Source organism: Anolis sagrei, chromosome Y, assembly GCF_037176765.1.
Source record: "Anolis sagrei isolate rAnoSag1 chromosome Y, rAnoSag1.mat, whole genome shotgun sequence".
NCBI lineage: Eukaryota > Metazoa > Chordata > Lepidosauria > Squamata > Dactyloidae > Anolis > Anolis sagrei.
In genome coordinates this window covers 32,476,633-32,548,721 of record NC_090035.1, presented here as the reverse complement: position 1 = coordinate 32,548,721, position 72,089 = coordinate 32,476,633, and the positions used below count along the sequence as shown (strand labels likewise).

Sequence of the window (72,089 nt, the reverse complement as noted above, 5' to 3'; positions counted from 1 at the left end):
TTTATAACTAGAACAGCTGCTATTATTTATTGATTTAATTCTTAAACAAAGGAAAACAAAGAAACTCGCCAAAAATGCTGCTATTATTTATTTATTTATTTATTTATTATACCCTTCCCCCCCTCCCAGAACTCCCTTACCCATAAACAAACTACCTACCTGCTACCTCTTAAAAAAACCCACAAAAAAACCACAAAAACACAAAAAAAATTATGAAAAACCCAATAAATATGAAGGGACTTATATTTTAATATTTATAACTATAACAGCTGCTATTATTTATTGATTTAATTCTTAAACAAAGGAAAACAAAGAAACTCACCAAAAATGCTGCTATTATTTATTTATTTATTTATTTATTATACCCTTCCCCCCTCCCAGAACTCCCTTACCCATAAACAAACTACCTACCTGCTACCTCTTTAAAAAAACCACAAAAAAACAATTTTTTTTAATGAAAAACCCAATAAATATGAAGGGACTTATATTTTAATATTTATAACTAGAACAGCTGCTATTATTTATTGATTTAATTCTTAAACAAAGGAAAACAAAGAAACTCACCAAAAAATGCTGCTATTATTTATTTATTTATTTATTATACCCTTCCCCCCTCCCAGAACTCCCTTACCCATAAACAAACTACCTACCTGCTACCTCTTAAAAAAAAACCACAAAAAAACCCACAAAAAAACAAAAAAAATTATGAAAAACCCAATAAATATGAAGGGACTTATATTTTAATATTTATTACTAGAATGCGGGAACATTGCCCTTATTGATCACCATGCTTTGTGTTGCCTTAAATTACTACTGTGGGAAGATTGCCCGTATTGATCACCATTGGTACTTTTGCTTTTTTATTCTAAAAAGAAATTTAAAAAATATTGCCCCACTACAGGGCAAGCATTTTGCTAAATTTCAGCTAAATATTTCTTTTATTCCAAAAAAAAAATTTATACAGTATTTCAAAAAAATTTCATACACCGCACATTTGCACAAATTTCTTTTATTCTTTTAAAAAAAAAGGAATACACTGCATATTTGCACAGTTGTTGTCGGCAAGCATTTAGATTATTCCTTATTATTATTAAACCTTTCCCCAGTTGTTCCCTCCCTGCTCCTGGAATTCCAATCTGTCTGCTATCCATCCACCCATAACAAACTTCCCTCTTTACCTCCTTTGTCTCCGGGCAAGTACTGCTTGATTACTGGGTGAGTCCCCTTTCAGTCCCCTTGATTACTGCCGGTCCCCTTTCAGCCTGTTGAGCATCGCCTCTGGAGTGCCCGAAAAAGAGGCACTCCTCGACTCCTGTGTATGCTTTCCCCCCCAAACCCCTTTCATACACCCTTTCCCCTGTCGTTTCCTGCCGGTCCCCTTTCAGCCTGTTGGGCATCGCCTCTGGAGTGCCCGGAAAAAGGCACTTACTCCTGTGTACGCTTCACAACAGGGCGAGCATTTTTTTAATTTTCCATTTTTAAATATTCTAAAAATATTCCAAAAAAAGAAAAGTGCGCTCCTTTTGCCAACACAAAGTGCTATAAGACAGTGCTCGATTCGGAAAATGTACAAATTCTCTGGTTTGAAATGTCTTCTTAGCTGCTGTGTGTAGGCCCCCCAACTCCCTTTCATACACCCTTTCCCCAGTCGTTTCCTGCCGGTCCCCTTTCAGCCTGTTGGGCATCGCCTCTGGAGTGCCCGGAAAAGAGGCACTCCTCTACTCCTGTGTACGCTTCCCCCCCCCCCCCCAAATGCAGGGACATTGTCCCTTTGGGGTCCAGCACTTATTGAAAGTCAATTTTACTTTGCTTTCTGTTTCCTCGAAAGACTTAGGCTTGGCCAGTTTCGTTCGGTAATTTTGTATTTCGTCAATGATTTGTATTTAAATTATTTTACAATCGAATATAGAGCCATTTTGTAATAGTTTGAGGATCAATGAAGAATCAAATGAATAACTCCAAGTTTTGTAATTGTTTTGTTACTTTTTTGTATGTCTGATGCAAGTGTTACAATCTCCGTTTCTCTTCCCTCCTGGAACACTATGTGATCGTTAGTTCTGAAATCTGTAATCGTCTTTCCCATCTTCCGATGCATTACAAAGTTCTGTGTTATGTGCGCTGTCATCCGGAATTATTCTGATTGCCTCACATCACCTTATGTGTAAAATTCCTGGGTGGCCTCCTAATTTCTTTTTGTTTATAAAAAAAGGAGTAGTCCTAAGAAACTAGTTTTCCTAACGCTTTAGTAGTATGGTACCCAGAGGGTTGTGTCTGCCTGGCTGCTTTCTGTAGGCAAGTTCTTTTTTCGCAAGCACGATTTCTTGCAGGGCAGTTCTGTGAGTCGTCTCTTGCCATTTCAGAAAATGTACAAATTCTCTGGTTTGAAATGTCTTCTTGGCTGCTGTGTGTAGGCCAGTACTTCATCCCGTGTTACAATGCAATGCAATGCAATGCAAATTACCATCCCAAATACAAGCACTGCAATTACTCTGGAACCCTCCCCCCCCCCAACTCCCTGGCAGCAACAGCGTCGCCGTCTCTTCTTTTCCTCCTCCTTCCTCCTCCTCCGTCGTCGTCGTCGTCTCCTCCTCTTCCCTCAGCAGCATCCTCCCTGTCATACACCCTTTCCCCTGTCGTTCCCTGCTGGTCCCCTTTCAGCCTGTAGGGCATCGCCTCTGAAGTGCCCGGAAAAGAGGCACTACTCCTGCGTACGCTTCACAACAGGGCGAGCATTTTGTTAATTTTCCATTTTTAGATAGAGGCACTATTTATTTATTTATTTTATTTATTTGCTATATTTGTATACCACCGTTTCTCAGCCTAGCCGGCGACTCAACGCGGTTTACAACATAACAATCAACAGTATACAGTTAAAAGCATAAAAAACATAAAAACACAATTCATACATCAATACCAATCCAGTTCAACTCTTAACTAAAAAACGTGATCCAGTTCATCATCCATATTGCCAGTCCTTTAGTCAGTTACCATTCGTTGCATTGGGTTAACCAAATGCCTGCTTAAACATCCAGGTCTTCAATCTTCTTCGAAATACCATCAATGAAGGGGCTGATCTTACCTCCAAGGGCAGGGCGTTCCATAGCCGCGGGGCCACCACAGAAAAGGCCCTGTCTCTCGTACCCGCCAGCCACACCTGTGAAGCAGGCGGGATAGAGAGCAGGGCCTCCCCAGAAGATCTTAGGGTCCTGGCGGGCTGATAGGCCGAGATACGTTCGGATAGGTAAGTTGGGCCAGAACCGTTTAGGGCTTTAAAGGCCAACGCCAGCACTTTGAATTGGGCCCGGTAGCAGATCGGCAGCCAGTGGAGCTGGTGCAGCAGAGGAGTTGTATGCTCCCTGCGCTCCGCTCCCGTTAGTATCATGGCTGCCGAACGTTGGACTAGTTGGAGCTTCCGGGCCATCTTCAAAGGCAACCCCACGTAGAGAGCGTTGCAGTAGTCCAAACGGGATGTAACCAGAGCGTGGACTACCGTGGCCAAGTCAGACTTCCCAAGGTACGGGCGCAGTTGGCGCACGAGTTTTAACTGTGCGAATGCTCCCCTGGTCACCGCCGAAACCTGGGGCTCCAGGCTCAGCGATGAGTCCAGGATCACACCCAAACTGCGAACCTGCGTCTTCAGGGGGAGTGCGACCCCATCCAACACAGGCTGTAACCCTATACCCTGTTCGGCCTTGCGACTGACCAGGAGTACCTCTGTCTTGTCTGGATTCAATTTCAATTTGTTCGCCCCCATCCAGACCGTCACAGCGGCCAAGCACCGGTTCAGGACCTCGACAGCCTCCTTAGTAGCAGGTGGAAAGGAGTGACAGAGTTGGACATCATCCGCGTACAGATGGCATCGCACTCCGAAACTCCGGATGATCTCACCCAGCGGCTTCATGTAGATGTTAAACAACATGGGAGACAATATTGAGCCCTGAGGAACCCCACAAGACAAAGGTTGTGGGGTTGAACAGGAGTCTCCCAGTAACACCTTCTGAGACCGACCCTCGAGGAATGAGCGGAGCCACTGTAAAACAGTTCCTCCAAGACCCATTCCCGCGAGGCGTCTCAGAAGGATACCGTGGTCGACGGTATCGAAGGCCGCTGAGAGGTCCAGAAGCACCAACAGGGACACACTCCCCCTGTCGAGCTCCCGGCGCAGATCATCTACTAAGGCGACCAAGGCTGTCTCAGTACCATGCCCCGGCCTGAAGCCAGACTGTGCCGGATCCAGATAATCCGTGTCTACCAAGAATGCCTGGAGTTGTGAGGCCACCACACGTTCCAGGACTTTGCCCAAAAAGGGGAGATTGGAAACAGGCCGGAAGTTGACGAATTGAGTGGGGTCCAGTGATGGTTTTTTCAACAGCGGTTTTATTACAGCTTGCTTTAAGCTGGCTGGAATAATGCCTTCCCGGAGGGAGCCATTAACCACCACCTTCACCCACTCGGCCAATCCCCCTCTGGCCTCCTTCAGAAGCCAGGATGGGCAGGGGTCTAGGATGCATACGGTAGCTCTCATTCCTCCAAGCACCTTGTCCACATCCTCGGTTTGAACCAATTCAAATGAATCCATCAAAACCGGACAAGCAGATGCTCGTGTTACATCCTCAGAGACTGCCGTTAATATGGTGTCCAGACCAGAGCGGATCAAAGCGACTTTGTCTGCAAAGAACTGAGCAAAAGCTTCACAGCGAGCTGCCGAGTCATCAGGGCACCCATCCTGAATGGTGGGTTTTAACAGGCCTCTGACAACTCGGAACAGTTCAGCCGGACGGTTCTTTGCAGACGCAATAGTGGCCGCAAAGAAGGTCTTCTTTGCGGCTTTTATTGCCGCGGCATATGCCCTTAAAAAGGACATAAACCGTGTTCGATTTGGCTCGCTCGGATTCGAACGCCACACGCTCTCTAGTTCCCTCTTCTTTCGCTTCAACGCTGCCAGCTCCTCAGTGAACCAAGGAGCTGGTTTAGCTCGGCTACTTGAGAGGGGACGTTCTGGAGCGATCGTGTTTATTGCCCTAGTCATCTCCCCATTCCAGAGAGCGACCAGGGCATCAACAGGATCACCAACCGAGGCGGCGGGAAATTCCCCAAGAGCCGTCAGGAATCCATCCGGATCCATAAGCCTCCTGGGGCGGACCAACTTAATGGGTCCTCCACCTCTGCAGAGGTTAGGGGGTACAGTTAATCTAAAGCTGACCAGGTGGTGGTCGGTCCATGGCAACGGAGAGATGGATAACTCCTCAACACCGCCACCTTCCTCCCATCCCTGGCAGAAAACCAAGTCCAATGTATGTCCAGCACTGTGGGTGGGGCCAGATACCTGTTGGGACAGCCCCATGGTTGCCATGGTAGACATGAAGTCCTGAGCCGCTCCCGATAGGGTGGTCTCGGCGTGGACATTGAAGTCCCCCAGCACAAGCAGCTGCTGGGACTCCAATGCCAGGTCCGAGATCACCCCCGCTAGCTCAGTCAGGGAGTCTGTAGTGCAGCGAGGTGGACGGTACACTAACAGAATTCCTAATCTGTCCCGGTCACCCACCCTCAGGTGGACGCATTCAAAATTTGTTGACTGCAGGATGGGGGCCCTGGTCAGGAGGATGGAGTCTCTATAGATCACTGCGACCCCGCCTCCCCACCCCCCGGATCTTGGTTGGTGCTGCACGGAGAAACCTGGTGGGCAAAGCTGGGTTAAATTCACACCTCCAGCTTCGTCCAGCCAGGTCTCCGTGATGCACGCCAGATCTGCCCGTTCATCCAGGATTAAATCCTGGATGAAAGCTGTTTTGCCATTGACAGATCTGGCGTTCAACAGCACCACCTTCAATCCGGGGGGACCGCCAACCTGGTTACACCAATTCACCATATCAGGAGACCGAGTTGGAGTTACTAATGTTGTTGTACGATCCCTAGGCCGAATTCGAGGTCTCCTTTTCCCGTATCTCCCCATCCCCACCACGACTTCTATGGGGGCTCCCCGACCAATGGAACACCCTCCCTCCTCCATGACGCAGTCTACCTTTCTATTTTCACCCCATGCTTCACTGCTGGTTATATGATTTATCACCGGTTTAACTCGCACTGAGATCTCCAATTCACTCCCCTCCTTACCTCTCCCGTAGGCAGCTAACAGCAGTGTTACAAGATACCAGGAGATCGGAACTAGCATGGGTGGTAGATGTTAGCAATATCAATAAAGCTACCAAAGTTCGTAAAGTGCAGCTTGTGGTTGTATAAATCTTACAGTTCTTAAAGTGCAAAGGAGGATAGTAACACTCACACTAAAGCTACCAAAGTTCTTAAAATGCAGCCAGTGGTTGTGGCAACCTCCCAGGTTTTAAAGTGCAAAAGATTATTGAGATTGTTCTAAAGTGCTAAAATAAGGTGCGTCATGGAGGAACCCCAATTTCAGAAGCTAGGGACTAGCACCCTGGATTAGAGTGCTAAGCTGAGCAGGATGGTAACCAATACAGTACAGGATAACAATTTAAAGTGCTAAAGGATTAAGGTGCTGATAATATAAAGTGCTAGAATTGTACAAAATAACAGCACCACCTAATCTGTTGGTAGAAATGTTAAAACACACAAAATCAAGGCAGTGAAAGACAGAGAATGGATCAAAAGGTGGATTGGTATTGGTCCTTCCGGAGATAGAGTTAGTGTCCACAAAGGTGATCAACGGCCAAAATCAGCCCGATGGTAAAGGATGGACATGCAGGTGGACAGCACAGTAAATTGAACAGCACAGCGGTCGGCACAGTAGATTGAATTACTGTTTATGTGGGGGGCGGTTTTTTTAGGAGTCCAGAAGGGGGAATAGAGCCAAAATAAGGTAAATTGAGGCCCCTCTCTTACCCCGGGAAGAAGGTTAGCTGCTTATCACGCCGCCATCATACCGGAAGTATAGATCTAATTCCCTAGCCGCAGAGGTTTCCTATTGGATGGAGGAAGGACGACTGACCCTTGGCAAGCCGAGGATGTATGGTGTCCGCTGATGGCTGACGGCTGGATACAGCTATTAACAGATATTGACAAAGATTAAGGCGCAGCTTCACAGTTAGGGGTCGCTTCACAAATGGGTATCAATAGACAGCTTCACAGACCAGAAACGCAGCTTCACAGAAAGAGATCAAGCAGGCTGCTCCGAGCCTAATGGAGTAGCTCTACACAGTGTGTTCACAAAAAGCAGCTACACAATAGTTCTCCAGGGAGCAACAACATAGGCCAACATCACGAGTAGAGCCTAGAAAGGCAGGCTGATAGCAAGGTGCAGCTGGAAGACAGAAGTTCTTAAAGCCTCCTTTCCTGGCTTGCTTTCTCACCAGGGGGAGATGCAGCCAGGACGCCGACCCTCTCCTGTTCTTGCAGGCAGGCTGATAGCAAGGTGTAGTTGGGAGACAGAAGTTCTTAAAGCCTCCTTTCCCTGTATACGCTCTCCCCCAACTCCCTTTCATACACCCTTCCCCCAGTTGTCTTTCATACACCCTTTCCCCAGACTTAGGGTTGGCCAGTTTCGTTCGGTAATTTTGTATTTCGTCAATAATTTGAATTTCAATTATTTTACTCCTCTACTCCTGTGTACGCTTCACAACAGGGCGAGCATTTTGTTAATTTTCCATTTTTAAATAGAGGCACTCTTCTACTCCTGTATACGCTCCCCCCCAACTCCCTTTCATACACCCTTTCCCCAGTCGTTTCCTGCCGGTCCCCTTTCAGCCTGTTGGGCATCGCCTCTGGCGTACCCGGAAAAGAGGCACTCCTCTACTCCTGTGTACCCTTCCCCCCCAACTCTTTCCCCAGTCATTACCGGCTGCCCTGTGGTTGTCATGCGTGCATTTACCTTTCACAGTATCTCTGCCGCCCCTTTCGCCCGCTCAAATGGAAATTTGACTTTGCATGGCAGTGAGACATAAATTCCTCTTTACCTCCCTTAACTCCCTGTCATACTCCCTTTCCCCATACACCTTTCCTCCGTTATCTGATCGTCTTCAAACCTCCGACTTTCGTTCTTGATTAATGCAAGCGGCCAGCTTTGACCACACTAATTTTTTCAAAGTAAACGCTTCGGTCCTCCTCCACATTTTCGTGGAAGCACTTCTTTTTATTGATGATTTTAATGGCGACTTTTCGGCAAGTTTTTTCAAAGTAAACGCTTCGGACCACAGGGACACTCAGTTAAGAGTGTCGCGGAAGACCGCTCAAATGGAAATTTGACTTTGCATGGCAGTGAGACATAAATTCCTCTTTACCTCCCTTAACTCCCTGTCATACTCCCTTTCCCCATCCACCTTTCCTTCGGTATCTGATCGTCTTCAAACCTCCGACTTTCGTTTTTGATTAATGCAAGGGGCCAGCTTTGACCACACTAATTTTTTCAAAGTAAACGCTTCGGTCCTCCACATTTTCGTGGAAGCACTTCTTTTTATTGATGATTTTAATGGCGACTTTTCGGCAAGTTTTTTCAAAGTAAACGCTTTGGACCACAGGGACACTCAGTTAAGAGCACGGGGGGAGCGCCGAGAGGCAGGGACTGGGACTGGCATTAACTCACCTCGCGGCAGACCGCCAGCAAGCATTTTGTTGATTTTTATTTTTAACAATTTATTTTAGCGTTATATAATACTTTTATTTAATTAAAAAAATTACCCAAAAAATAAAAAAATATTACAAATAAAAATTACAAATAATTGTAAATAAGTAGTTAGTACTTTAGTAGTGTAGTGTTGATCCTTTGTTGTGGTTGCCAAGGGGATTTATCCCTGGCAATCAGTGCTTTTTGGAAACTACTTTTTTACTTACTTTATTTACTTATTGCAGTGTATCATTTTGTAATACAGTGCCCCACTGTTTTCCTGCCCTTCTTGAAAATCAATTCAGGAAAATCAATGTGGGAACATTGAAAATAAAGTTTACTTTGCTTTGTGTTGCCACACAGTGATGTTCTCAGAAGTTTCCTTTGTCTTTGGATGACATATGCATGGCTGGCGCCTGGTTTCTTCCTCTTTTCTTTGACCTCCCAAACAGTGTTTGTTTTCTCCTCCGATCGAATGCTGCAGCATACCTACATCATGGCCACTGTATTCTTGGCTTCAATCTCTCTGTGCCCCTGTTTTTTTTTCCTTTTTCCCCTTTCAGCCTGTTGGGCATTCCCTCTGAGGTGCCCGGAAAAGAGGCACTCCTCTACTCCTGTGTGTACGCTTCCCTCCCCCCCAACTCCATAAAAAAATTAATGCATAGCCAGGAAAATTATTTTGCAATATATGTATAAATTCATAGTCAGGAAACTTATTTTACATACATATTTTTCATACACCCTTTCCCCAGTCATTACTGGCCAGTCCCCTTTCAGCCTGTTGGGCATCGCCTCTGGGGTGCCCGGAAAAGAGGCACTCCTCTACTCCTGTGTACGCTTCCCCCCGCAACTCCCTTTCATACACCATTTCCCCACTTGTTTTTATTGATGATTTCTATGGCGACTTTTAGGCCAGTTTTTTTTTTAGGCCAGCTTTGACCACAGTAATTTTTTTAAAGTAAACACTTCGGTCCTCTACATTTTCATGGAAGCACTTCTTTTTATTGATGATTTTAATCGCGACTTTTCGTCAAGTTTTTAAAATTAAAATTAAAATTAAACTCTAGAATTACCACAGTTATATCTAAGGAATGGGGGGAGCGACCAAAGGAACCATAACAGATTCCAAACAACCTCATACAAGGATGGAATTACATTTTGGGAGGGTGCCCTGATGCGTACTAAACACGGGAACATTGCCCTGATGCGATCGGACCCAGGTTATCTAGAGTAACCAAAGCGGCCGGGCGAGCCCGGGTTGTTTTCGGACTGATAAATGACCGCATCCCCAACTCCATAAAAAAATGAATGCATAGCCAGGAAAATTGTTTTGCAATATAAATTCATAGTCAGGAAACTTATTTTACATACATATTATTTCATACACCCTTTCCCCAGTCGTTACTGCCTTCCCCCCTCCCCCCCCAACTCCCTTTCATACACGCATCCCTGAGGTCAGCGCTCATCGGCATGTATTAGCTCTAGAGGGTGAGCATTTGGTAAATTTTCCATTTTTAAATAGAGGCAAACAACTGGGTGAATTACATTGCTCGCATCCCTCATATAAGGCTGGAATTACATTTTGGGAGGGTGCTAACTGCCTTCCTGGCTGCTGAGAGTAGGCCAGTACTTCATCCCAGACTACCCTCAGGAGTCTCTCTTCTTCGGAAAATAGGCACTCCTCTACTCCTGTGTAGTGTGTACGCTTTGGGGTCCAGCACTTATTGAAAATCAATTTTACTTTGCTTTCTGTTTCCTCGAAATACTTAGGCTTGGCCAGTTTCGTTCGGTAATTTTGTATTTCATCAATGATTTGTATTTCAATTATTTTACAATAAAATATAGAGCCATTTTGTTATAGTTTGAGGATCAATGAAGAATCAAATGCATGTCTCCAAGTTTAGTAATTGTTTTGTTACTTTTTTGTATGTCTGGTGCAAGTGTTACAATCTCCATAGGACATTCATAACAAGGGAGCCGTCGTTCCCTACCGCCCCTGGGGTTCTTATTTGTGCACTTAGCTTTAACAGCGTCTCTGCCCATCTTTCCCCAGTCATTCCCTGCAAGTCCGCTTTCAGCCTGTTGGGCATCGCCTCTGGGGTAGTGTGTACGCTTCACAACAGGGTGAGCATTTTGTTAATTTTCCATTTTTAAATAGAGGCACTCTTCTACTCCTGTATACGCTCCCCCCCCCCAACTCCCTTTCATACACGCATCCCTGAGGTCAGTGCTCGTCGGCATGTATTAGCTGTAGAGGGTGAGCATTTGGTTAATTTTCCATTTTTAAATAAAGGCACTCTTCTACTCCTGTATACGCTCCCCCCCCCCAACTCCCTTTCATACACCCTTTTCCCAGACGTCCCCTGCCGGACGCCTTTCAGCCTGCCTGTTGGGCATCGCCTCTGAGGTGCCCGGAAAAGAGGCACTCCTCTACTCCAGTGTACGCTAAAATAACTATTGCCTGCTGTATGCGGGAACATTGCCCTTGTAGATCATCACCATTCTAAAAAAAAAAAAATTCCAAAAAAAAATTAAACACTGCACATTTGCACAAACTTCTTTTATTCTTTAAAAAAAATACTGAAAAAAAAGGAATACACTGCACATTTGCACTTTTGTTGTCGGCAAGTAACATCAATGTTACTTTGCTTTACTTTACCCTCAAATGAGTTACACAGACACACACACCTGCTGCATGCGGGGACATTGGCCGCACTTTCAATACATCCCGGCATTTATTGCGGAGACATTGGCCCTTTGGGGTCCAGCACTTATTGAAAATCAATTTTACTTTGCTTTCTGTTTCCTCGAAATACTTAGGCTTGGCCAGTTTCGTTCGGTAATTTTGTATTTCGTCAATGATTTGTATTTCAATTTAGGAATCAGTTTAGGAAAAAAAAGAAAGGAAATTATTTCGTTGTACTGATTTAAAAGTAATTTGAAATTGTTTATAAATATTAAAAAAACAATAATAATAAAATATCAATGTAACCCAATGCTTCCCCTCCCAAAAAAAGCCAGCACAAGCCACAGCCAGGGACTGGGAGGCAGACAGCTACAAGCTCCCTGTCCCCAGCCCCATGCACGCCAAAGCCAGACTTCCCACCACTTGCGCAAGAAAAAGCCCTCCGTCCACCCTCACTTCCCCAGCTACGATGCTGCCACGCGGAGCGCGCAGCCGCTTTTAAAGGGCAATGGCCGCCCTTACTAACCCCGTATTGGCTACCAGCGCTCCCAGCATCCTACCATCTGTAACCTCACTTCTGAAACTGGCGGATGCTGCTTTGAAATTTAAGACATATTTCTTGTTTTAAAAAAATGAATTCTTTATAAAAAAAAACCGAAAAAAATACGAAATACAATTTTAACCAACGAAATCGCCCAGCCCTAGTAAACTTCCCTTAAGCCATTGTCTGTCCTCCCCCAAATCTTGCAAGACAATAAACCGGTTCATTGTGGTTGATATGTGTGTCAACTTGGCCTTAAGTCTTCAACAGGGGGTCGCAGCAGAAGGGCCGCACTGGTTGGAACTACACAAATAATGAGCACTGTAAGCATTTTGTGTTGGCTTTGGGCCGCACTAGTTGGAACTACACAAATGAAATGCTTGCCCTGATGTGCAGCGAAACTGCCACAGGGCACACAAAAACTGGGTGAAACAGCTTTTGTTTCACCAAAGACAAAAGTGCAGCAGTGTTTTCTTTTTTTTTGAAATATTTTATAATTTTTTTTAAGAATAAAAGAAATATTTAGCAGTGAAACTTTTAAAAAAGAAAATTTTCAAAATGCTTGCCCTGTAGTGCGGCAAAAACAGCCGCAGGACAGCCACAACAACTGGGTGAAACAGCTTTTGTTTCACCAAACACAAATGTGAAGATGTTTACAGATGGCGAAAGTCAACTTTCTGACCACCTCCTAAGCCTGTGGAGTGAACAGGGGCCCAGCCATAGATTGCAATGTACTTTGTCCACCCAGCGACTTACCACAAAAAAGGCTGTAGTGATCTACGGGTCCGTGCTATCCAAATCAATCTGAGGATAGCCCAAAACTGGCAAGTTGGCCTTCAAGAAGACCAGCTTTTCCACAGCAAGGGGGTCGAGCAAGTTACGTTGGAGGGTGACGATTGCAATGTACTTTGTCCACGCAGCGACTCCAAATGCCTCTTCAAACACAGGACGACAGGGACCACATGGCTGAGTAGTGCTTTCTGTGCTGAAAGATGTTCAGTGGCTAATTTGAATGGTTCTAGGATCTCGACCAGCTGAGTGATGGTCATCCACTCCTGGTTGTTGGGGACCAGCTCGGGCTGACAAAGATGTTCCATGCGCTCCAACATGATGCAGGTGGAGTTCCAGCGGGTGGGGACATCCTGCAGTAACCGGTGTTGTGGGAGGCACTCCACTTTTGCGGACTTAGAGCTACGGTGGAAGAAGGCCGCGATTCTTCGGCAGCGGTCAATGAGTTGAGTGATGACGGTGGCGCTGTTCTCATCGGGCTTCTTGAAGCCATCTTTTACAAAGTTATGCAGCAAATGCGCCATGCATGTTACGTTTGAGAAGCCGGCACTTTCGACCGCCCGGATCATGTTCCTTCCTGCGTCTGTGACCATGAATCCTGAGTTAGTACCACCGGAATGAGTATGCCGTATCCAGTCTCTCATCATCTCTCGCAAGTACTCATCACTCGAACAAAGCTGTTCGAGAGAAAGTTTTGCAATTCGGGATACTGTATTGTACCATGGTGCCAGGAGGTGAACTGAACAAATCAGCGAAAACCTTCCCATTCCACCATACTGCATGATTGCAACAGCCTGGAAGGCAAAAAGGCAGCCAACCCTGGGGGGCCAGGGTCAAGAGCCCACCCCGGGAGGACTTACAGTCTGTCTCACTGGCATGGGAGGGAGAAGGCCGGGAAGGGTATCGGCCTTCTCTCAGCAGACAAAAAGGCAGTCAATCCCGGGGGGGCAGGGTCAAGAGCCCACCCCGGGAGGACTTACAGTCTGTCTCACTGGGGGACGGCCAATATACTGTGAAAGATATATACTTGTTTTGAAGGAGTTATTGGGAGTTTTTGGCCAAAAATGCTTAACAAAAAAACTGTTATTTTAAGAAAAATTGCCCAAGAACTGGAGTTAAAGAGATGCATGGTCAAGGAACCCTTATTTTGCAAATAAAATGCATAGAAATTAAAGAACTGGGTTCAAAGGCAATGAATTTCCTGCTGGTAAAAGATTAAGAATTCTTTCTGTTCCCTCTCCATGGAAAAAAATATCTTTGTGGTTCCAGGAGAGAGAAAAAACTGGAGTAAGTAAATGCATTAACTAGGCAACAGCTAGGCAGACTTGTTTTGAAGGAGTTATTTGGAATTTTGATCAAAAATGCTGAACAAAAATAAAGGTATTTTAAGAAAAATTGCCCCATACGCATTTCCTTTGCAACTAGATAAAAATGGGTGATTGCAAAGGCAAAACTCCTAATTATCCAGTTTATGGCAACAGCTTTGCATTGCCTTTTTCCAAATTATTTTACTTCCTTTCCTTTAAGAAATAACAACCACGGCCCTAAAACTCTCTTTCCAATTCTTCTTTGCCTATTAGCAAGAACTAGAACTATAAATTCTTTTGAGTTGAAAGAACTTCGATTTAGAACTTCGATTTAGAAAAAACACTTCCGGGTTTGAAAGAAATGTCGATATTGTTCTGTTATAAAAAAAAAAACAATTTACAAAATTGTCGAACAAAACCGCCCAGCCATAATTTCCCATAATTTAATATTCATAGTTGTTTCAAAGTGCAATTTATGATACTTTCTTCTTTTGATTTAATTTACTTTCTGCATTTTTAAAAATTAATTTGTAATTTTTGACATTATAACTATATATTATAAATAAATAATTTATATTTCGTATTCTTATGTTAAAATATGATAATTACATTTTTTATGTATTATATTTTATTACAGTCTTAAGTAATTTAATTTCAATTTCTTACCTTGCTTCTTGTTTAGCAACTGTATTTTAATTTTTTGTTTAACTTTTTATTCTATTTGATTTATATTCTATTTGATTATTTTATTATTGTTATTATTGTTTATGTTTAGTTATATTATTTTATTAAGATATGTTTTTTTAATTATTACATTTCTTTTAATTACCAACACCCGTGGATGACAAGAGAAAATATATGGGGGAAGGGGGGGAGGGTAAGGGAGGAAAAAAAATCATAAATGCAAAAAAAAATTGACTCCCTTCTATTCTGCTCATGCAATATCTTTTCATTTTCTAATGTATATGAAAAAAAACAGAAAATGAGTTCCATGTCCCATCTAAATGTATCTAAATGAAGCTGTATATGTGGTAAATGTTTTTGTTTGCATGGTTTTTTGTTTTGCATTGAGCTAACGCGGGCGCCATCTTAACGAATCGATTCGTTATTATCGGGTTAACGAATAACGAAATTTTGTTAATGTTTTTGCGCATGCGCTAACGCGGCGCCATCTTAACGAATCGATTCGTTATTCCCGGGTTCGTCGATTAACGAAATTTTCGTAAACGGTTTGCGCATGCGCCAAAACGCGGGCGCCATCTTAACGAATCGATTCGTTATTCCCGCCAAATAACGAAATTTCGTTTATATTAACGAAATTTCGTAAATACCGAACTTTTTTAAGGGAAAATTTTGTAATTATTTTAAATATCGAAACAAAAAAACACCCCAATTACAAATCGATTTTAGAAACAAATTTTTGCGGTGTTACCCAGGCCTAATGTTGACTATTAGCGATGACTGCATTTGTTTCTAAGTGTTTGCAGACCACTTTCTTAACTATCTTTTCCAGAATCTTGCCTGGTATCGACGTGAAGCTGACCGGACGGTAGTTGTTTGGGTCATCCTTTTTTCCCTTCTTGAAGATTGGGACCACATTGGCCCTCCTCCAATCTGCTGGAACTTCTCCCGTTCTCCAAGAACTCTCAAAGATGATTGCCAATGGTTTCGAAATGACTTCCGCTAGTTCCTTCAGTACTCTTGGGTGCAGTTGATCTGGCTCTGGGGACTTGAACTCATTTAGAGCGGCCAGGTATTCCTGGACGACTTGTTTCCCAATTTGGGGTTGGATGTCCTCCAATCCCTCCTCCACTCCATCTTGCTGAGGTTGAAGATGACTTTCTTTTTGTGAGAAGACTGAGGCAAAGAAGGCATTAAGTAGTTCTGCCTTTTCCCTATCCCCTGCCAGCATTGCCCCATCTTCTCCTCAAAGAGGTCCTATCGCCTCCTTGTTTTTCCTTTTTCTACTGACATACGAAAAGAAACCCTTTTTATTGTTTTTAATGTCCCTGGCAAGCCTGAGCTCGTTTTGTGCTTTAACCTTGCGGACCTTTTCCCTACAGGTGTTGGCTATTTGTTTGAATTCTTCTCTGGTGATTTCTCCCTTTTTCCACTTCTTGTGCATGTCTCTTCTGTGTCTTAGCACAGTTAGAAGTTCTTTGGACATCCATTCTGGCTTCTTTGCACTTGTCCTATTTTTTCTCTTTGTTGGCACGGTTTGCAATTGCACCTTGAGTATTTCACTCTTGAGAAATTCCCAACCATCTGTAACTCCCTTGTCTTTTAGTATCTTTTAGATACTAAAAGTATCTTTTAGTATCTTTTAGACATGAGCAGCATGTCCACGGAATGCTGCTCAGCGTTTCCTTCATTTTTCGGAAATCAGCTCTCCTAAAGTCCAAAATGCAGGTTTGACTTGTCTTAGTTTCAGCCTTCCTTTGTACCTCAAATTGCAGGAGCACATGGTCACTTGCCCCTAAGGATCCGACCACTTCAACCGCATCGATCAGGTCCTCCGCATTTGTTAGGATGAGATCAAGAGTAGCCAATCGCCTTGTTGCCTCTTCTACCTTCTGGACCATGAAACTGTCTGCAAGGCAAGCGTTATGAGCATTATGGGTATCTGCCAGGTGTTGGATTTCTTCAGCCTTCTTTGTCCACCAGATGTTCTTGAGTTCTCTTGTCCTTCTTTGGACCTCAGCTTTTGCACTGGCATAGATCTTTTTCTTAGCAGCACAGTTGATGTCTCTCTGCCATGTTTGGAAGGCTTTCCTTTTCTTGTCAAATAGTTGTTGGATCTCGATGTCATTTTCATCAAACCAATCTTGATGTTTCTTGGCTTGGTATCCAATAGTTTCTTCGCAGGCTTGGATGATGGAGGTCTTCAGTTTGTTCCAATGTTCCTCAACATTTTCGGGGTGTACTGTGGGTAGATGGTCCTTGAGCGCTGTTTGGAGATGGGCTCATCTGGAGGGCTCCTGAAGGGCTTAGGTGTTCATTTTGCGCCTTGTCTTTTTTCCTTGGAGTCTGCGCTTGGGGGCGATCTTGATAGCCATCATGGATCGGATTAGCCTGTGGTCAGTCCAGCAGTCGTCAGCACCTGTCATGGCTCTTGTGAGGAGCACATCACGGTGATCTCTGTCGCATGTGATTACGTAGTCTAAGAGGTGCCAGTGCTTTGACGGAGGGTGCTTCCATGATGTCTTGAACTTGTTTTTCTGGCGGAAGAGTGTGTTAGTGATGACAAGGTTGTGCTCCGCACATTTGGTGAGAAACAGGATGCCATTCGAGTTGCTGTTTCCAACCCCATCTTTTCCTATGGTGCCTGGCCACAGGTCGAAGTCTCACCCGACTCTTGCATTAAAGTCCCCCAGGAAGATGTATATCTATATACACATTATATCTATCTATCCTATATGTTGGATATGGGGGGATATCTATATTCAGTCAAAGTCTGTCTGTCTATCTACCTATCTATCTACCTATTTATATCTATATGTTAGATATGGGGGATATCTACAGTCAATCAGTCTGTCTCTCTATCATCTATCTACCTATATATATCTATATGTTGGAAATGGGATATATATGTGTGTGTGTGTATGGGTGAGTGTGCGTGTGTATCAGTCTATCTATCTATCTATCTATCTATCATCTATCTATTTATTTATATCTATATGCTGGATATGGGGGTATATCTATAAACAGTCTGTCTATCTATCTATCTATCTTCTATCTATTTATATCTATATGTTGGATATGGGATATATATATATATATATATTCAGTCTGTGTTTCTGTCTGTCTGTCTGTCTATCTATCTATCTATCTATCTATGACCTATCATCTATCTATTTATATCTATATATTGGATATGGGGGATATCTATATACAGTCTGTCTGACTGTCTATCTATCTATCTATCTATCTATCATCTGTCTATCATCTATCTATCTATTTATAACTATATGTTGGATATGGGATATATATATATATATATATTCAGTCAGTCAGTCTGTCTTTCTGCCTTTCTATATATTTATCTATCACCTATCATCTATCTATTTATGTCTACTAGCTTGGGGACCCGGGGCTGCCCGGGTTATTAGAGAAAGTGGGTAACGGCGGTTCTGTATGCCAAGTTTGGTCTTTATTGGTTATTGGATAATGGCTGCATTGTTTTCAGGAAGTGAGTGAAGGAACTTGAAGTCCCATCATCCATGGTCCACCCTCCTCCAAACAGCAGCAGGATATAGAGTGGGTCATGGGGGCTCTGTGGTATTGATCAGTCATTGGTTCAGGGTCGCAGTGGTTTCAGTAAGTGAGTGAAGGTACTGCAAGTCCCATCATCCATGGTCAACCCTCCTCCAAGCTGCAGCAGGATGTACAGTGGGTCATGGGGGCTCTGTGTGGCAAGTTTGGTCTTGATTGGTCATTAGATGAGGGTTGCAGCAATCTTGGGAAGGGAGTGGAGGTTCTTGAAGTCCCATCATCCATGGTCTGTCCTCCTCCAATCTGCACCAGGATGTAGAGTGGGTCATTGGGGCTTCGTGTGCCAAGTTTGGTCTTGATCAGTCATTGGCGAGGGTCTCAGTGGTCTCAGAAAATGAGTGAAGTTACCGCAAGTCCCATCATCCATCTCCAATTTTTTCCAAACCACACCAGGACGTTAAGTGGGTCATGAGAGGTCTAAATGCCAAGCTTGGTCTTGATCATTCATTGGATAAGGTTAACAGCGGTCTCAGAATGTGAGTGAAGGCATTGAAAGTCCCATCATCCATGGTCAACCCTCCTCCAAAACTGCAGCAATATGTAGAGTGGGTCATGAAGGCTCTGTGTGTCAAATTTGGTCTTGATTGGTCATTAGATGTGGATTGCAGCAGACTTGGGGAATGGAGGTACTTGAAGTCCCTCATCCATGGTCTGTCCTCCTCGAAAGTGCACCAGGATTTAGAGTGGGTTATGGGGGCTCTGTGTGCCAATTTGGCCTTGATTAGTTATTGGCTGAGGGTCACAGTGGTTTCAGTAAGTGAGTAAAGATACTGCAAGTCCCATCATCCATGGTCCATCCCCCTTAGAACTGCATCAGGATGTAGATTGGGCCATGAGTACTCTGTGTGCCAAGTTTGGGCCTGGTCTGTGATTTGTAGGGGCTACAATGTTCTGTGGGAAGTGAATCCAGTGAAGGTAATGCAAATCCCATCATTAGTGGCCCATCGTGGCCTTAACCATACTGGAAATCCCATCATCCATCGTCCCTCCTTCTCCAAACAGCATCAAGATGTAGAGTGGGTCAAGGGGGCTCTGTGTGCCAAGTTTGGTCTTGATCGGACATTAGATGAGGGTTGCAGCAGTCTTGGGAAGGGAGTGGAGGTACTTGAAGTCCCATCATCCATGGTCTGTCCTCCTTGAAAGTGCACCAGGATGTAGAGTGGGCCATGGGGGCTCTGTGTGCCAAGTTTGGTCTTGATCAGTAATTGGCAAGGGTCTCAGTGGTCTCAGGAAGTGAGTGAAGTGACTGCAAGTCCCATTATCCATTGTCAAATTCTTCCAAACCGCACCAGGATTTAGAGTGGGTTGTGCGGGCTCTGTGTGTGAATTGTGGTCATCCAAACTGCAGTAGGATGTCAAGTGGATCTTGCAGGCTCTGTGTGCCAAGTAATCCTACAATGTAGATGCAACCCTAGGAAACAGATGTTTGGTTGGGTTAAACCAGGATAAAGATAGCTGCACGAGTGTTTCTAAAGCTAAGAATGGTTGGAGTGTGTCGAATTTCTGTATCGGAAAATAGGTGCCCATTGCATGCATTTAAAAAAAAAAAAAAAAAGCAACCCAAAGTCACATCCTCCTTTTCGGAGGCACTTTTGCTGATGGAGGCCGTCTTACGTCATTGTGGGGACTCCCTGCTTTGTGCATAAAAGGGTGACATCACTGACCCCAAGGAACGTCATGGAAAAAAAGCCTCCTCTGCAGGAAGTGATGTGGGGAAGTCTCCCAACCGCAAGAAGTGTTGCCAGGACTGCATTTGCCAACAACTTGAAAATATCCCAACTCTGTTCTGGGGACAAAAAGAGACGTGACCCAGTTCAAGGTGATTCTGACCAAATCAGCGTGTCCTATCTCCTATTTGGAGTCCCTACCAGAGTAGAACCATCACAGCACAGAATGGACCCGTTCATGGGCTTCTTATAGGGTTCCGGATTGTCTCCAAATGATATGGATGCTTTCAGATGCTTTCCTTGGGTTGCTATTGCCATCCACTGAGGCTAGATATGCACTGGCATATAACCAAGTTTCTGAATCCAGGTTATCTGATTTGAACTGGATTATATGAGTCTACACTGCCATATAATGTGGTTTATGAATCCTGATTATCGTTTTTATACTGGATTATATGCTTCTACACTGCTGTATAATACAGATTATCTATTTGAACTGGATTATATGAGTCTACTCTGCCATATAATGAGGTTTATGAATCCAGATTATTGGCTTTGAACTGTAGTATATGCTTCCACGCTGCAACCTGGACACAGCATTTTATTTGAGAACACAGAAATGCTGGACCACTCTCACAACCACCATGTCAGACTACACAGAGAAGCCATTGAAATATACAAGCATGTGGACAATTTCAACAGAAAGGAGGAAACCATGAAAATGAACAAAATCTGGCTACCAGTATTAAAAAAAACTCTAACATTACAACAACACAACAGAGAGGAAACAAACAAGGACATCTAATCACCTCTCAACAAAATTTGCTCCAGGCACTGCCAGGCAATCAAATGCTAATCAAGGTGATCAGTTGAAACATTCACACCTAGCTCCAGCAGACAAGAGTCCTTTGTCTCACCCTGGTCATTCCACAGATACATAAACCCTTTTTCCTAGTTCCAACAGACCTCACTACCTCTGAAGGTGCTTGCCATAGATGCAGGTGAAATGTCAGGAGAGAATGCCTCTAGACCATGGGTTGTTGTAGGTTTTTCGGGCTATATTGCCATGGTCTAGAGGCATTATCTCCTGACATTTCGCCTAGATGTTTCGCCTCTAGACCATGGCCATATAGCTCAAAAAAAAAAAAAACCTACAACAACCCTGCATATTATCTGTTTTGAACTGGATTATATGAGTCTACACAGCCATGTAATCCAGTTTCTGAATTCAGATTACCTGCTTTGAACTGTATTATATGAGTCAACACTACTGTGTAATCTGGTTTCTGAATACAGATTATCTGCTTTAAATTGTATTATATTAGTCTGCACTGCCATATAATCCAGTTTCTGAATACAGATTATCTGCTTTGAATTGTATTATATCAGTTTACACTGCCATATAATCCAGTTTCTGAATCCAGATTATCTGCACTGAACTGAATTATATGAGTCTGCACTGCCATATGATCTAGTTTCTGAATCCAGATTATCTGATTTGGATTGGATTATATGAGTCTACAATGTCATATAATCCAGTTTCTGAATTCAGATTACCTGCTTTGAACCGGATTATATGAGCCTACACTATTGTGTAATGTAGTTTCTGAATCCAGGTTATCGGATTAGAATTGTATTATATGACTCTACACTGCCATATAATCCAGTTTCTGAATCCAGATCATCTGTATTGAATAGGATTATATGAGTCCACACTGCCACATAATTCAGTTCAAAGCAGATAAACTGGGTTCAGAAACTAGATTATGTGTCAGTGTAGAAGGGGCCTGAGGCCGAGTGGGGATTCGAACCCAGATTTCTAGAGTCCTACTGTGCGTCTACATTGCAGCATGATTGTGGTTTCACTCCATTTCCACTCTCTGAATAAAGAGATGAATAAATGAATGCAGATTATACAGAGAGATTAAAAAAGACAAAGAGAAAAGGAAATGGAGGCCATTTATATTCTCTGAGAGTGTGTCAACACTGTTGAATGAATGCAGTTTGACACCACTTGAACTGTCAGGGATGGAAATATGGGAGTTTGGAGAGGCAGCAGCATTCTTTTGCAGAGAAGAGTGAAAATCTTGCAAACCCTCAGCATTTCATAGCACAGCCCTGACAGTTCAAGTGGTGTCAAACTGCATTAATTCTGCAGTGTGGATGCACTCTTAGCATTGCAAGAGGGACCGTTGTAATTGAATGCAATACAGCACTTTCTACTTACCTGTGGATTCTCATGCATTGTCTTTGGGGATGAGTTCAGAAGCTCAGATGTGTGAAGGGGTGGCTTCGCTGGGTTCTCTTGCCCAGGTAATGGTGGTTCAGATATTGCCAGCGGTTTTTCCATCTGCAAAAGGGGAGGTAAAAGAAATGAAAGGGTGGCCAAGGGGACAAGGAAAAAGGATGGGTTTATCTCCCCTGGAGGCCATGCAGACCCAGTGGGTGACTTTGGGTAAAGTCCCACTCTCTCAGCCTCAGAGGAAGGCCAAGGGCAACCTCTTCTTAATGAATCTTGCCAGGAAAACAAATCTACAAGTCAGACTCTACTTGAAAAGACAAGGCCCAGAGTCAAGTCATATAAACAAATGGGTGAACTGACCACACTCTCTTAGCCTTGAAGGAAGGCAAAGGTGGACCGCTTTGGAATACATCCTAGCAAGAAGATCAGAAGATCAGTTAAAGGCACACGACAAGAACAAACCTGAGTTGCTGCTGTCATCAAGGAGCTTAAAGATAGAGGAGCAATGTTTCCATAAGTAAGTTGACAACTCTAATTGGTTATGTGCAACATATTAATTAAAGGCCCACAATAAGAACTAGCCTGAGTTGCTGCTCTCACCAAGGAGTTTAAAGGCGGAGGAGCAATATTCCATAAGTAAGTTTGCAATTCTAATCAGCTCGGTGTAACAGATTAATTAAAGGCACACAACAAGAACAAACCTGAGTTGCTGCTATCGCCAAGGAGCTTAAGAGCATAGGAGGAATATTCCATAAGTAAATTGGCAACTCTAATCAGCTCTGTGCCTTTAATTAAATTAATTAATTAAAGGCACACAACAAGAACAAACCTGAGTTGCTGCTATCGCCAAGGAGCTTAAGAGCAGAGGAGGAATATTCCATAAGTAAATTGGCAACTCTAATCAGCTCTGTGTAACAGATTAATTAAAGGCACACAACAAGAACAAACCTGTGTTGCTGCTATCGCCAAGGAGTTTAAGAGCAGAGGAGGAATATTCCATAAGTAAATTGGCAACTCTAATCAGCTCTGTGTAACAGATTAATTAAAGGCACACAACAAGAACAAACCTGTGTTGCTGCTGTCACCAAGGAGCTTAAAGGCGGAGGAGGAATATTTCATAAGTAAGTTGGCAACTCTAATATGTTCTGTGTAACAAATTAATTAAAGGCACATGGCAAAACAAGCCTATGTTGCTGCTATCACCAAAGAGCTTAAAGGCAGAGGAGGAATATTCCATAAGTAAGTTGGCAACTCTAATTGGTTCTGTGTAACATATTAAAGGCACACAACAAGAACAAGCCTGAGTTGCTGCTGTCAACAAGGAGCTTAAAGGCACAGGAGCAATGTTTCCATAAGTAAATTGGCACCTCTAATCTGTTCTGTGTAACTGTGTAACTGAGTTGCTGCTGTCAACAAGGAGCTTAAAGGCACAGGAGCAATATTCCTTAAGTAAGTGGGCAACTCTAATGTGTTCTGTGTAACAGATTAATTAAAGGCACACAACAAGAACAAACCTGAGTTGCTGCTGTCACCAAGGAGCTTAAAGGCTCCTTAAAGGAGCAATATTCCATAAGTAAATTGGCAACTCTAATACCTTCTGATTAATTAAAGGCACACAAGAACAAACCTGAGTTGCTTCTGTCACCAAGGGGCTTAAAGGCAGAGGAGAAATATTCCATAAGGAAATTGGCAACTCTAATCTGCTCTGTGTAATTTATCGACCCATTGACATAGATGGAGGGATGCTTCTCTTTGAGCCACAAAACAGCCTTTGTCAGCATTTATGATAGTGATGTATGCGCTCTGGGTTTTTGTCTGAACTTTAAATAAGCTGACTAACATGCTAAATGGACCCAGATGGATAGGCTTCAGCACCGAGAATAGTGATTATAACTGCTTTGTGTGTTTAATTCTATTTTGATACAGATATGCTGCAGATTTTCAATTGCATTTCTTAAATGTTGTGAGAAGCTTTGCAACCCAATGAAGAGATAATAGCTGGATATAAATCATCACCACTATTATCGTATTTTATTTAAAGTTTGGACTAAAACACAGAGCCAATTCCCAAAACCCTTTAGGACGATTGTTCCTTGCAATATAAATGTTGTTATTGACACCAGGTTACTTTTCTGTTGCAAGGGGAAAATGCTTTTGCATCTGTCTACTAACAATTGTTTTTTTTTTTTACAATTGTATTATTGTATTGTTTACCCTCACTGTATCTATAAGCAGCCTTGGGTCACGCTTTGGAAGGAAGTTGGTTTATGCACAAAATAAACAAATACTTTGCAAAAGCAAAGCAACCAATGGGAACGCAGAAACATTATGGATTTTAACTGAATTTTTTAATACCAATAATATTGAATTCTGTTTTAATGCTTATATATTTGTAGATTTTAGATTGTATTTATTTCTTTATCATATCAGAAGCAAACCGAGGGTACAGTTGTATTGTATTTAAAATACCATAACTGTAGCGGGAGGGTCCCCAATTTCCAAGAATCCAGGAGATCAGCGAAGAAGGAAGAGACAGAGACAGCTTTTGCAAGTTCACAGAATTTTAATCTTACCCGGGTAAGGGTGCTCCAGCTTCCCAAAATGGCTGATGTGGCACAGAGCACTACCCCAAAAACATCCCGTATTTATAGGCAGAATTACCTAGTTCGCACATGCGCATAACTCTCTTGACATTTACACAATCTAATCAATATCAGTTTGTCCTCGAGGAATCGTGGCCAAGAACACTTGTTGGCAAGATACTATAATTTCCACTGCTCCCCTTTCATCAGCTGACCAGCCACGTTCCTAGATGAATTACGTAAAAGTGAATCTTAACTTCATATATCTCTTCACACATATATGACTCCATATATCTATATATGTATCTTTAACTTATTCAAAGCAAGCATTTCCCTTATTAATTCTTCTGTAATTACTTTCACAATATTTTCCTATATTCTTATTTAGAATATCATAGGACTGAATTACCTGCTATTTACATCAGATGGAGGATAGATGGCGCTATTGTACCATATCTTCAGATGTTCTAGTTTTTGGATCAATAATTATCGATTTACCTTTAGAGCCAAGTTCCTACCTCAGCCTTCAGCCTTAGCCTTGGCTTCTTCAAATATTGACTTAAGATATGGCTCCTTCCTTGTCCTAGTTCTATTTCCATCTGTTAATTTCCCTTTTCACCAGAATTCTTCCCTCCAGCCTCAGAAAAGCCTTAAAGGTAAGACTAATTCATTAATTTCATTATTTTATAATTACTTTTTTTTCCTAATGACTGCCACATAACCAAAGTTTATAAGTTTGGCATTATGCTAAATGTCCTTTGACCAGTTGCTGGCCATTTGGAGTGCCTCAGGTGATACTATGAGAAGATCCTTTACTGTGCATGTGGCAGGACTCCGGCTGCATTGTAATAGGAGGTCTGTGGTTTGCTCTACTTCACACTCACATGTCGTGGACTCCACTTCGTGGCCCCATTTCTTAAGGTTGGCTCTGCATCTCATGGTGCCAGAGCGCAATCTGTTCAGTGCCTTCCAAGTCACCCAGTCTTCTGTATGCCCAGGAAGAAGTCTCTCATTTGGTATCAGCCATGGGTTGAGGTTCCGGGTTTTAGCCTGCCACTTTTGGACTCTCGCTTGCTGAGGTGTTCCTGCAAGATCTTAGAAAACTGCTTCTTGATTTAAGGTGTTGGTGTGCCGTCTGATATCCGAACAGAGGATGAGCCGGAGATATCACTGCCTTGCTCCTTTCATTATCGGCTGCTACTTCCTGACAGAGGTGGTGCAATACCAGCTAAACAGTATAATTTCTCCAGGGGCATGGGGCATAGACATCCGATTGAGTACCGGATTACTTTCAAGGTGTTGGTACTAACCTTTAAGCCTTATATGGTCTGGAATCGGCGTACCTGAGGGCCCGCTTATCCCCCTACCAACCCCAGAGATTACTTCAGTCCGAAGACCATAATTTGCTTAAAGTCCCCAACATCCGGACTTATCATCTGTCCTCTACTAGGCAGAGAGCCTTTTCGATTGTGGCCCCTTATTTATGGAATGCCTTGCCAGTTGAAACCCGAACCATCCGAGAGCTACTTGCTTTTCGTAAAGGCTGTAAAACCTTTCTTTTCCGACAAACTTTCGATAGGTGAATAACTCGGGACTATGTCTGTTCTCATTTTTATTGTATTTTAAAGTTGCTTGTATTGTTTTAATCTACTGATGTAAACCGCTCCGAGCCAAATTGGGAGTGGCGGTATACAAGTCAAATCTATAACTATCTATATATATGGCGGTGTATGTGCCAGCATTCTGATTGGCCAGCCTGAAAGTTCCAACATTCGGATTGGCTGCCGCAGTGGTGCTATTTGCATATGGTCTCTGATTGGCCAGCTTCAATAGGAGCCCCTGGTGGAGAAGAGGGTTCATGGCAGAAACGGGGCATGACAGAAGGAAATTTGCATATGGTCTCTGATTGGCCAGCCTCAAAACCAAGATTCCGAGATGACAAAGAGAGGAAAGGAAAGGGGGGGCTGGGTCAGAACACTACCAATACAGACCGAAATAGGCACACAGAGCCCCCATCACCCACTCGACATCCTACTGCAGTTTGGAGGCGTATGAACCATGGATGATGGGACTTGCAGTACCACCACTCACATTCTGAGACCACTGTTAACCTCATCCAATGACTGATCAGGACCAAACTTGGCACATAGGCCTCTCATGACCCACTTTACATCCTGGTGTGGTTTGGCCGGGGATGGACCATGGATTATGGGACTTGCAGTACCTTTGCTCAATTCTTGAGACCACTGCAACCCTCACCCAATTACCGATAAAGACCAAACTTGGCACACTGAGTCTCCATGATGCACTCTATATCATGGTGCGGCTTGGAGGAGGATGCACCATGGACGATGGGACTTGCAATACCTGCACTCCCTTCCTAAAACCATTATAACTGCCAACAATGATGGATCAGGACCACAATTTACACAGAGAGCCCGAATAACCCACTCTACATCCTGGTGCGGTTTGGAAGAATTTGACAATGGATGATGGGACTTGCAGTCACTTCACTCACTTCCTGAGACCACTGAGACCCTTGCCAATGACTGATCAAGACCAAACTTGGCACACAGAGTCCCCATGACCCACTCTACATCCTGGTATACTTTCGAGGAGGACAGACCATGGATGATAGGACTTCAAGTACCTCCACTCTCTTCCCAAGACAGCTGCAATCCTCATCTAATGTCCGAACAAAAACAAACTTGGCACACAGAGCCCCCATGACCCACTCTACATCCTACTGCGGTTTGGAGTAGGGCATACCATGGATGATGGGACTTGAAGTACCCCTACTAGCTTTCCGAGACTGCTGCGACCCTCAACAATGACTGAACAACACCAAACTTGGCACATAGACCTCTCATGACCCACTTTACGCCATGGTGTGGTCAGGGGCGGCCCGTCCATTACACGAAGTAAGCGGCCGCAGAACACTTTTTTTTGGCCAGGGGCGCAGAGGCACCTCTGTAAATGCCCCTCGACCAGGGCTGGCTGAACGGTTAGGCAAAGTAACCATTTGCGGGTGGCGCCACTCGGCCAGCCAGGCACCGGAGTCTCCTTAGGCCACGCCTCCTCCTGCAGGCCCCATGTGCCCTCAACAGCGCCAAACAGAAGCAGAAGCTACTGGAAGTGTGCGTGTAAGAGAGAGCCAGGGAAGGAAAGGGAAGAGAGGAGAGAAAGAGCCTAGCTGCATGCCTCCTTGCACACAGGAGGGCTTCCTTCTCACCTAGTGGGCAGGGCCTGCGCTTCTCCATTAGCAGGCTGTGCCTCGCCCCCCCCCCTCCGTGCTTGACTCTCCTGCGCGTGTCGAGGCCTCCTGGCGCCATGCGGCTGCCTTCCCTTCCTGCGTGCATGCTTCCAAGGCCTCTTCTCCCACTCGCTCTTCTTGGGCCCTCCAGCCAGGAAGGGAAGGCAGCCGCAAAGAGCCTGGAGGCCTCGCCACATGTGCAGGAGAAAGAGACAAGCAGGGAGGGTCCTGGGAGAGAGAGAGAGGATTGAGGGGCGGAGGCACAGCCTTCTAATGGAGAAGCGCAGGCCCCGCCCACGAAGCGAGAGGGAAGTTCTCCACATGCAAGGAGGCAGGCAGCCAGGCTCTTTCTCTTTTCCTTCCAAGTTCCCTGCCTCTCTTTCTTACACTCACACTCCCATTCTCCCTACTCTGGAAGAGCACAGGGCCTCTTCTCAGGCCTCTCAGGCAGCTGTGCCTGGACCCCTCTCAGAGCAGCAAGGAGGCCTCTTCAAAAAACGGAAGGGATTGAAGGTACTGCAAATGTCATCTTTTATACATGCCTCCCCCAAACCCCTCCAGTATTTGGTCATGGAAGTCCTGTATGCCAAGTTTGGTTCAATTCTATTGTTGGTGGAGCTCAGAATATTTTTTGGTGCTTGGTAAACTGCAATTCCCAAATATCAGGGTCTATTTTTCCAAAACCCCTCTCCAGTATTTTCTGTTAGTCATGGAAGTCCTGTATGCCAAGTTTGGTTCAATTCTATTATTGGTGGAGCTCAGAATGCTCTTTGGTGCTTGGTGAAGCATTCTCACCTGATGTTTCACCCACATCTATGGCAGGCATCCTCAAGAGGCTGTGAGGTCTGTTTGTAACTAGGCAAGTGGAGTTTGTATATCTGTGGAATGTCCAGGGTGGAAAAAGAACTCATGTCTGCTTGAGGTAAGTGTGAATGTTGCAATTGGTCATCTTGATGAGCATTTAATGGCCTTGCAGCTTCGAAGCCGAGCTAGTTGCTGCCCAGAAATCCTTTGTTGGGAGCTGTCAACTGGTCCTGATTGCTTCATGTCAGGAATTCCCCTGTTTTTTTAGTGTTGCTCTTTATTTACTGTTCTGATTTTAGAGGGTTATTTTAGAGGGTACTGGTAGCCAGATTTTGTTCCTCTGAGGTTGCCTGCCATAGATGTGGGTAAAACATCAGGAGAGAATGCTTCTGTAACATGGCCATACAGCCCAGAAAACTCACAGCAACTCAGTGATTCTGGCCATGAAAGCCTACCACAACACATTATTATGTTTATTTATACCCTGCTTTTTCTCTCCCCAAGAAGACTCAAGTTGGCTTAGATTAAAAACATTTCAGTACAGTTTAAAATCCACAAATATGCAAACATTAAAATGGAATTAAATATCATTGGTATTTTAAAAATTCAGTTAAAATCCATAAAAAACATATCCAAAACTAAAAACTGCAGCAGACCCTGACTTGATCTTTAAAACCTTTTAAAGCCTGCATTAGATTACCAAATGTAATGTCCCTTTATACACACTGCTTTATATTAATTTCCCCAGTATTCTTTTATCTGATTTGTCATCAACACACTTTATAGACTGCAAAAATATGATCCTGTGTGATTCCTTTCCATTGCTGGCTGAATAGTTTAAATTTGGATAATATTTTGACTTTGGTATTTTAGCCATTACATTTTGCAGCAGCGTCTTTTGGGTTGCTAACCCTTGTCCTTCCACTTATCCTTCCATCAGTTCCAGGGCTCAATCCCAACTGCTGGTGGACGAGACACTTTGGAGCTCTATATTTATATTTCCACAGTACAGAGTGACAAAATCAAAGACTGCTTTGGGATTTTTTAAAAAATGTTTTCAAACCATGGTTGGTTGAAGCAGTGGTTGCAGAACACCAACTGTGTAACACTGTCACTGTACGAGTAAAGCGACAACAAAATGCTCCCCTGCCCTTAGGTGTATAATTTAATTAAAACATGACACAAAGGCAAAGGGATGTCAGTGTGGGAAGGGATGAATCATAGAATCATAGAATCAAAGAGTTGGAAGAGACCTCATGGGCCATCCAGTCCAACCCCCTGCCAAGAAGCAGGAATATTGCATTCAAATCACCCCTGACAGATGGCCATCCAGCCTCTGCTTAAAAGCTTCCAAAGAAGGAGCCTCCACCACACTCCGGGGCAGAGAGTTCCACTGCTGAACGGCTCTCACAGTCAGGAAGTTCTTCCTAATGTTCAGATGGAATCTCCTCTCTTGTAGTTTGACAGGCCCTATATCCCAGGATGTGATTGCAGGTTTTCTGTTTATCCTGGATTATCTGGCAGTGTGGACTCATGATCCAGTTTAAAGCTGAAAACCTGGGATCAGATCCAGGGATATAGGGCCTGTCTGGAAGGGCTCCATAGCTTCACATGCCACCTATTTCTCCAAGGCCAAAGTAGTGGCAGTTGGATGGAGGGAGGGCTCTTCATCTGCTTCTGGGTCAAGCACACGCAAGAGCAAACTTCAGCCCTCCAGGTGTTTCAGACTTCAACTCCCACAATACTTAACAGCCGGTCTAGCAGTTTGTAATGTAATACAGGTTGAGTATCCCTGATCCAAAGTGCTTTGAACTAGAAGTGTGTAAACCACTGTGAGTCCCCCTGAGGGTGAGAAAAGTGGTATACAAATACTGTAAATAAATAAATAAAATGTTTGGGATCATGGGATAGCTGTTTACGTACACAATGACACATTTCAAAGATAGCACCCAAGATAAAACACAAAAGAGGCATGCACGAGGCCTCTTTTCCCACGTGCCCGGCAACGCCGCTGCGCATCCCTCTCCCGGCATTAGGAAATGTGCGCCCTGCATCGCCCTCCTTCTCCATGCACTTCCTAACGCTGGGAGAAGGATGCACACTGGCGTTGTTGTCTCCCTTGGCCTGCAAGGAGGAGGAGGAGGAGGAGAGGAGGACAACGTGCGTGCTTGTGAGGGAAGGATGGAGGGAGAGCATGCTCCCTGCATGAGGGCTCTTTCTCCGTGCGCCTTGCAATGCCGGCGCGAGTCCCTCTCCCGGAGTTGCAAAGCGTGTGGGGGAAGAGAATGCAAAGTGCATACCCAGGAGCTGATGGAGCACAGGGCCTCTTCTCCTGTATGAAGAAGGGCAGCATTGCAAGTGCCTCTCCAGGCAGCTGTGCCATCACCCCTCTCAGGGCGGCAAGGAGGCCTCTTCATGAACGGAAGCGACTGAAGGTACTGCAAATCTAAATTATTGTACATGCTTCCCCAAAACCCCTCCAGTATCAGAGTCTATTTTCCCCAAATCCCTCCAGTATTTTATGTTGGAACTACATCAACACTGACAAAGAAACAACAAGAAATACTATTTACCCACAAGCATTAAGAAATTACATATATTAGAAACCAACTTTCTTATTACTTTCTTTTCAAGATCACTAGACTGGATCACAGCAACGTGTGGCAGGGGATGGCTAGTGTGTGTGTGTGTGTGTGTGTATGGATGGATGTATGGCATGGGCCAACTTCAGCCCTTCATGTGTTTTGGACTTCAATTCCCACAATTCCAAACAGCCAGTAGGAAGTCCCAAATACCTGGAGGGCCAAAATTTGTCCATGCCCCCATATATATATATTAGGGCTGGGCGGTTTCGTTTCGTTAATTCGTAATTCGTTAATAATTCGTTATTTTTTTCAATTACAAAACGATAACGAACCATTCTGGAGCAATTATTTAAAAAAACAAATTTTCAAAAACGTTTTGTAAATGCTTCGTATTTCGATATTGTATTCGTTTTGAGGTCATTTCGTTATTATTTCCGCATGTCTGGGCCAGTTTTATGGTTTAATTAGTGGAAAAAAATTATAATATCACACCAACAGTCAACAACAGAGAGAGAGGGAAGCTTCAGAAGGTTTTGGAGGTTTTTTAGCATATTTCGCGGTTGCGTCCGCCATTAACGAATCGATTCGTTATTGTTTCGGAAATCGATTTGTTAATTTTTTTACCATTTACGAAATTTCATAAATATCGAACTTTTTAAAAGGAAAATTTTGTAATTATTTTAAATATCGAAACAAAAAAAAACCCCAAATACAAATCGATTTTAGAAACAAATTTTTCCGTTGTTACCCAGGCCTTATATATATATATATATATATATATATATATATATATATATATAGATTGGTTTTGGGGAGGGGGGCACCAAAATACTGTTTGCTTACCATTGAAAATTACCTAGGGCCGCCTCTGGGTGTGGTTTGACTGTGGATCGAGCATGGATTATGGGACTTGGAGTATCTTCGCTCAATTCCTGAGACCATTGCAACCATCATCCAATTTCCGATAAGGACCAAACTTGGCACACCGGGTCTCCATGATGCACTCTACATCCTGGTGCGGTTTGGTGGAGGATGCACCATGGACGATGGGACTTGCAGTTCCTTCACTCACTTAGTGAAACTATTGAAACCCTCATCCAATGACTGACGAAGACCAAACTTGGCACACAGAACCCCCATGGCCAATTCAACATTCTGGTGAGGTTTGGGGGAGAACAGACTATGGATGATGGCACTTCAAGTACCTCCACTCACTTCCCAAGACTGCTGCAACCCTCATCTAATGACCAATCAAGACCAAACTTGGCACACAGAGCCCCCATGAGAGACTCTACATCCTGGTGCTGTTTGGAGGAGGACGGACAATGGATGATGGGATTTGCAGTACCTTCACTCACTTCCTGAAACCACCGTGACATTCATCCAAATACCAATAAAGACCAAACTTGGCACTGAGAGCCCCCATGGCCAACTCAACATTCTGGTGATGTTTGAGGGAGACTATGGATGATGGGACTTGCAGTACCTTAACTCACTTTCTGAGACTGCTGTGACCCTCATCCAATGACTGATCAAGACCAAACTTAGCACACAGAGCCCCCATGACCCTCTCTCCATCCTGGTTCAGTTTGGAGGACGATGGACCACAGACGATGGGACTCACAGTACCTTCACTAACTTCCTGAGTCCACTGCGAGCCATATAAATAACTGATAAAGACCAACCTTGATATACAATTCCTTTCTCTAATAACCCGGGCAGTGCCGGGTCCCCAAGCTAGTCTATATCTATCTATACATATAATAAAAGTCAAAACTTGTATGCGGAGGGCAAAAGTGTGGCGGTGTATGTGCCAGCATTCTGATTGGCCAGCCTGAAAGTTCCAACATTCTGATTGGCTGCCGCAGTGGTGCTATTTGCATATGGTCTCTGATTGGCCAGCTTCAATAGGAGCCCCTGGTGGAGAAAAGAGTTCATGGCAGAAACGGAGACATGAGAAGGAAATTTGCATATGGTCTCTGATTGGCCAGCCTCAATTCCAAGATTCCGAGATGACAAAGAGAGGAAAGGAAAAGGCCAGAGGGGGCTGAGTCAGACAATTACCAATACAGACCAGACTTGGCACACAGAGCCTGCAAGACCCACTCGACATCCTACTGCAGTTTGGAGGATGAACCATGGATGATGGGACTTGCAGTACTATCACTCACATTCTGAGACCGCTGTTAACCTCATCCAATGACTGATCAGGACCAAACTTGGCACATAGACCTCTCATGACCCACTTTACGTCCTGGTGTGGTTTGGACGGGGATGGACCATGGATTATGGGACTTGCAGTACCTTTGCTCGCTGTTAACCTCATCCAATGACTGATCAAGACCAAACTTAGCACACAGAGCCCGCATGACCCTCTCTCCATCCTGGTGCAGTTTGGAGGACGATGGACCACAGATGATGGGACTCACAGTACCTTCACTAACTTCCTGAGACAACTGCGAGCCATATAAATAACTGATAAACACCAACCTTGATATACAATTCCTTTTTCTAATAACCCGGGCAGCGCCGGGTCCCCAAGCTAGTATATAATAAAGAAGAGTGTTTGTATTGGACAGAGGAAGGGCGGTGTATGTGGCAGCGTTCCGATTGGCTGCCGCTGTGGTGCTATTTGCATATGGTCTCTGATTGGCCAGCTTCAATAGGAGCCCCTGGTGGAGAAGAGGGTTCATGGCAGAAACGGGGCATGACAGAAGGAAATTTGCATATGGTCTCTGATTGGCCAGCCTCAAAACCAAGATTCCGAGATGACAAAGAGAGGAAAGGAAAGGCCGGGGACTGGGTCAGAACACTACCAATACAGACCGAAATAGGCACACAGAGCCCCCATCACCCACTCTACATCCTACTGCAGTTTGGAGGAGTATGAACCATGGATGATGGGACTTGCAGTACCACCACTCACATTCTGAGACCGCTGTTAACCTTATCCAATGACTGATCAGGACCAAACTTGGGCACATAGACCTCTCATGACCCACTTTACTTCCTGGTGTGGTTTGGCCGGGAATGGACCATGGATTATGGGACTTGCAGTACCATTGCTTCAGACCACTGCAACCCTCATCCAATTACCAATAAATACCAAACTTGGCACACTGAGTCTCCATGACGCACTCTACATCCAGGTGCAGTTTGAAGGAGGATGCACCATGGATGATGGGACTTGCAATACCTGCACTCCCTTCCGAAGACCACTAAACTGCCAATGATGATGGATCAGGACCACAATTTACACACAGAGCTCGCATTTCCACTGAGCCATGGAACAAGTGCAAAGAAGCCAGAATGGATGTCCAAAGAACTTCTAACTGTGCTAAGACACAAAAGAGACATGCACAAGAAGTGGAAAAAGGGAGAAATCACCAAAGAAGAATTCAAACAAATAGCCAACACCTGGAGGGAAAAGGTCCGCAAGGCTAAAGCACAAAATGAGCTCAGGCTTGCCAGGGACATTAAAAACAATAAAAAGGGCTTCTATTCTTATGTTAGTAGAAAAAGGAAAAACAAGGAGGCGATAGGACCTCTTCGCGGAGAAGATGGGGCAATGCTGACAGGGGATAGGGAAAAGGCAGAACTACTTAATGCCTTCTTTGCCTCGGTCTTCTCACAAAAAGAGAGTCTTCAACCTCAGCAAGATGGAGTGGATGAGGGATTGGAGGACATCCAACTCCAAATAGGGAAAGAAGTCGTCCAGGAATACCTGGCTGCTCTTAATGAGTTCAAGTCCCCAGGGCCAGATCAACTACACCCCAGAGTATTGAAGGAACTAGTGGAAGTCATTTCGGAACCATTGGCAACCATCTTTGAGAGTTCTTGGAGAACGGGAGAAGTTCCAGCAGATTGGAGGAGGGCCAATGTGGTCCCAATCTTCAAGAAGGGAAAAAAGGATGACCCAAACAACTACCGTCCGGTCAGCCTCACGTCGATACCGGGCAAGATTTTGGAAAAGATTGTTAAGGAAGCGGTCTGCAAACACTTAGAAACAAATGCAGTCATCGCTAATAGTCAACATGGATTTATCAAAAACAAGTCATGCCAGACTAATCTGATCTCTTTCTTCGATAGAGGTACAAGCTGGGTAGATGCGGGGAATGCCGTGGATGTAGCGTACCTGGATTTCAGTAAGGCCTTCGACAAGGTCCCCCATGACCTTCTGGCAAGGAAACTAGTCCAATGTGGGCTAGGCAAAACTACGGTGAGGTGGATCTGTAATTGGTTAAGTGGACGAACACAGAGAGTGCTCACTAATGCTTCCTCCTCATCTTGGAAAGAAGTGACAAGTGGAGTGCCGCAGGGTTCCGTCCTGGGCCCGGTCCTGTTCAACATCTTTATTAATGACTTAGATGAAGGGTTAGAAGGCATGATCATCAAGTTTGCAGACGACACCAAATTGGGAGGGATAGCCAATAGTCCAGAGGACAGGAGCAGAATTCAAAACGATCTTGACAGATTAGAGAGATGGGCCAAAACTAACAAAATGAAGTTCAACAGTGACAAATGCAAGATACTCCACTTTGGCAGAAAAAATGAAATGCAAAGATACAGAATGGGGGACGCCTGGCTCGAGAGCAGTACGTGTGAAAAAGATCTTGGAGTCCTCGTGGACAACAAGTTAAACATGAGCCAACAATGTGATGTGGCGGCAAAAAAAGCCAATGGGATTTTGGCCTGCATCAATAGGAGCATAGTGTCTAGATCTAGGGAGGTGATGCTACCCCTCTATTCTGCTTTGGTTAGACCACATCTGGAATATTGTGTCCAATTCTGGGCACCACAATTCAAGAGAGATATTGACAAGCTGGAATGTGTCCAGAGGAGGGCGACTAAAATGATCAAGGGTCTGGAGAACAAGCCCTATGAGGAGCGGCTTGGGGAACTGGGCATGTTTAGCCTGAAGAAGAGAAGGCTGAGAGGAGACATGATAGCCATGTATAAATATGTGAGAGGAAGCCACAGGGAGGAGGGAGCAAGCTTGTTTTCTGCTTCCTTGGAGACTAGGACGCGGAACAATGGCTTCAAACTACAAGAGAGGAGATTCCATCTGAACATTAGGAAGAACTTCCTGACTGTGAGAGCCGTTCAGCAGTGGAACTCTCTGCCCCGGAGTGTGGTGGAGGCTCCTTCTTTGGAAGCTTTTAAGCAGAGGCTGGATGGCCATCTGTCAGGGGTGATTTGAATGCAATATTCCTGCTTCTTGGCAGGGGGTTGGACTGGATGGCCCATGAGGTCTCTTCCAACTCTTTGATTCTATGATTCTATGATTCTATGAGCCAAAGAATGGATTTCTGCAGCGCCAACTTCAAGCTGGTTCTTGGTCCTTGGGAAACTATAACTCCTGCCAAGGACTGGGACCCTAAGGCCAGGCTCTTCCCTGAAAATCTCATGGGGTAGCTGCACCAAGTCTCCAGGGAAGGGGCTTGGCAGAGGCGATGGAACGGCAAAAGGCAGCAGCAGTGAGGTCGGTCTTTTGACAATCAGCTGTTTCTTGAAATTATATTGCGTGTGCACGTGCGATACGCCTCCCACAGCCAACCCAATGAGACACTCACACAAGATGTGGGGAAAACAATGGCCACAACTCATTTATTGATAACAGGACAAGGGGTTGGCAGCCAAGCATGGGTCCTGGATCACGATCGGGCAGCCCAATACTGCCCGATCCCGAACACATCAGGGGTGCCGCCGGCACAATACCAGGCAAACGCAACCTGGCACCCCTGGAACCACCGGGCGTCCCCCCCTAACCGCTAGGGGGGGGTACCAAACCAGATCCAGGGCCCATGCCCCACGCCAACACGGAGTTGTGACAAGGAGCATACCACAATCAGGTAACAGTAAACATGTAACCATGACAGGAAAACACAACACAAGTAAACTGCCAAAGAAAACAAAAACTGATTGCAGGGTGGGTGGGGTGGATCAGCTGTTGCAGGCCGAGTGCCTGCCTGTGAGCCAGGGGCAGCCTTATGAAGGCTGCCCCCCGGGAGGGGGAGGCCAGCTCAGGCCTCACCTGAGGTGGGCGTGGCCAGATGCCCCATTGGCCCCCTGCCCCACCGGCGGGAAACCTTCCCGCCATCCGAGGGGGCTTCTGGGAGGAAGAAGCCCCCCTCCGGCAAGAATGGCGGTGGGGAACGCCCAGCACCGCAACTTCTTTGGCCAGGTAAGTCTGGCCATGCCTTTTGCGTGTGCACGTGCGATACGCCTCCCACAGCCAACCCAATGAGACACTCACACAAGATGTGGGGAAAACAATGGCCACAACTCATTTATTGATAACAGGACAAGGGGTTGGCAGCCAAGCATGGGTCCTGGATCACGATCGGGCAGCCCAATACTGCCCGATCCCGAACACATCAGGGGTGCCGCCGGCACAATACCAGGCAAACGCAACCTGGCACCCCTGGAACCACCGGGCTTCCCCCCTAACCGCTAGGGGGGGGGGGTACCAAACCAGATCCAGGGCCCATGCCCCACGCCACAACAAGTGGGGGGGTGGGAACCACACACCCCTTGCCGCCAACCCCAGAGCCTGCTCAATAAAGTAGCCCAACTGCCACACTGGCCATCATAAGTCCTAAAAAGTATCCAGTATTGTTCTTGCTTGCTCGAGGGGCTGCATCTAATGCGGGCGGAACTCCTTCCTCCTGCCGCCCGTTGTCCTTTCCAGCACGCCTCCGTTCACCGACCAAGTCCTCAGCGTGCATCCTAGTCCTGCTGCCACTTGACTGCCGCCGTTCCACTCCTATTCCGTGCATCACTCCTTCCTTCTTTCTCGACCATAGCTGACCTGTCGGTGGAAGAAAAGGAACAGCCAGCAGATCGGGTTCCTTCAAGGAGAAGGCCCGGCCTGATATAGGATGCATAAGCTGAGGATTTCCAGCGCCCCATGGTTTTTATTACTTCGACAGGGACACCACCCGCAGCCGCTGTGGTGGCCGCTCCTATCCTAAAGGAGTGCCCACCAAATTCTGTCCGAGGGAGGCCCAAATGCTGGAGGGCTCCTCGGAAAACAGCCATGAACTGGTAACGTGTGAGAGGGCTGCCGTCTCGGTGAATGAAAAGGAAGCCAGGGGTAGAGCCTCTCGTGGACAGGAACCTGGAAAGGGACTGCACGGGGCACAAATGCCCTGGTTCCAAACCCCGTATGTACAGTGAAACCCCTTTTCCCAGTTGGTCAGTCTTGGACTTGCGGATCCTCAGTGCCAGGGCGTTGTCCTGGACTGAGATGTCCCTGAGCTGCAGGGCCCTGTTAGAGGCGTCAGCTTTGGAATTGGCCACCACCTCCCCCAGCCGCAGGGCCCCGAAGAAAGCCGTTGTGAAGGCTGCAGAGAATAACTTAACTTCATATCGGGAGGGGCAGATCCTTTTGAGGGCCTGGACGATTTGCCTGAGGGTCTTGTATGATAAGGGGCGCCTGGTGTCCCGTTGCCTGGGTGCGCGCTTCCTCCAACTCCAGAGGAGCTTCCTGACTCTGAATGCTTGGCACGGATCGCCAAACCCGACAGCTTTGCTGTAGAAGGCAATCCCAGCCAACTGGAGATGCATGGAATGTGCTGTCACGTTGTTTCTCTTCTGGTGGATGAGGAAGTGTATGACCTCGTCCTCGGATGCTGGCCACCTACTGCCGTATCCAACTTCCAGCCTGAACTTGGTGAATTTTGCCATGGCTGCCCGGTATGCCTTCTGCGTCGCCGGTGCGATGGAGTCCATCAGTCCTGTCCAGGCTTCCCATCTCCAAGGGTCCACAGGTCTGGCGGGAAGCTTGTGGGCAGGACATCTGCGCCTGGTGCTAGGGAGCGAAACCTGTCCTCCTGGAAGCGGGACAATGCATCGGCTACTTCGTTGTTCACGCCTGGAATATACTGTGCTGAGAAGGTGATATTAGCCTCCAAACATAATAAGACAAAGTGCCTGACCAGCCTCATTACCCTGGGCGATTTGGAAGACTGCCGATTGACTACTCTAACCACCGCCTGGTTGTCACACCAGAACCGCACCCTCTTGTCCCGGAACAGGTTGGTCCAGATACGCACTGCCACAAGGATAGGGAAAAACTCGAGGAATGTGAGGTCCCTGAGGATGTTACCTTTGCTCCAGCTCTCTGGCCATTTGGCAGCGCACCAGTGACCTTGCAGGAAAACCCCGAAACCGATACTCCCTGCTGCATCCGAATGTACTTGCAACTCGGCCCCGAGCTCCCACCTGGACTGCCACATGGACACCCCATTGAACCCCTTCAGAAACTGGAGCCACACCCGGAGATCTTCTCGCATACCTTGCGTCACACGGATCCTGTGGTGGGGGGCGCGCACCCCAGCCGTTGCCCATGCGAGACGAGCGCAGAAGGGCCTACCCGGGGACACCACTTTGCAGGCGAAATTGAGGTGGCCCAGGAGGGCCTGCAACTCCTTCAGGGTTACCTTCTTGCTGCGGGCTGCCTCTTCGATGCGGGCCCGCAGCGCGGACAGCTTGTCCGCCGGCAGGCAAGACAGGCCCCGAACAGAATCCAACTGGATCCCCAGGAATACCAGGGATGTGGAGGGGCCCTCGGTTTTTTCCTGTGCTAGGGGGATGCCGAATACCCTGGCCAATGCCTTGAACGTGTTGAGCAGGTGGGCGCACTCCCCGCTACCCCGTGATCCCACAAAGAGAAAGTCATCCAGGTAATGTGTGATGGAACTGGAGTGGGTAAGGGTCTTGGTGACCCATTCGAGGAAGGTGCTGAACGTCTCGAAGGCTGCGCAGCTGACTGCACAGCCCATGGGCATGGCCTTGTCATAGTACCACAGGCCATTAAATTTGAATCCCAGGAGGTTGAAGTCCTCCGGGTGGACTGGGAGGAGCCGAAATGCTGACTGAATGTCGCATTTTGCCATCAGGGCCCCTGGTCCCTTGGCCTGCACCAAGCTGACAGCATGGTCAAAGGAGGCGTACTTGACTGAGCAGAGCTCAGGGGGGATGGCAACGTTGACCGAAGCCCCTTTAGGGTAAGAGAGGTGGTGGATGAGACGGAACTCGCCTGGGGCCTTCTTAGGGACCACCCCAAGAGGGGAGACCCTGAAATTGTCCAAGGGGGGGGGGGCATGGAATGGGCCGGCGATTCTCCCTGCGGCGAGTTCCTTAGCGATCTTACTGCTGAGCACCTCAGGTAACTGGGCCGCTGATTTTAAATTGCCCGAGGTGCAGGCCCTCCTAGGTCCCATGGCAGGGATGCGGAAACCAGAGGAGAAACCCTCTTCGAGGAAAGATGCGGCCCTCCTGTTGGGATACGCCCTGAGCCAGGGAACCATGGGTGGGAGTGAGACGGGGGTGTTGGCTAGGGCAGAGTGGCAGGAAAGGGATTCACTTACCCTGTCCTGTGGTGGCTCCTCCAGTATCCTTCCTGGTGCCGGGCTGGGCCCCAGCCCGGCCTGCCCGAAAGGGCTGTAACGTGCCGGGTTGCTTACCGCAAGACATCTTGGTGTGCCCTCCCGCGCAATATTCGCAGACATGATCAAAACAGCATCGGGCCCGCTGGCATTTTCCCATGTTGAACTCCCAGCAAACTGCCCTCTTGGAATCCCGCCTGCCCCATGCCCTGTCTGACCTCTTAAACTCCGGCTTACCTCTGATGCTGGGCCCCACCTCTGTGAGCCAGATGTCATGGTTGATAAGGTCCCATCTGGCTCTGGCACTCTGAGATGCCCTCTTCCTGAAGGCCGAGTCGTAAGCGAAGGCTGCCGCATCACCCGCCAGTTCTCTGGCCCTGGTGACGTGCTGCAGGTGATTGAGCAGGTGCCACCCCCGCTCGGGAAAAGCTGCTGTCACCACCCTTGCGAACTCCGTATATCCAGCCACCCAGTTGGCGAAAGTCCGCTCAGCTGGCCTGCTCCTGTCCCTCTTCTGATGCCTGCTCTTGGAAGGGGGTTCCCGGCCCTCTTCCCCTGGAGGCTTTAACAGGGTGAAAATATCAACGTAGTAGCCCTTCAGGATCTTACTCCTGAGGCGCGGGGAGAGGTGGGAGCCAGGTGGATCCTCATTGTCCTGGAAGGGGGGGGGAAGGGCCGGGGCAGAGGACTTGCAAGCCCTGCACGGGGGGTCTGTGATGTCGCTAGTCTCTGTCCTGCACTTGATGGCCCACTCGGGGAGGCCCGGCACGAGGGCCTCCGACCTCCAGTAATTATCCCTGTCTACTGAGTCAGCCAGGGCATACTCACCCTCCGAAGAGTCGCTGTCTGAGGAGTAGTGGTGACAGCGTTTGGAAGACCTACACCTCTTTGCTTTTGGCCTGCTCCTGTGACGATGCTGTCGTGGACCTGGTGAAACCTCTCCCCCCTCGTCGCTGTATGATGCTTCGCTGGATGCCTGATCGCTGGGCCCCGAGTCGGCTGAGGTGTTATCATCGGTCTCCTTGCGCCTCCCCCGCTTACTACGCTGGTGGTCCTTTCCCCGCTGGGAAACAGATGCAGTTCCTGGTGGAGAATACACCCTAGACTCAAGCTTACCCAGCCTGTCCACAATGGTGGCGATGTTCTGGGAGATCCCCTCCATGTTTTGGGAGATCCCTTCCAGCACCGTGGCCTCCTGGTTGGCCACGCGCCCTGAAGGGGCCTGGTTGGCTGCTGGTCCAGCTGGCACCGATTGCCCTCCTGAAGTCTCCACATCTTTGCTTCTCCTGGTGGCCCGTGCAGGAACCAATGCCGCCGTCCAGGTCTCAGCCGCCTTCCTAGCCGACTTCCTCTTAGGAGCCATGCGGATGGAGTCCTATGGGACAGAACTGCACAGAAACCACAACCGTTTAGCGGTAGGTATAGAAAGGGGGGGGGTACCGTGCCCCAGAGAGCAGGCGCACACATGGCAGTGCCAATGAGGGACGGCTGCGGCCACTGCAGGCCGCAGCCTCCACTTCTATAGGAGCCACAAAGCAGCACGTGCACCAAAGGACCAATTCGGGGACTGAAAAATGTTCCTCCAATGCTATGCATGTACTCTTCACCCTCCAGTCCCCGCAACAAGCAACCCACACCCGCTCTGCCGGGCGGGGAAAAACAAGAAGGATGGGGATATTATAGCTGCCAATTAGGAATCTGCTAGCCAAGACGGATAATCCATGCTGAGCGAGGAGAGGCGGGCGACAATGGGGAAGCAGGGGATGCGCATGGAAAGAGGCGGGGGAGGCATCCAAAAACAACTCTCTCCCAATTATCACTCTCTCTCACATGCTTAATTCCCCCCAAATTGGAATGTGGAAAAGCAGCCAAAATGTGTTGTGTGAAAAAGCGAGGAGGCCGCAGGCCCAGCCCCACAGGAGGCCGGTGGGTGGACAAGGCCTGCCGGAGCGACCCTCCGGCAGGCGGAGAAGGGGGGGGCTTCCCAGACCGGGGGAAGAAGCAGGCTGCGGGAAGGCTGCAGGCCCGGCCCCGCGCCGGAAGCAGGCCGCAGCTGCTTACGGTCCGGTGTGCGGCCTGGCGGGGGCCCCCAGGCCTGCCGGGGCAATCCTCCGGCAGTCCACAGGGGGCACGGGGGGGGGGTGGCTCCCCTCCCGGGGAGGGAGCCAGCCGGCGAGAAGGCCGCGGGCTCGGCGCCGGAAGTAGGCCGCAGCCACTTCCGGCGCGGCGAGGCCCGGCGAGGGCCCCCCCCAGGCCTGCCGGAGCGATCCTCCGGCAGGTCGCGAGAGCAGGAGGCGGGGTTCCCCCCCTCCGGAGGAGTCGGGCGGCGGGGCGGCCTAGGCCCGCCGCCGGAAGTAGGCCGCGGCCACTTCCGGCGCGGCGCGAGGCCCTGCGGGTGCCCCCCAGGCCTGCCGGAGCGATCCTCCGGCAGGTCGCAAGAGCGGGGGGGTTCCCCCCCCCCGAAGGAGCCAGGGGGTAAGGGGGCCGCCGTCCCGGCGCCGCGCCGGAAGTAGGCCGTAGCCACTTCCGGTCTGGCGCAGGGCCCGGCGAGGGCGCACACGGCTGTAGGAGCGGCCCTGGCTGAAGGAGAGGGGGGGGTCGGCCTGCGAGGAGGGGCAGGCCTGCCGGAGCAACCCCCCCCCCCCCGGGCAGGCCAAAAGAGCATGCTCCCACTTTCATTTTTTTTTTTGGTGGTGTGGAGACCTGCTCCAAGGGGGGGGGCGGCAGGAGGAAGGCCGCGGCCCCGGCAGGGCCAGCGGCATGGCCGAGGGGAAGGCCTGGCCCCGCGGCAGGAGCAAGACACCAGAGAAGAAGGGCACTGCAGGAGCCCGGCCGAGCCCCCGTGGGCGCCGTCCTGCAAGCAGAGGGAGCAAAGGGAAGTTAGCCAACCGTTGTTATGGTGCTCCGAAGCCTGGGGATGCCGCTGCCTCCGCTGGTGTGCTATCGCTGCTGCTGCCGCTGCTGCTGCTGCCGCCGTTCCTCCTCTCGCTCACCGGGTAACAGCTGATCAGCTCCAATCAGCTGTTGCAGGCGATGGAACGGCAAAAGGCAGCAGCAGTGAGGTCGGTCTTTTGACAATCAGCTGTTTCTTGAAATTATATTCTTAAAACTTAAAAGATTATTTCCTGAGCGTCGAAACCTGGAATGCAAAAAGTGAGATCGCAGATAGGGTTGGAATTAAGCCATGAAAAATAGGCCATCAAAATGGAGGCGATCCGCCGTCTCGCGGCTACGGGGGTCCCTGGGGGTTTCCGTATCCCAGTTTGGAGGAGCGCAGATCCGGCCTCCCCGGAATGCCTGGAAGGCATTCCGGGCAGGCCTGCAGTCTCCCGCAGCCTAGAAAAGGTTAGTTTAATGCATTTAGATAGTTTCAGGCAAGGAAGAGACACAAAGTATCAAGCTAGAGTTAAAAGTTGCAATTTGATTAATCTTTATTGGGGGATTTGTTACATAGTTGGGACTAGCAAGGAAGGGAAAGTAGAGAGCATACAGCTGTGTAGAGTCCCTGGCTGAGCTTGCTGTTGTGGCACATTTCATCAGTTTGGCCCAATTTGGTATCCAGGAACTGTGGAACTCCCTGCTGCTGGTCACACCAGCTTGAAGGCAGGGGCCTGGAATGCCCTCAACGACAATTGTGCATAAATGTATATGTGTGTGTGTATGAATGTGTGCATGTGTATATGTATATATGGTATATTTTTGGGTTTTTAAGTCTGTTCTGCTGGGGGTTTTTTTTTTTTGGTGTTTTTAAGGGTGATGGACACTCATTGGACTGTTAAGTGTATTTGTGTCAAAATTTTATGTCAATTCATCCAGTGGTTTTTGAGTTATGTTAATCCCACCAACAAACATTACAATTTCTATTTATATAGACGTTAATATTTTAATTTTATTTATAATCTGTTTTCAACTTACACTTTAAAGTTGTGGAGGCATCGAATTGCTGCCGATTTGAACTGCCCTGAGTCGTCTTCGGGCTGAGAAAGGCGGTATATAAATGTGGTAAATAAATAAATAAATAATAAATGACAACAACGGCACTTCCCAATGATTTTTCAAAAGTTACATTTCGTTATATTTTCAAAGACGAACATGTCTCCATCTCTAGATGCTCTTTAGCGGAGATAAAGTACTTTGCAAAACTACAACTCCCATGATTTCTTAGTATTGAGCCATTATTATTATTATTATTATTATTATTATTATTATTATTATTACTTTATTTGTACCCCGCTAGCATCTCCCGAAGGACTTGATGCGGCTTACACAGGCCAAGGCCTCAAAACACAATACAACAATACAATACCTAGAGCAAATTAAAAACAGATTAAGCAGAGTAAACAACAACAATAACAATACATTGAGACATCAAGATACTATAAAACTGGGCCAGGCCGGGGTAGTGGGTACAGGATTAAAAGTGCTGATGTGGCAGGAGGTATGTAGGATTATAAAATAGGTGCAGTGTGCGGTGTGCAGTCATCTTAATTCTATTAAAGTGCTTCTAAGATTTGGTATTGGGGGTTCCTAATCTGGAAAGGCACATCGGAACAGCCAGGTCTTCAAGTTCTTTTTGAAGACTGCCAACGAAGGGGCCTGTCTAAGATCTTTTGAGAGGGCGTTCCAGAGTCGGGGGGCCACCACAGAAAAGGCCCTGTCTCGAGTCCCCACCAGGCGCGCTTGCGATGCGGGCGGGATCACGAGCAGGGCCTTTCCAGATGACCGGAGTGAATGTGTGAGTTCGTAGACGGAGATGCGGTCACGCAGGTAGGGTGGTCCCAAACCATTCAGGGCTTTGTAGGTAAGCACCTGCACCTTAAATTGGGCTCGGAAAATAAACGGCAGCCAGTGGAGCTCCTTGAACAGGAGGGTTGACCTCTCTCTGTAATGAGCCCCAGTTAACATCCTGGCTGCTGCCCGTTGGACCAGTTGGAGTTTCCGAGCCGTTTTCAAGGGCAGCCCTACGTAGAGCGCATTGCAGTAGTCCAATCTGGAGGTGACCAAGGCATGGACCACCCCAGCCAGATTAGCCTTCGCAAGGTATGGTCGCAGCTGGCGCCCGAGTCTTAATTTTGCGAAAGCCCTCCCGGACACCGCCGACGCCTGAGCCTCAAGCGTGAGCGATGAGTCCAAAAGGACTCCCAAACTGCGGACCTGTGGCTTCAGGAGGAGTGTAACCCCATCCAACACAGGTTGCCACCCTATACCCCGATCTGGTTTGCGATCGACCAGGAGGACCTCCATCTTGTCGGGATTGATCTTCAGCTTGTTCTTCCTCATCCAGATAGACACAGCGGCAAGGCACTCATCCAACACCCGAGAGGCCTCCTTGGAGTTAGGTGGAAAAGAGTAGTGGAGTTGCGCATCATCTGCGTAGAGATGGCACCCAACTCCAAAACTCCGGATGACCTCTCCCAGTGGTTTCATGTAGGTGTTAAAAAGCATGGGAGACAAAATAGAGCCTTGTGGGACCCCACAGGCCAAAGGCCAGGGATCCGAGCAGGCGTCTCCCAGCTTCACCATCTGGGTTCGTCCCTCCAGGAAGGATCGGAGCCACGACAAAACCGTGCCCCCGAGACCCATCCCAGAATGATGACCCAGAAGGATACCATGATTGATAGTATCGAAAGCCGCTGAGATGTCCAAGAGAACCAACAGAGTCACACTCCCACTGTCCAGCTCTCTACGGAGATCATCCACCAAGGCGACCACGGCTGTCTCGGTGCCGTGACCAGGCCTGAAGCCAGACTGTGACTGATCTAGGTAGTTGATGTCATCCAAAAAGCCCTGGAGCTGGGAGGCGACCACCCGCTCCAGAACCTTACCCAAAAAAGGGAGGTTGGAGATTGGCCTGTAATTGTTCAGCACCGTGGAGTCAAGAGAAGCCTTTTTAAGGAGTGGCCGAACCACAGCCTGTTTCAAATTAGATGGAAAAGTCCCTTGCTCCAACGATGCATTAATGATCAATACAAACCAATCAACCAACCCCTCCCTGGCCAATTTAATTAGCCAAGATGGGCAAGGGTCTAGAGCCGAGGTGGTCACCCTCACAGCCCCAAGGACCTCCTCCACGGTCTCAGGAAGAACAAGCCTAAAAGAATCCCACAAAGTTGGACAAGCAGATGCCTCAATCACCTCATCTGGCACTGCGATGGAATTGGAGTCAAGCTCAAGGCATATCTGAGCAACTTTGCCTGCAAAATGGTGTGCGAAATCGCGACACTGAGTTGCTGAGTTGTCAAAGGTCTCCTCCACCACAGGTGGGTGAAGGAGTTCCCCGACCACCCGAAACAGCCATGGCAGTTAAAGCAGAGTCAAGCTGCATTCATTCTACAGTATAGACGAGGCATGGGCAAATTTGCGCCCTCCCACAATTCCTAACAGCCTCAGGTCCCTTCCTTAAGTGACTGAGAGGAAAAAGGAAAGGACTTGAGCCTGTTGGGAATTGTGGAAGTCCAAAACATTCGGAGGGCCCAAGTTTGCCCATGCCTGGTGTAGACGCACCCTAAAGATTAAGAAAAAGCAGCAGAAGACCAAGAGCATTCCAAAGGCAATTATGCAAGAATAATGGGAATTGGCTCATTTTGTCTTTAAGCAGAACAATGACTAGCAGAGGCATATTATTCTGAAACAGAGACACCTCCATTTCTAGTTTGCCTCCACCTGTCTGATCTGGAGCAGGTTCAATGTGCACAGCCAAAGCTTTCCTTGTTTGTTTTGGTGGAGCTTGTTAACGCCACAGTTTTATAGCCATAATTCTTGGCCCTGGTTTCTGCTTTGCATTTTAGCCAAATCGTGCCCTTGGCCCAAGGTTGATGTGCCTCAAAGTCATTCCCAAATTACCGTATTTTCTTGAGTCTCACGCGCCATCAAATTACTTGATCAAAGTATTTGCTGGTGCCTGTAATGCACAGCAGCAAAAAGTGTGCTCTTTGTAATGTGGGGTCATTAGAGTTGCTGCCTCTTTAGTATTGTTTCTTTCAAAACAAAAGTGTTAGAGCACCAAACCTTCCAGCGAAGGAAAAGAAACAATGAGGTGTATCAATGTTATAGAATGAATCCACTTTAATTGCCTTGGTTCAATGCTATGGAGTCATGTGGGCTGTAGTTTGACAAGGTCTTGAACCTTCTCTGCCAAAGAGGGCTGATGCCTCACCAAACTACAAATCCCAGCATTGCACAGTATTGAGCTCTGGACATTTAATTAGAGACAAGGTCCTTCAAAGACGAGGTCCAGGTGCAGCTCCTGAAGTATCTTCCCCTTTGGCTCTGGCTCAGCACTAAGGTTGCCATATTACACAGATCTAATGTATACTCTGATTTTGGTCAGGACATTTAGCCAAAAAGGTGTGCATTAGATTTGAGGAAATGGGTTATATTGTTTTGTTCAGAGAGGGCCTTCGTCTGAGGCTGAGAGAGAGTGACTTGCCCAAGGGTTTTTCCTAGCCAAGTGCAGATTCGAATTCCGTCTATTGTTGTTTCTAGCACACTGACATTTGTCCGCAAGAGATTTGTAGGATTTTCTGGAGGCAGCACTGATGGAATTGTTCCAGGAGTTGCATGTGATGTCTGTAGACAGTCCACATCTTGCAGGCATATAGCAGGGTTGGGAAGACAATAGCTTTATAAACAAGAACCTTGGCACCCTAATGGATGTCTTGGTCCTCAAACACTCTCTGCTTCATTCGGGAAAAAGCTGCACTCGCAGAGCTCAGGCGGTGATGTATTTCAGTGTCAATGTTGACTTTAGTGGAGAGGTGGCTGGCAAGGTAGAGAGTAGAAATGATCAACATTTTCTAATGTTACACCATTAAGCTGTATTTCTGGCATTGGAGAGGGGTTGGCTGGTGACTGCTGGAAGAGCACTTTGGTTTTCTCAATGTTCAATGACAGGCCGAGCTCCTGCAAAGGTGTTTAGAGTGGCTTGTAGGTCTTCTTCTGAATGCGCACAGATGATGTTGTCATCTGCATACTAGAGTTCTATAACAGATGTTGTTTAGACCTTGGTTTTGGCTTTCAGCCTGCTGAGGTTAAATAGCTTGCCATCTGTCTGATAAGATGATTTCCACTCCGGTGAGAAGCTTCCCATCAACAAGATGAAGTATCATAGCGATGAAGATGGAGAATAAAGTTGGGACAATAACACATCACTGTTTGACACCAGATTCCACCTTAAATGGGTCATGTTAGGAACCATTGCTGTCCAAGACTGTTGCCATAATGTCATCATGGAGGAGCTGCAGGATGTTCACAAATTTGTTAGGGCACCTGATTTTTTGGAGGATGGTCCAGAGAGCGCTGCGATTCACTGTGTTGAATGCCTTTACAAGGTCAATGAATGCCATGTACGAGGACTATCCTACTCAGACAACAAGGGATCACCTAAGTAAGTAAGTAAGTAAGTATTGTTGTTTGTTGTTGTTGTTGATGAAATCTGGCCTTCCAAAGTCCTAGTCTGAACACTCTAAGCCACTGCACAGCTCTCGGGGTTTGTTCGGCCAGGGTTTGCTTCCCTCCAAGAGAGTGTGATTTGCTTTTGTTTCCTTTTGCAACCATCTTGCTCTTGAGAAATTTGATTCTTTGAGCATGGATTGAGAAATGGTTTCTTTCTGGTAACTAGGATTCTGTGATTCTGTCTCAAGAAGAACAGGAGTCAACAGTGCGGTGCTACAGTTAAGACCAATCCAATTGGGTCTTGGTTGAATTGGGGTTGGACTGGATGAACTCTAAGGGCCCATTCCAACTTTAGGATTTTGTGATTCTATGTCAAGAGGAACAGGAGTCATAGAATCATAGAATCATAGCATTGGAAGAGACCTCATGGGCCATGCATTCCAACCTCTTGTCAAGAAGCAGGGAAATTGCATTCAAAGCACCCCCGACAGATGGCCATCCAACCTATGTTTAAAAGCTTCCAAAGAAGGAGCCCCTACCACCCTCCGGGGCAGAGAGTTCCACTGCTGAACAGCTCTCACAGTCAGGAAGTTATTCCTGATGTTCAGATGGAATCTCCTTTCTTGTAGTTTGAAGCTATTGTTCCATATCCTAGTCTCCAGGGCAGCAGAAAACAAGTTTGCTCCCTCCTCCCTATTACTTCCTCTCACATATTTATACATGGCTATCCTCTCAGCCTTCTCTTCTTCAAACTAAACATGCCCAGCTCTTTCAACTGCTCCTCATAGGGCTTGTTCTCCAGACCCTTGATCATTTTAGTCGCCCTCCTCTAGACACATTCCAGCTTGTCAATATCTCTCTTCAATTGTGGTGCCCAGAATTGGACACAATCCATATTCCAAGTGTGGTCTAACAAAGACAGAATAGAGGGGTAGCATGACTGCCCTGGATCTAGACACTATACTCCTATGCGTGGTACCGCAGTTAAGAAGACCAATGCAACTGGGCCTTCTTGCATGACAGAAATGGGGTTGGACTGGATGACGTCTAAGGGTCTCTTCCAACTTTAGGATTCTGTGATTCTGTGTCAAGAGGAACAGAAGTCAATAGCATGGTGCCGCAGTTAAGACAACCAATGCGACTGGGATTTCTTGCATGGCTGAAATGGGGTTGGACTGGATGACCTCTAGGGATCCCTTCCCATTCCCTTCTCCAGGGCAGTGCGGTGAGGCTTCCCCCTCCCCAAGGTTTGTCACTGGCTCTGTTTCCTAACTGGAGAAAGCCAAAAGAGGTGGCGAAGAAGAAGTATTTATAGGCCGTGCCAGGCTTAGTGGAGCCCCCTCTGTGCACAGGCCTCTCCCCCTGGGGCCCATCTGCTGCTCTTGGATCTAGACACTATACTCTGCCATGCTGTGGCAGCCCTGTCATTCACTCAAGAGGAGCCATCTGCTCTCTGGGGCTGGCCTTTATGCTCCTTTTCTGGGGCTGCCTCTCCTTGGGCCCCCAAAGCCTCTGGCCCCAACAGGTGCCCATGTGCATAAGAGAGCATATCCATTTCTTTAGCTGCGCCCCTATTTCAGGCAGAAGAGACAACATATCCCACTGTCCCCTATCCCTAGGAACATGAGAACTTTGGTAGGATGGCTAAGCTGAGGATCTCCATTCCACACCTTTCCTTTTTGCTTGTGACATCGTTATGGGATTCCGTACATCCTTCCGATGGTCCCAGTTCATCAGGGAGTGTCCTCATTAATCCTCTGTTTATACAATGTATACAGAACACAGAATCCTAGAGTTGGAAGAGAACTGCACCCCCTAAAGGCCATCCAGTCCTATCCTCTTGTGTCAAGCGAAAAGGCACTATCAAAGCCCTCTTGACATATGGGCATCCAGCCTCTGTTACAAATCCATATCCTAGTAACATAGATTAGAAGAGAGTGAGATCCTAAAGGCCATGTTTCTCCCAGGCAGGAAGACACCATCGGATTCATACAATATCTATCTATCTATCTATCTATCTATCTATCTATCATCTATCCATCCTTCCATCTACTCTAGATCGATCTATCTATCCTTCCATCCACGATTCTATTGACCCTATCTATCTATCTATCTATCTATCTATCTATCCATCCATCCATCCACCCATCTACTCTAGATCCATCTATGTGTCTATCCATCCACCTGTCTATTCTAGATCCATCTATCTATTCATCCTCACTTCTGTCTACTCTATCTATCTATCTATCTATCTATCTATCTATCTATCCACCCATCTATTCTAGCTACCTTTGTTGCAGAATATACGTTACCCGAGATCATTTAGAGCACAATCAGGAAGGAAGAGAACGGAGACAGCAGTCGATATCCGGCTTTACTATCAAGCTCGATAGGGTGTACAGAGCACAATGTCTGCTAAAGTTGGAAATCAGACTTGCTTCAGTATTTATAGCATAAAGTCACCGGTTTATACATGCACAGAAATGACCTGACATTTACACAGTACAATCATTAACAGTTATTCTTCATGTATAGTTGCCAAGGACACTCTTTTGGCAAGGTCATGATGATCCCAAACATTTGCCCACTTTATATAACTATTAACCTTTTACTTTGGTAGCTATTTCAATTAATTGGGACAGATTCATCCCTGCAAACCCATCTTGCTTCTGCAATTTTTTATGAATGTCAGGTGCAGATTGAGTAACAAATGAAGTATTTAATAATGCAGATCCATCTTTGGATTCAGGTTCATAGGTACTATAATTTCGATAAGCTTCTAACAATCTCTCTAAATAAGCACCTGGGCTTTCATCTTTTCCTTGTATTACTTCCTGTATCTTCTTAAGGTTGACCACCTTTGGGGGTCCCTTCTTCAAAGCTTCTATTAAAAATTCCCTGTATCGGACTATGTAGCCCATCTCTTGGTTAATATTAGGATCCCAGTTTGGATTTGTCAAAGGAAATGCCCCTGCAGCCCATTCGGTGGGATTATAACTTGTGTTCTTGGCAGCATATGCCTGTGCTATTAGGGTTCCTTGATTAAGGATTCTTCTTCGCTCTTCAGATGTAAAGAGAGCCTGTAATAGCTGTTGGCAATCTGGCCAATCTGGCTGGTGGCTAGCCATTATTGTCTCACACAAATTTATAAGTGGCTGAGGGTTTGCAGTATAAAAAGGATTATTAGACTTCCAATTTAACAAATCGGAAGTAGTAAAAGGCACATGCTGGTAAGTAGTTATTGTAGTCATGGTTAATTCTCCTTTGCCATCTGTCTCTTGTACATATTGAACCATTGTTCTCAAGGGCAATTGAAAAGTAATCTTTGGGTTGGGATTACTGTGATTTCTAGTTCTTCCAGCTATGGGACTATCTTGCAAAAACTCTTCTGTTATATTCTGAAGCCATCTGCTTGCAGATGCTAGATCTGTTAAAGGTGACTTTGTAAGTGAAGACTCCCCAGAAGAGGTATCAGAAGATTTTGGTGTGGTTAAAGATGTTGGCTGAGGAGCCAGGGTTGACCCTTCTTTGTCAATGGCTTTTAAATGTGGATATATAGGAACATAAGGAGGAGGGTTACTTAATTCTTCCTCAGGACAGGGAAAAATTTCAAACTTCTTTTTCTTCTTATCTGCCTGAGGTTTCTCTGGATTAGTTTGGGCTACAAAAACAGCACATTCTTCACTGACATTTCTCTAGCCATGAAGGCTGTGTAGTTATGGCATTGTTCCATGCCTCAGCATAAGGAAACTGATCCGGATGAACCTCTGCTGTTATTCTCACAATTGTTCTGATATCTTTTAAATCATAACTTCCTTCACTCGGCCATCCTGTATTGAATTGCACCAAGTCTATCTCACAAAGAGATCTCAATTTCTGGGGACTGTTGCATCCTGGTGTTTGAGTTAACTCCCTAAACTTTGAGAAATTTTTTATCATGCATTCAAGAGGAGTTGAAGACTTCTTACTTGGTATACCATCTATTTTCTATTTTTCTTTATGCCCACAAGCATATACACAAATAGGTATATATATTTTAAGGCAAAAAAAAAGCAAGCACAAAAAGTATAAAGAAGAGAAAAATACAGAAGCAAAGAAGCAAAGAGACACAGTATTACATAAACCAAGGCAAACACAAAACACAAAACAGACTTATCACTTTCCCCCTGAAGGTGTGTTCCTCCAACCTATGAGTGCGATTTCTGTGCGAAAACGTCACTCGGGGTTTCACTTGATATCTGCAGCAATCTTTCAGTGAAATGTTCCCTAGGTACTTCTCATGTACCTTTCCCCATTCCTTTAAGGCTAGCCTTTTTTCCCCTTACCTGTGCTGTGGAATCGAAGCTGTTAGTTCTCAATGTACCCCAGTCTGGAGGGAGAAAAGGCGAGGATCAGCCGGGCCGTTTATTTCAGTGGGTACCCATTTCCCGTCCCTTCTGATCGTCGTCTCACCTGATCTGCTGAGTGGAGGCAATCAAGCCCTGAAGAGGCTTCATTTCTGTTTCTTCTCTGTTGACTCAGATCCCGGACGAGCCCCCATTTGTTGTGGAATATACGTTACCCGAGATCATTTAGAGCACAATCAGGAAGGAATGGAGACAGCAGTCGATTTCTGGCTTTACTATCAAGCTTGATAGGGTGTACAGAGCACAATGTCTGCCACAAGTTGGAAGTCAGACTCGCTTCAGTATTTATAGCATAAAGTCACGTGTTTATACATGCGCAGAAATGACCTGACATTTACACAGTACAATCATTAACAGATGTTCTTCATGTATAGTTGCCAAGGACACTCTTTTGTCAAGGTCATGATGATCCCAAACATTTGCCCACTTTATATAACTATTAACCTTTTACCCCTTATTTCCAGATGACATGTTCAATTGGTCTTAATTTCCTTGATCTCTTAATGATTTATAGTTTTATATATTTATAACATAGGATTTGATTAAGGCAATCTCCTTTTAGTTAAATTCAGCCTCAATTATTTAGTTGTTAATATAAAAACCAAGGAAACTTGCTTAAAATAAAAGAGTTTCTGAAATTGCCTGCTACTTACATTAAATAGTCAGGAGATGGCGCTCTCTCACTATATGACTTTAGATGTTCTAGTCTCAGATCAATATATATTGATTTTCTATGTGCAGCCAGCTTTCTGGTCAAGGTTCAGCTTAGAGTAAACATTCGGCTTGTACAAACATATCTTTTAGGACAAGTCATTCTGACCTCTTTATTGATTTATACCATCTGCTGATTTTCTTCTTTACTCTGCAAAATCTCTTCTTACCCATCAGAACCTAGGTAATATTTTATAATTATGATTATTATTTTATTTTTCTCCTAACGGCTGCCACACCTTATCTATCTATCTGTCTGTCTGTCTGTCCATCTGTCCGTCCGTCCACTCATCCACCCATCCACCATCTACTCTAACTACCTTTATCCATCCATCCATCCATCCATCCATCCATCCATCCATCCATCACCCATCTATTCTAGCTACCTTATCTGCCTGCCTGCCTGCCTGCCTGCCTATCTATCCATCTATCTATCTGTCTATCTACCTACCTATCTGTTAATCTATCAATCTACCCATCTACTCTAGATCCATCTATGTATCTATCCATCCACACTTCTGTCTACTCTATCTATCTATCTATCTATCTATCTATCTATCTATCTATCCACCCATCTATTCTAGCTACCTTATCTATCTATCTATCTATCTATCTATCTGTCTGTCTGTCTGTCTATCCATCCATCTATCTACCTATCCATCCCCCCATCTACTCTAGATCCATGTATCTATCCATCCACCCATCTCTTCTAGATCAAGCTCTCTATTTATCTATCTATCCATCCACACTTCTATCTACCCTATCTATCTACTATCTGTCTGTCTGTCCGTCCACCCATCCACCATCTACTCTAGCTACCTCCATCCATCCATCCACCATCTCCTCTAACTACCTTTATCCATCCATCCATCCATCCATCCATTCACCCATCTACTCTAGTTACCTTATCCGCCTGCCTGCCTGCCTGCCTGCCTGCCTGCCTGCCTATCTATCTATCTATCTATCTATCTATCTATCTACCTATCTATCTATCTATCTATCTATCTATCTATCTATCTATCTGTTCATCTATCTATCAATCTACCCATCTACTATATTTATCCTAACGGTTCAGGTTCAGGCTATTTGTCCAATCACATCTCCCTGTATAGACCATCACATGCACTACGGTCTACAGAGGACGCCCTCCTCTCAGTCCAACCCTCATAACCAGCTTGGTTGGTGTGAATGGGAGAGGGGGCCTTCTCTGTGATCGCTCCCCATCTCTGGAACTCCCTCCCTTAAGAAATAAAAATGTCCCCCACCGTCCTCTCCTTTAAGAAACTTCTAGAAATATACCTATGCACTTTAGTATCTGGAGAAGAGGAGGATCAGGATACTTTAAATGCTGGCTAACCCACGTGTATTATATGGCTCTTATGATGCATCTCAAATGAAGCACTATTTTCAGTGATTGCTAATATAATATCTCTTAATTTGCTTTTAGGGTGTACATTGTAATGTTTATTTATGTTTTAGTTTTTTAATGTCTTAATGGATTGTTTCTGTTTTGTTTTGTTTTGATACTTCATCCCTTAGTTGTTTTCTGCTGTTACTATCTATTATTCTGTATTATTTTGCTGTGTTTGTACCCATTTTGGGGTCTTGAATGTTTGCTTTTTTATATATAAACCATCCTGAGTACTACTGGGGAGAGAGGGTGGTATAGAAATAAAGTAGTAGTAGTAGTAGTAGTTGTTGTTATCATAATCATTATTATTATCTATCAGTTTATCTATAGATCCGGCCATCTACTCTGTCTACCCTACCTACCTATCTATCCATACATCCACCAATCTGCTCTATCTATCTATCTTTTTAAAATATTTTATTATTTTATCATAGTTCAATACATTTGTTATACATTGTTTATTTTACAGCAGATACATATTATTCAATGCAACCTACTATACTTTAACTTTGGCATCTACTGTTTTTTTTTCTGCTTATACATATTATCTATCCCTCACTACTCAATCTCTCCAGCCACTCAGCCACCCATCTACACTGTCTACCTACCTACCTACCTACCTACCTATCTACACTATCTATCTATCTATCTATCTATCTATCTATATCTATCTACACTCACTATCTATCTATCTATCCACCCACCCAGCCAGCCAGCCACCCACCCATCTACTCTTTCTACCCTATCTATTAGGCCTGTCGATTTTAGTTCGTTAATTCGTTTTTCGGAATTTATTCGTTATTTTTAGCATATCCGACGCGATTTCAAAACATTTTTTCAAACCCGGAAGGGTTTAAAAATATCGAAACAGCAGCCCCATTTTTTTTACGAGCTTCAGCTCGTCTCGTTAATGGGATGGAGGCTGCTGAGTGCTGCTGGTGCCTGCCCTTTCCCTTTCCCTGCTTCACCTACGGAAAGCCTGAAGGGACATACTTTCTTCCTCAAAAAAAAATACGTATTGAATACTTGCTTGGTCTGTGAAGCTTGGTTGGCAGGTTGAGGGCGGCGTGTGTGGGGAGGTAAACTGATGGTCAAGGCGAAGGCAGGGGAGAAGGGCGCGCGCGAAAGGGAGGGAGATGTGATTGGCCGGCGGGGCAGATGATTGACAGAAACAGGAGAAGGTCGTTGCAGCCAAGCGAAGAGAGAGAGAGGAGGGCACCCTCCTCCTCCTCCTCCTCCTCCAGCTGGGAAGAGAGCAAGCGAAGAGAGAGAGAGAGGAGGGCGCCCTCCTCCTCCTCCTCCCCCTCCAGCTGGGAAGAGAGCAAGCGAAGAGAGAGAGAGAGAAGGGCGCCCTCCTCCTCCTCCTCCTCCTCCAGCTGGGAAGAGAGCAAGCGAAGAGAGAGAGAGAGGAGGGCGCCCTCCTCCTCCTCCTCCCCCTCCAGCTGGGAAGAGAGCAAGCGAAGAGAGAGAGAGAGAGGAGGAGGAGGAGGGCGCCCTCCTCTCTCTCTCTCTTCGCTTGCTCTCTTCCCAGCTGGAGGGGGAGGAGGAGGAGGAGGGCGCCCTCCTCTCTCTCTCTCTTCGCTTGCTCTCTTCCCAGCTGGAGGGGGGGAGGAGGAGGAGGGCGCCCTCCTCTCTCTCTCTCTTCACTTGCTCTCTTCCCGCCCTCCTCTCTCTCTCTCTTCGCTTGCTCTCTTCCCAGCTGGAGGGGGGGAGGAGGAGGAGGGCGCCCTCCTCTCTCTCTCTCTTCGCTTGCTCTCTTCCCAGCTGGAGGGGGGGAGGAGGAGGAGGGCGCCCTCCTCTCTCTCTCTCTTCGCTTGCTCTCTTCCCGCCCTCCTCTCTCTCTCTCTTCGCTTGCTCTCTTCCCAGCTGGAGGAGGAGGAGGGCGCCCTCCTCTCTCTCTCTTCGCTTGGCTGCAACGACCTTCTCCTGTTTCTGTCAATCATCTGCCCCGCCGGCCAATCACATCTCCCTCCCTTTCGCGCGCGCCCTTCTCCCCTGCCTTCGCCTTGACCATCAGTTTCCCTCCCCACACACGCCTCAACCTGCCAACCAAGCTTCACAGACCAAGCAAGTATTCAAATACGTATTTTTTTTTTGAGGAAGAAAGTATGTCCCTTCAGGCTTTCCGTAGGTGAAGCAGGGAAAGGGATTGCTCACGCCGTAGAGCAGTAAAGATGGCGGCGCCCAGGAGAGCAAAGTGATAGCGTTCTGGAGGGGGATCTTTTGGCCAAGCAGGTAGGTGGCTCCTCATAGTTACTCAGGCTATTTATTATAAAAATAAATAATAAAGGTGGGAAAGAGAGAGAGAAATATGTTTACTAGGCCTGTTTGATCAAGAAAAAAATTGTTTCTAAAATGTTTTGTAAATATTTACGAAATTTCGTAAATAACAAAACATTTTTTTGGAAAGTTTTGTAAATATTTTAAATATCGAAACAAAAAAACACCCCAATTACGAATTGATTTTAGAAACAAATTTTTTCTTGATCAAACAGGCCTACTATCTATCTCTATCTATCTATCTCTCTATCTATCTATCTATCTATCTATCTATCTACACTATCTATCCACCAATCTACTCTAGATCCATCTAACTATCCATCTATCTATCTGCCCATCTATCTATCATCTATCTATCTATCTATTAGGCCTGGGCGGTTTCGTTCGTTAATTTTGTAATTCGTTAAATATTCGTCATTTTTAGCAATTACAAAACGATTACAAAACATATTTTCAAACCCGGAAGTGTTTTTAAATATTGAAACGGCATCCTCCATCTTTTTTATGGGCTTCCGCCCGTTTCGGAAATGACGTTTTAGGGATGGAGGATGCTGGGTGCGCTGGGAGCCAATCCTGAGCTCCCAAGCACCGTGGCTGATTGTGATTGGGCGGGCTGCCCTTTAAAAGCGGCTCCGCGTGGCCGCATTGCTCATTGCTGGGGAAGGCGAGGAGACGGGAGGTTCGGGAGGGAGGCTTGGCTTGCATTCATTCATTGCTTGCATTCATTCATTCCCTCGGCTGGGAGCAGCGGGGAGGCTTTGCCGTTGGCTCAACAACAGGGCAAGCATTTTTAAATATTTCTGAAAAATATCTTTCTTTATTCTTAAAAAAATTCAAAAAATATTCTAAAAAAAGAAAAGACCCTTGTGTGCCTGTGTGTGTGAGTTTGTCCCTGTCCTGTGGCTGTGTTCGCTCTACAACAAGCATTGTTAATTTTCCATTTTTAAATATTTCTGAAAAATATCTTTCTTTTATTCTTAAAAAAATTCAAAAAATATTCTAAAAAAAGAAAAGACCCTTGTGTGCCTGTGTGTGTGAGTTTGTCCCTGTCCTGTGGCTGTGTTCGCTCCACAACAGGGCAAGCATTGTTAATTTTCCATTTTTAAATATTTCTGATAAATATTTCTTTTCTAACGAATCGATTCGTTGCCACCTTAACGAATCGACCCCCGTCTTCATAACGAAGTTTCAGAGGTGATTTGCGCATGCGCCATCTTAACGAATCGATTTGTTAATATTAACGAAATTTTGTAAATACTGAACTTTTTTAAAGGAAAGTTTTGTAATTATTTTAAATATCGAAACGCAAAAACCCCCCAAATACAAATCGATTTTAGAAACAAATTTTTGCGTTGTTACCCAGGCCTACTATCTATCCATCCATCCATCCATCCATCCACCTATCCACCCACCCACTCACCCACCCACCCATTCATCTACTCTATCTACCCTATCTATCTAGTATCTATCTAGTATCTATCTATCTATCTATCTATCTATCTATCTACTCTAGATCTATCTATCTATCTATCTATCTACCCACCCACCCACACACCCACCTATCTATCCTATCCTATCTGTCTGTCTGTCTGTCTGTCCGTCCGTCCACCCTCCAGGTGTTTTGGACTAACTCTCACAATTCCTTACTGTCTGTTTGTCTGATCTATCTATCTATCTATCTATCTATCTATCTATCTGTCTGTCTATCTATCTATCTATTGATATAAATATCATTATACAATTCACACAGTCAATAATTTCCCAATGCTCCCACAATTCCTTACTGTCTGTTTGTCTGATCTATCTATCTATCTATCTATCTATCTATCTATCTATCCATCCATCCATCTATCTATCTATCTATTGATATAAGTAACATTATACAATTCACACAGTCAATAATTTCCCAATACATCTATTCTTAATCCTTTCTTTGTACAGCTGCTCTAGATCCCTCTAGAGTTTCTAAGTTTCATTTTGGGGTGGCAGGAATCCCAGAAACATCCAAATGTTGTTATAAACTACATCTTTTGGAAATTGCAGCTTTCCAAATAGCACAGTCAGGATAGATAGTCCCTCTTCAAAAAGGAACCTCTTTAAAGCACGAAAACAACAAGGACAGAGATATAGGGAGAAGATAGATAGCAAAAGTGAAGCTCCCAAAGGGCAAGGAGGGGCTGCCAGTTTGGGTGGGGAGGGGGCTTCAAGGGGGGTTTTATGAATGGAATGGGGTTTCTGTTTGCTCCCTGGCCCTCCTCCCCTTCCCCAAGCTTGGCGGCTGACTATCAGACCATCTGGCCAGGTGTTCCACAGCTTTATTCTTAGGTCCTTCTCCTATCGGCCAAACAGCTAATTCTGGCAAGGGGCCCCAAATCATAAAAATAGACCCCCTCCCCATCATTGCCACCATATCCCTGCTTTCTAGTGCCTGGGAGGACTGATAACAATCAACTCGAAAGCGGCTGGTGCCTTGAAGTTAAGTGGTGCATCCTCTCCGGACTTTAGTCCAAACTGTCAATAGCCAGTGTTGAAGACCAGCCCCAAAGCAATGTCTGCCCTCTGATTTAGGCATCTTGGATGTCTTGAAATCCACAACAAGTTTGCTATACATCAACAAGGCAGAAAGAGGAAATCTATACATGACCATTGCACTATTTTATCTGATATACCATATTTGGAATTTGGTGAAGTGCCAAAAAAGTGACTTCTCGCCAATATTAGGAGGAATGTGATGAGGGTCGGAGCTATTCAACAGTGTTCAATGCAGCCTGGGACTCTGGTGGAGTCTCCTTTCTTCTCTGGAGGTTACTAAGCAGAGACTGGGTGGGCCTCTGTCAGGAGGGCTTGGATTCATCTTCCTGCCTGGAAGGGTTGTGAAGTCGAGCATGCCCCCCCCCCCAAACAAGGCATGGTGACTTATAGTTCTGCAAAAGACAAAGGTACCAGACTGCACAATAGGGGTTAAGTCTTGGTCAATTTGCCAAGGCTTAACAACAATGAGGACCCCATGAAACTTCGGGAATAGCTAGACCTTGGGGTCTCTGCCTCTCTCGGGAGCTGTAGTTCTCCAAAGACGGGGAGCAAGGCTTGTTTCTAGAGACACCAGGTCCATTTGGGCCACTCAAGAACTCCTGCCAGGGCCTTTGTGCAACACCCTTGCGTTTTAGCCATCCTCTATGGACACTCTTTCCCCCCATATGGACAACCTTATGAAATCTTGCCTTTTATGAACTTTAGATATATGAAATGTGTTTTCTAATTTCTTTGTGTGGCAGAAGCCTTTCCCTTTTTCTTCTGACCTTTGTTTCCTCTATATACATGAAGAAACTCCACAAAAGGGACTCCAAAGCCCCAAACATTCCAGGAATTTTTTTATCCACAACTTCCTTTCGCATGAACAATAGCCTGGGCAGCTCGTGGCCCTCAGAGGAATTGTCCAGCCCTCAGCTTGCCCCTTTGGCAAAAATCTTAATCATATTTCCTCCTGAAGGACAAAAGGTCCTCGAAAAACCTTTTGCCTTTGCTCTGATTAACTCAGCTATCTCCACCAAGAAACAATCACCCTAGTCTCGCCTACTTTGTCTCCATATCTGCTGGCTCGTAAAATCCAGACTTTCCTTTACATATGTTGATTCATTCCACTCAAAGCACAATAGATCAGGCTGGCTTGAGATTTCCCCTTTGTCTCGCCGGCCACGTGGCATTATTTTTTTTTGCATTCATTCATAGATTCCTTTGTGTCCTTTCATCCCACCTCCCTCTTTTTTAATTTGCTATCGCCGCTAGATGGCAGAAGCCTCCCCATTGGACCCTGCGGACCGCTGGAGCTTCCTGATTGGTCCGGAGGCGGCGGGGGCGGGAGGGCCGCCTCCCAGCTGTTCGCCCATTGTCCAATCACAGTGGAGGGCAGCAGGGAGGCTGGGGCGGGAAGTTTGAACTCTGCAACTTTGAAAACTCTATATAAATGGCTGTATCAAATGTATTCCTTTATGCTTAGTTTTGGCGAATGATTGCAGCTTTGCATCCGGTTTCAGCTGAATCGCATTAAACTTCAATGGCTTTTCTTCAACTGGTGAGACTTTTCATTGGGAAATCAGGGAAAAATATGGGATGCTTCTCTGTCTCGCCAGGGAAAGAAGAACTCTTTGAGGAGTCTAATTGGTCTCTGCTTCCTGGCAAAGACCCCTAAATTTTACCTCTATATCAGTTGGCCTGGATGGCTTTTGGAGATCCCTTCCAACTCTAGGATAGATTGCCAGGGAGCCCCATGGTATCTCTTTATCTGGAGGTTTTCAAGCAGAGGCTGAATGACCACCAGTCAGGAGTGCTTTGATTGTGTCTTCCTGCTTGAAAGAATGGGGTTGGAAGGCCATTGAGGGCTCTCTTCCAACTCTAGGATTCTATGGAAGTCTTTTAAGCAGAGGCTGGATGGCCATCTGTTGGGAGGGATTTGATTGTGTCTTCCTATCTGGATGAATGGGTTGGTCTGGATGGCCATTAGGGGCTCTCTTCTAACTTTAGGATTCTATGAAAGTCTTTTAAGCAGAGGTAGAATGGCCATCTGTCAGGAGGGATTTGATTGTGTCTTCTTGTCTGAAAGAATGGGGTTGGAAGCCCATTGAGGGCTGTCTTCAAATTCTAGGAATTTATGGAAGTCTTTAATCAGAGCTGTGATGGTCATCTGTCAGGAAGGATTTGATTGTGTCTTCCTATCTGGAAGAATGGGGATGGATGGCGTTTGAGGGCTGTTTCCCAACTCTAGGATTCTATGGAAGTCTTTTAAGCAGAAGCAGGACGACCATTTGCTGGGAGGGATTTGATTGTGCCTTCCTGCCTGAAAGAATGTGGCTGGATAGCCATTGAGGGCTCTCTTCCATCTCTATGATTCTAGGGAAGCGGAAGCTGGAAGGCCATCTATTGGGAGGGATTTGATTGTATCTTCCTATCTGGAATGAGTTGGACTGGATGGCCACTGAAGGCTCTCTTCCAACTCTAGGATTCTATGGATGTCTTTTAAACAGAGGCTGGACAGCCATCTGTTGGGAGGGATTTCATTGTGTCTTCCTTTCTGGAATGAGTTGGACTGGGTGGCCATTGAGGGCTCACTTCCAACTCTAGGATTCTATAGAAGTCTTATAAGCAGAGGCTGGACAGCCATCCGTTGGGAGAAATTTGATTGTGTCTTCCTGCCTGAAAGAATGGGGTTGGATGGCCATTGAGGGCTCTCTTCCAACTCTAGGATTCTATGGATGTCTTATAAGCAGAGGCTGGACAGCCATCTGTTGGGAGAAATTTGATTGTGTCTTCCTGCCTGAAAGAATGGGGTTGGATGGCCATTGAGGGCTCTCTTCAGACTCTAGGATTCTATGGAAGTCTTTAAGAAGAAGTGAAATGGCCATCTGTCAGGAAGGATTTTATTGTGTTTTCATGTCTGGATGAATGGGGTTGGAGGGCCATTTCCATCTCTAGGATTCTACAGAAGTCTTTGAAGCAGAGGCTGGATGGCCATCTGTTGGAAGTGCTTTGATTGTGTCCTCCTGCCTGAAAGAAAGGGATTGGATGATTATTGAGGGCTCTCTTCAAACTCTAGGATTCTATGGAAATCTTTAAGCAGAGGTGTGATGGTCCTCTCTCAGGAAGGATTTTATCGTGTCTTCCTGTCTGGATGAATGGGGTTGGAGGGCCATTGAGGACACTTCCATCTCTATGATTCTATAGAAGCAGAGGCTGGAAGGCCATCTGTTGGGAGAGATTTGATTGCATCTTCCTGTCTGAAACAATGGGGTTGGATGGCCCTTGAGGACACTCTTCTAACTCTAGAATTCTATGGAAGTCTTTGAAGCAAAAGCTGAAGGCCATCTATTGGGAGGTATTTTATTTTGTCCTCCTGCCTGAAAGAATGGGGTTGGGTGGCCATTGAGGGCTCCCTTCCAACTCTTAGACTCTATGGAAGTCTTTAAGCAGAGGTGTGATGGCCGTCTGTCAGGAAGGATTTGATTGTGTCTTCCTGTCTGGAAAATGGGGTTGAATGGCCATTGAGGACTCTCTTCCATCTCTAAGATTCTATGGAAGCAGAGGCTGGAAGGCCGTCTGTTGGGAGGGATTTGATTGCATCTTCCTGCCTGAAAGAATGGGGTTGGAAGGCCATTGAGGACTCTCGCCCAATTCTAGGATTCTATGGAAGTTGTGACGATGTGTAAGTTTTATCCTTTGGTTATGTGTAGTTTGGACAGTGGTTTAGGGATGGTAAGTATGTAAGATTATGTTTGTTGGAGAGAGTGGCTTGGCGTTAGCTGAGTTGCCATAGCAACAGGGGCGAAGCCAACTGCCTCTTCAGGGGCAGCTGTTTTGAAAAAGAGTCAGTCAGTATGCCAGCGAGCTACTGAGTGGACGGAATCTTTTGGTGGAGATTCAGGGAATGTGTCTGTAGCCAGTGTGCTATAGGGAAAGACTGAATCTCTTGGTGGAGATTCAGGGAATCAATTGGTGACCAAGTGGTTGCGGAGAAGGACCCGGTATAGGGGGTTGTTAATTCTGAATTAAGAATCAAGGTTTGGCTGGGTTTAAGCCTGTTGTGCCAGCTGTGAAACCTTATGAAGTGTTTGCCTGAGTTTACTCATGAAACCTTTCCAATGTATCCATCAAGATTTGTGCCTCTTTTGAAGAACAGTTATACATTGTTATACTCCTGTTAAAATAAACTTGTTAGTTTTCCTCAAGCCTTGCCTGATACAGTTTCTCCTAAGTTGAACAGTCTGCAAATAAAGTCAAGCCAAGAAAGTAAACGCTACGCTATCAAGTGAATAAAGCCTTCTGTAATTAACAGTCCCTTTATAAAATGGCTCCTAGGTTGATATTGATCGTTGCCCGGCTTCCCTCATAGATTAGATGGCAGTGGGTGCTTTACCACGCGCACCTTCACAATTGGTGGCATTCGGTGGCATTAAAACTGTCATCGTTACAATTGGTGGCAGCAGTTTAACGACTCCTTTACATTTGGTGGCAAGCGACGGGATTCGTGTAACATCTTATTTAGTGCCTAAGGTTGCCTACAAGGAAAAAATCTTGAGGTAAAAGTTGGAGCCAAAGATGGCGGCTAAAAAGCAAGGCAAAGTAACAAAGGAGGTTGAGGCTTATCAAGAAGAGGGAAGCTCAGACTCAGACCAAACTCCTATGTCTGAGTTACAGTGTAAATATCAAATAGAGTTAAGGAAATTGGAAATTGAGGCACAGGACAGGGCAAGACAGGCAGAAATGGAAGCCCAAAAGAGACAGGCAGAAATGGAGTTTGAGGAGAGGGAAAAAATCAGGCAGGCTGAATTATGAAAAATGGAATTAGAAATTGAAAAACAACATTTAACTCTCCCTCAGACACAAGTGAATATAAGGAGAAACCAGAGGAGATCCCTATGGATCATATTTTGAGAAAATTCCAAAGATACGATAAAGAAGATAATATCGAAAAGTTCTTAATTTCCTTCGAACAATGTTGTGAAGACTTTAATGTGGCTGAGGAAAAATGGATGGCATATTTAAGGCCACAGATTTGTGGTAAACTCCTGGAGATTTACAGTGACATGGCAGAGACAGAACATAGAGATTACTCTAAGTTTAAACGAGAAGTCCAACAGAAATTACAGCTGACACCTGAATTTTATAGGATGAAGTTCAGGATGATTAAAAAAGAAAAATATGAGAGTTATTCTCAATTAGCTTCCAAGCAGGCACAATACTTTGAGAGCTGGATCAAAGGCGCTGAGGTAAATGACTTCCAGCAGCTCAAAAACTTAATTCAAAAGGAGCAGTTTTATCAACAGGTCCCCCTTGATTATAAATGGATTGTACAGGATAGAAACCCTGAAACTTCAGCACAAGCAGCTATCATGGTGGACCAGTTGATTACTTTAAAGGAAGGATTTAAAGAAGAAGAAGAAGGAGTCAAAAAGGAAACAAGACAATCCCAACCACCATTTAAAAAATCCCCTCACAGTCAGCCAGGGAGAGGCTTTTCAGTAGAAGACACCATCTGTAGGATGGCAGGCGCCATGCAGCTTAACAGTGCTGAGGGAAATAAGAGCTGTTTTCATTGCGGAAAATTAGGACATTTTAAGTCCCAATGTAATCTCCTGAGAAAAGAGAAGTCCACCTTCTTCATTAGGAAAAGAAATACCCCTGAAGAAGAAATGGAACCCAGTGCTAAGAAAGATTGCACTGAGGTGGTTCAAAAAGGGGAACAGATTGAAAGACAGTGTTTGTTTGTGATGCTAAACACAGTCCCAAATGACTATTTGGAACCCATCAAAATAGATGGAAACCTGTTACAAGGGTGGAGAGACACAGGTTCCGAAGTTTGTGTAATTTATACAAAGATGGTATCTGAGAGGTATCAAAATCCTATTTCTCAGATTAATTTAAAAGGTTTAGGACCAGCGATTACTTCAAACGTGGTCTCTTTGCCTATAAAATATGGCAATTAGACAGGCATGTGGGATTTTGCCATAAGTTCAGAGATCCCTTACTCATGCTTGATTGGAAATGACCTGGCCAGAAGGATTAAAAATATATCAGACATACCTAAAGAGGGAAAAGACCTGACTGGAACAGGCTGGAGTACAAAACCATGTTTGCCCATCTGTCAACCTCTGGGGCAGAAACCCGAAGCAAGCTCTATTATAACTGAGTTAGTTAAAGGGACGAAAGGAGAAAATGAAATTTCTAAAGAACAAAAGGCTGATGAGCACCCAGATAGAGCCAGTGATGAGAATATAGAAACAGTGGTTCCTGCAGAACAAGTGATAAATTCTGAGAAAAAAGAGCTGAATTGTTGACTTTCAAAGATATATTACCTTCAGCTGCAAGTAAGGAAATTAACTCTGCCGAGCTCATTGACAAAGACAATGAAATACAATCAGAAGAGAAAACTGAAGAAAAGCTAACCCTTAAGGAACCTATTTATTTGGCAGTAGACATTGTTGGAAGTACAAAATACCAAAAAACCTTCTGTAAAGCAGAGATCAACACACCTAAAAGATTAGTTAAAGTAAAGATAACTTCCAGGCATGATTCATTCACTATGGAGGTTCCAGATGATCGCACAAAAGAAGTTTTGAAGATCGGAACTGTGATTGAAGTTAAGAATCTAAGTGAAACTTATCGAAAAGAAGAGAGACAGTTTGCTGAGAATAAAACATTAGATCAGCTCCTCCTTACTAACCCTGAGCATTTCGATATGTCTACAACTGAAGAGAAAATAAGCAGAGAAAGAAGATCTAATCATATATTGGAGGAAGAAGAGGATAAAAACCAAGCTGATGGACTGTTAAGAAAAGTGATATACACTGACTATGTTAGTCTTGATAAAAAGACAAATCTCCAGTTCCAAGGTTTAAAGGTTCATCCAGACAGCAGTGATGAGACTACAATAGAGAAAGACAATGTTCTTGTTTGTTCTTCCAACAATGGCGGATTCTCTTCAATACCAAGAAAAGATGGTCAAGGAACTATAAATTCTTCAATAAGACCTGATGCTACGTTGAAGCAAGCCTTTATTCGAGCCTTAAAACTCAATGAAAGCAGAACTGTTCCTGATAATTGGAAGGTCAGGCTGAAGGAAGAAGCTCCAGCAGCAAAAGAAGGGAGAAAATTTCCTACAGCAGCGTGGTAACTTCATGGAGGATCAAGAGACTCTTGATTGTGAACAACCTGTGATTGACTTTAGAGACTTAAATCTCTTCAAATTGTTCAAACTTGCTCATAAGTTTAAAGGACTTAATGATATTGTAGGACTGATATATGTAAAAATATTGAGAATGTATGTCAGTAGAGTCACAGGGAAATTAGCCAAGTATGTTGCAAAGGAGATGGGAGGAATGTTAGAGATGTGAGACTGATATTGCATACATGGATGATATTGAATAACTGATCAATATATGGCTTGTATATAGTTATATGATGTTGATATTATCCAAATTATTTTTGACCATTCTAGTTGGTAGAAAAGTCAAAAATAATCCCTATGGGTTGGGAGGTGTGACGATGTGTAAGTTTTATCCTTTGGTTATGTGTAGTTTGGACAGTGGTTTAGGGATGGTAAGTATGTAAGATTATGTTTTGTTGGTGAGAGTGGCTTGGGGTTAGCTGAGTTGCCATAGCAACAGGGGCGGAGCCAACTGCCTCTTCAGGGGCAGCTGTTTTGAAAAAGAGTCAGTCAGTACGCCAGCGAGCTACTGAGTGGACGGAATCTTTTGGTGGAGATTCAGGGAATGTGTCTGTAGCCAGTGTGCTATAGGGAAAGACTGAATCTCTTGGTGGAGATTCAGGGAATCAATTGGTGACCAAGTGGTTGCGGAGAAGGACCCAGTACAGGGGGTTGTTGATTCTGAATTAAGAATCAAGGTTTGGCTGGGTTTAAGCCTGTTGTGCCAGCTGTGAAACCTTATGAAGTGTTTGCCTGAGTATACTCATGAAACCTTTCCAATGTATCCAAGATTTGTGCCTCTTTTGAAGAACAGTTATACATTGTTAAAATAAACTTGTTACTGTTTTCCTCAAGCCTTGCCTCATACAGTTTCTCCTAAGTTGAACAGCCTGCAATAGTAAAGTCAAGCCAAGAAAGTAAACGCTACGCTATCAAGTGAATAAAGCCTTCTGTAATTAACAGTCCCTTTATAAAATAGCTCCTAGGTTGATATTGATTGTTGCCCAGCTTCCCTCATAGATTAGGTGGCAGTGGGTGCTTTACCACGTGCACCTTCACAATTGGTGGCATTCGGTGGCATTAAAACGGTCATCATTACAATTGGTGGCAGCAACGACTGCTTTACAGAAGTCTTTGAAGCAGAGGCTGGACGGCCATCTGTTGGGAGGGATTTGATTGTGTCTTCTTGCCTGATAGAATGGGGTTGGAAGGCCATTGAGGACTCTCTTCCAACTCTAGGATTCTATGGAAGTCTTTGAAGCAGGGGCTGGATGGCCATCTGTTGGAAGTGCTTTGATTGTGTCCTCCTGCCTGAAAGAATGGGATTGGGTGGTCATTGAGGGCTCTCTTCAAAGTCTTGGATTCTATGGAAGTCTTTAAACAGAGGTGTGATGGTCCTCTCTCAGGAAGGATTTTATTGTGTGTTCCTGTCCGGAAGAATGGGGTTGGAGGGCCATTGAGGACACTCTTCCATCTCTAAGATTCTATAGAAGCAGGGGCTGGAAGGCCATCGGGAAGGATTTGATTGTGTCTTCCTGTCTGAAATAATGGGGTTGGATGGCCCTTGAGGACACTCTTCTAACTCTAGGATTCTATGGAAGTCTTTTAAGCAAAAGCTGAAGGCCATCTATTGGGAGGGATTTGATTGTATCCTCCTGCCTGAAAGAATGGGGTTGGATGGCCATTGAGGGCTCCCTTCCAACTCTAAGTGTTCTAGAGCTGAAACCGGATGCAAAGCTGCAATCATTCGCCAAGCTAAGCATGAGGGGAATGCACCAATGCAGTCATATTTATAGTGAATTCAAATTTGCAGAGTTCAAACTCCTCGCCCCGGTTTCCCTGTTATTCCCTGCTGTGATTGGGTGATGGGTGGACACCTGGGAGGCAGCCCGCCCCCGGTGCCTCTGGACCAATCAGGAGAGATGGAGGCGGGATGATGGAACACAAAGGAATCTGGGAAGGAATCTTTAAACAAAGGAATGCCATCTGTTGGGAGGAATTTGATTGTGTCGTCCTGGATTCTATAGAAGTCTTTAAGTTTGGCTGGACAAATGGGGTTGGACAGGATGGCCTTTGGGGTGGGGTCTTTTCCATCTTTAGGATTGTATGATTTCCATGATAATCAGGGCTCCATTGCAAGACCAGACAATGCTATGTCTCCCTCTGACTGCTTTGTCATCTGCCTGCTTTGGCATGCGCTTCTATTTGGCTCAGAGCTCGGCTTCGGTGACCTTTCGGGGGTCCTCTTTGGTTCTTCTCTGGGGAAGGCACACGGCTCCTCCCAACCTGCAGCTTCTCCCAGGTAACCACCTGAGGAAGGTGCTGAAAAGACCAGCTGGGCAAGGGGCCAATAGCATCCGGGAAGGGGGGCCATGACATCACCAGGAGGAGCCCCTATTGGCTGAGGGGCCTGAGGAAGCAGGATGCGGTTACCCAGCAACTACTCAATGCCAATGTGCTCCTTGGTGGAGTGAATGCTGGCGCATGGCTAGAAAAAAGGAAAGATAGGATCATTTTTGGAAAGCAAGAGGGGTTGCAATGGAGAGCCCCTTCAAAAAATCCAATGGAGGATCCCCTCTTGGAAAATAGGAGGGTCTGCTTGTATTAAAGGGATCCATAACAATGTGACAAGATGTGAACAATGTTTCTGTTGCTGGTTTGAAAGTGTTATCTCCTGTTTAATTGTGCAGTCCTTACTTTGAAAGTAGTTGTTTTACTTTAGAAACTTTGTTTTTGTGGCTGCCACAAACTAGGTTGAAAAATTGAAAAATCAGAGCAAAATATGATAGATATCTCGGTGGTGCAGTGGGTTAAACTGCTGAACTGCTGAACTTGTTGACTGAAAGGTCGCAGGTTCGAATTCAGGGAGTGGTGTGAGCTTCAGCTCCTGTCAACCTAGGACTGGTCCAGCAGGTAATCATGCCGGCCACATGATCCTGGAGGTGTCTATGGACAATGCTGGCTCTTCAGCTTTGAAATGGAGATGACCGGGTTGTGGCACAGCTGGTTGGGTGTCAGCTGCATTAAAATCACTACTGAATGAGAGGTAATGAGTTTGAAGCCAGCCCAGGTCAGAGTGAGCTTCCAGCCATTTGTCTAGCTTGTTGTCGACCTTCGCAGCCTAAAAGACAGTTGCATCTGTCAAGTAGGAAATTCAGATACCGCTTATGCGGGGAGACTAATTTAACTAATTTATGATACCATAAAAAATCTCCAGCATGCAAAAGAATGAGGAAGTACTCCATCAGTATCACAAGTGGATGGTGAAGTGACAGCTCCCCCAGTGGCTGGAATTAAAAAAGCATACCCTCATGAAGCTGGAAAGTTAAATAGCCTCTGTGTCTATATATGTTGCGTGTCTATGGCATTGAATGTTTGCCATGTATATGTGCATTGTGGTCAACCCTGAGTCCCCTGTGGGGTGAGAAGGGCGGAAAATAAATTCTGTAAATAAATAAATAAATGAGCACCAACCCCCAGAGTTGGACACGATTGGACATAATGTCAAGGGAAAACCTTTACCTTTATTGTGATGGAAGAATGGGAGACAATATGGAACAACAACAAAAAATAAATTACACCTATGCCTTTGACCTGAAGGAAAATTGGCTAAAAATGATGTATCAATAGTATATGACACTGAAGAAGATAGCAAATTTTTCGAAATACTTAAATTATAAATACTGGAAACGTGGAAAGTGTGAGAAGGATGTGGATTATAATAAAAATTAATTAAACAATTCTTTGTGTTAAATAAGAATCAGGAAACCAAATCTGAAGTGGTGTGGGACGCCAGCAAGGCATTCATGAGAGGGCAGTTTATCCAGCAAGGGGCGAACTGAAAAAGAAACCAGGTAATAAGAAAGCCAAATTGGAGCTAGAGTTTCTGAGGAAACAGCTAAATTCAATCCAATCAGAGCTGTTGGCAAAAAATTTAAAATTCTTACAAGCAAGGCACTTTCTGCACGCCAACAAGCCAGGAAAACTGCTGGCAAGGAAACTGCTGAAAAGAAGGCAATAACAACACATCACTAAGAGAACAAAAGATGGAGCAAGCCACTTCACAGAGGAAGAGATCAAAACACAATTCAGAGAATTGTATAAAAAACTGTATAAAAAAGACGAAATATCTATAGAAGAGATAGTCGAATATCTGGCAAAACATAAATTAGAAAAAATCTCGGAGGAACAAAGAACACTCCTCAACAAACAAGTTGAGGAATTGGAGATCAGCAGGGCAATAAAAAACCTTCCCAACAACAAAGCACCGGGCCCTGATGGGATAACGGCTTTATATTACAAAAGATTTCAGGAAGTTAACTCCACACTTAATGGAAATATACAACAACATTCTGTTATATGCAAGAATGCCCGGATCCTGGCAAAAGGTGACTATCACCCTAATTCACAAAGAGAACAGAGAGGAAGATAAGGTAAAAAACTATAAACCAATTTTTCTGCTAAATAATGATTATAAAATCTTTACAAAGATCAT

The 72,089-nt window shown here is 45.6% G+C and overlaps 1 pseudogene; it reads left to right on the top strand.

Annotated features, from left to right (window-relative positions):
- Window positions 1–64,089: 64,089 nt before the first annotated feature.
- Window positions 64,090–67,781, top strand: LOC137095254 (AT-rich interactive domain-containing protein 4B pseudogene; annotated as a pseudogene).
- The last annotated feature ends 4,308 nt before the right edge of the window (window positions 67,782–72,089 follow it).